Raw genomic sequence first — 72,089 nt, 5'->3', positions numbered from 1 at the left:
GGCATGAATAGAGACAATGGCATCCACATTTAGAATAAAGATCTTAGAGGTGTGGGGACAGGTATGTTTAATACTTGGAGGGATTTTCTGGAGAGAAGACATTTAAAGCGTAACTGTACTAAAAACTCAATTTAATATTTAAAGAAAAAATTACAGGATAGAAACAGAAACATGAATTAGAAATTTCCTTATTTACCTGCTTATCTATTTGTCATCCTTATTCTTTATTCACTACAAAATAAGTCACTGACCTGAAACAGCACGTGCGTTCTGACCTCTCTTTGGCATCCTGGATTTGGGTCAGCAACTCATTTTGTAGAGAAGCAAGGATAGAAAAATGACGAAATGCCTAGGTAACAAACTATGGGCCATATTCTCAGAGAAGTTACGATGGAGTATCTCAGGATACTCCATCGTAACTCCCTTTTTTGGCCAGTGTATCTATGCTCCTGATTCTCAGAATCATTTTTGCATAGATACACTTAAGATCCGCCATCTGTAAGTCACTTACACTGGCGGATCTTAAATGCAATGACGCCGGCCGCCGCTAGATGGCATTTACATGAAGGAGTCATTTGCATATGCAAATGATCCTTCTACGCCGATTCCCGAACGAGTTCGCGTCGCGTAACCGTCGCTAACGTCGTTTGCGTAAGCGGAAACTTACCCCTGCTATATGAGGGGTAAGTTTCCGCAAGTCTCGCGTAGGCCATGTTACGGATGGCGTCGGGTCCCCGTCGTGTTTTTTCGTCGGATACGTCGTTTACGTAAGTCGTTCTTGAATACGACTTTACGTCAATGACGCACACGTCGGCGTCATTGACGTTTTCCGCCGAGAACTGGAGCATGCGCAGTGGGCTTTTTGCAGCCCGGCGCATGCCCAGTTCTTTTGCATCGGGGGCGCGCTTCATTTGAATAGAAGCCGCCCCCTTGGAGATCCGCCAGGCTACGCCGGGACACTTACACTCCGCTGTCCCAAGTTATGGAGAAAGTGGTTGGGGAATACAACACCTGCTCCAGTAAGTTGGGACAGCGGAGTGTAAGTGCCCTAAGCGCAGCAGGCGGATATTTAGAGAGAATATGGCCCTATGTTTGTATTTCAGGTTTCTGTTTCTATCCTGACTATTCTGAACATTGTGTAACTACCATGTAAAAAAAAAGAGGGAACGGTGTTGGGTTGGACAATGAATTCACATGGAGTCCAGAGAAGTACTCAAAGAAAAACATATAGGAGAATTATATTGGATATACACCACATTAGTGTTTTTATGATATTGGGTATAGAATATAATGCCAGTGACTTTGTTACAGAGATTTAGAAGACATATGTAATCAACTGGTCAGATGCCAGATTCCATTGAAATTGTGAACTAACAGGATAATTTGATATTACTGAAAACTGCTGGTCACATTGAGAGAAATTGAAGAGACTATTTAAAGTGTATGTGTGAATACTGCATTGTGATGTAATCTAAACCGAGTTGAGCCTTCACTGCTTTTGTGTTGATCATTCAAGTTCATTCAAATAAAAAGATGAAAGAAAAAAATTTGAAAAGACAGATAGAGACAACGTCACAGTTGAACCCCTAATCAAAATTAGTGCTGGATATATTTCTCCTCCCTTTCCCCTCACTTCCTGTGCCCTGACAAAGTAGCAAACATAAATAAATATAAAATTTGTGGTAGAGAAGAAGTCTTGAGGTTATATTGCTGTCTGTAAATGTTTTTTTGAATCTAATATCAGAGACCAATCAAACTTGTGCATGGTCCATTGTACTCCATTGTGTTAGTCTGGCCATAGACGGTTCAAATCTTTTCAGCAGGAACATGGCCGAGATTTGAACCATGTGTTGGCAGGCTGAATATAACAAGTTAATTGATCGATCAACTTGGGTATAACCAGCCTGCCAGATTCACTTGCGGTTATCGTAAGCAGCTGTTATAGTTGCTAGCAGTAATTGCTTCTCTTTTTCTTGTCCCCCCCCCCCACTGGGAGCAGGCAATTTCTTGTCAGGAAATGTTCCACTTCCCTGAGGAAGTCACATGACCAGTGCCATTTATACAAGAAGTGTCATCCCTTGGAGCAAGCTGTTTTCTCTATATATGGAATTACCCAAAATGTTTTGATGCCAAGTTTTGGACGTAGTTTTTCGTCTTCGCCTAGGACCTGGATGCCTTTACAGATCCATCCGCAGGATTTCTTATCTGACTATATGATGAGCATTGTTTGACCCTTGGGTCATTGGTGGAGGTGAGCAGCCAATTCATAAATTTAACAGTCGATGTTTGGATTGATGTTTTATCTGTGTTTTTCCTCTATCAAGTTATCTCTATGAGAGTTTTACCTTTATATGAACTGACTCCTACCATTGGGCTTTAGTTGGGCTTTTATTCTTATTTATTTATTCATTTGCATGTTTGGATACTCATCATATTCATTCTTTGAGTATATTACTTTATGGCACATTATTGAATAAGTTCACCATTCTCATCTTTTTCTTTTCCCCTGTCAGCACTGTCTGCCCGTGGTTGCAGGAAAGAAATTTGAACTGTCTATGGCCTGCCCCAGTCTGCTCTGTTACGGCAGTCAGTTCATTAGAATATAACAAATGGTGTAGCGCTAATAGGAACTGTATGATAGTCCAGCAAGAACTTTTAGTGCATTGAATAGATTATAAATCAACTTCACTTAAAAGTCCATAATAACAGTAGTAAATCTTGCAAAATCCATTTGTGAGGACAACCACCACCCAAACACACTGCCTTAGGTAGATTAAACAAGCCTAGGCATTTTTCTATAACTGCTCCTCAGCAGCATGGGGATAAAACTGCAGTTCCTTCAGATAGATAACAGCAAGCCTAGATGCCTCTCAATGTCAGCTCCACAACCGCGTGGGAATAAATGTAACAGCTCCTCTGCCACATGTAGTACCCAGTAGAGAGAGAAAACACTTCATACTGTAGTGCAGACATCCTGATCATCATTTATTGAACAGTTTTAAAAATGGTTGCACTCATATTTCAGTAGGTAAAAACAGGCAAACAAATGAAACGTCCAGTGTTTCCAACCAGCAAAATGGCTGCTGCGTCCCAGCGTCACATGTCACTGGCTCCTTCCTACGTGTTTCATCATCACTAATGTCATCATTAGAATTCACAAAGCTTACCTACAATTGGACATCAGTTCTGCAGACACAGCGCTCTATAACCTACAAGAGTAAATTACATGCATTGAGCTATGCTGCAACACAGTTACGGCAGGTTTAGGCTAGTTTAGGGCACTGGGGTGCTATTCAAAATAGCACTACGGTACGTGCATTGCCATTTGCTGTAGTAACTCATGTTAAAATGAACATTAAAAGTTGTTGTAAAGGTAAGACAATGTTTACCTTAGTGCATTCCCTGCATTAAAGTACCGTATTTTCCGGCGTATAAGACGACTTTTTAACACAAGAAATTCTTCTTAAAAGTCAGGGGTCGTCTTATACGCTGGTACCTAACATGCAGACTTGCAGGCAGACCACGGCCGTCCATTTTTCAAAAGCAGTGCCTCTTCCTCATGCTGTTCCATGATAGGCGGAACACTGTAACAGGCGCAATCGCGCTGCCTATTTTTCGGTATAGCAGGCGCTTTTTTAGCGCCGTAATGCGTTCCATGCTGGAATGCATACGACGCTCGCATGATGACGTCATCACCCGGCACCTAGGTGCGCTCCAGCTTGGAACGCGGAAGTACGCCGTGAATCTGCAGTCCTTTGGAATCAGTGCTGTGCACTACACCTGTCTTACACCTGTTACCTGCCTATAAAGGCATTTAACTTCAACAAGAACTTTGTTCTATTATTGTCAGCCGTAGCTAGGCCACGCCACTCATACCGCTGCCATCGCTCCCCATGCTGCAACACCGCTCCAGGCAACAACTACTACTTTGGTGCTGATGCACCCACTGCAACAGAGCATTGCTGGGGACAACCTTGAGGCCTTTCCTGAACACCCTACACCACGGAATCCCTATCTCCTGCATTGAAGCCTACAAACGAATAAGCAGCTATTGTATCACTTGTAGTCCTATAAGAACATCTGCTGCTTGTGTACCATCTAATACATTTGTTGTTGCTTAATATGCCTTGTGGATATCAACATATTAATTGGGATATACTGCTGTGCTAAGGACTGTTTGCTAAGGAGTATCTTAAAGGGTCAGATACCCTCAAATTACTTGCAATATTCACCTCATAAATGCACCTATAATAACCTGAGCTATATTGCCTCTTATATGCAACTATAATAACCTGAGCTATATTACCTCTCACATGCAACTACTATTTCATGTGCATTATTCACCTCATATATGCACCTATAATAACCTGAGCTATATTCCCTCTTATACCCAAGTACTAGCTGTCACTACAACTCCTATTTACTACGAGCTTGACATAAGTACAAATCTCTTATAGGCCTTGTCCTAATTGTTTAAACATGTTCGCTCTAACTTTTCTATGCTAGGGGTTGATGCTATTTCTTAGCATCTCCCTTAGTGGCCTAATACATCCCCATATGCTCAAAGTGATATGATGTAGAGAACCCTCAAACTCCTATTTGTGTGGAGTGATGCCTGGGATCCCTTACTGATAATCACTTGCATATAGAGGTGTATGGGAATCTTGACCTTTAAAGTATATTATATGATTTTAAACGCTAAGCTCTGGTCGCATCTTGTAATGCGTCCATCCTTAGTAGCTCAACGCCTTTCTTTATGTGACAAAGAGATGATGTAGAGATCCCCCAAACTCCTGTTTGTCAGGAGTAACGCCTGGGGCCCAATACTGAGTTATCACATAAAGAAGCGCATTGAAATCCTTGCTAAACCGCAGTTGTGGTTCACTCCGTTCACCAGTGCTGTTACAAACACTCAGCTTCCCAGCAGAGCCTCTGTTCAGTGTTCTGCCTATCACAGATGCCCTCTGGTCCTCAGTCTCGGACAAGAGGACACCCGTGATAGGCAGAACACTGAACACAGTGTCTGCTGGGAAGCCAAGTGTTCCGCCTATCACAGAACAGCACGAGGAGGAGGCGCAGCTTTTGAAAAATGGGCGCCCACGGTCTGACTGAGATTCTGCATGTTAGGGATAAGGTTAGGGATCGTCGAGGCATGTATGGTGGCACAGCGAGGCATGTAATGGTGGCACAGCGAGGCATGTAATGGTGGCACAGTCTGGCATGTAATGGTGGCACAGTCTGGCATGTAATGGTGGCACAGTGAGGCATGTAATGGTGGCACAGTCTGGCATGTAATGGTGGCACAGTGAGGTATGTAATGGTGGCACAGTGAGGCATGCAATGGTGTCACAGTGAGGCATGTAATGGTGGCACAGTGAGACATGTAATGGTGGAACAGTGAGGCATGTAATGGTGGCACAGTCTGGCATGTAATGGCACAGTGAGACATGTAATGGCACAGTGAGGTGAGGCATGACTAGTAGAAAGGGGGTCGTCTTATACAGTGAGTATATCCCAAAACCAACATTTTAGCTGGAAAATTAGGGGGTCGTCTTATACGCCGGCAAATGCAGTAAATAATGTTTCAGCATTTGCATCACCCTCTAACCTCCCTAATACTTATTTGAGCCCTTTCTTGTGCATGTGCTGTGCCTGTCTGCAGTGGTGAATTGTTATCTCTACTCACAGGACAGAGAGGTAGCAGCGGGAGCCATTGGCTCATGTTGCTGTCAATCAAATCATGTGAGGAGGGAGTGGGGGCAGGGCCAAGCTGCGCTGTGTGTGTATGTGGATGTATACCTTATTGTTCGGGAGCTAGGACGCATGTGCATCCCCATAGTAAGCGTCGTGTTGTGGTGGTTCACAAAGAAAAGGTGAAGCCAAGAGCACCCACGGGGGACCACAGAAGAGGAGGTTTGGGGTGGCTCTGTGCAATATCTTCAATGTTTATCAATGCTGCTAAATAAGTGGTAGAGGTAAATATGTTATTACTGTACTGTTATTATTTCAGAAGTTATGACATACACTGAAATTGTGGGTTCTTTGCTAATAACCATCCAGACAGGAATGCATATTAGTCAGAAATCAGGTCTAAATGCTTTTACAATGTCCATGAGCCTGGGTAATAAATGTTGTTGCAGCCATGTATTCTTAATGGATTTATTTACCCTGAATACCATGTGTGACAGACTGAAAGACTGTGTTATAGTTTTATGATAGGGGTAAAACCCAGTTTCTCAGAGGAAACTGATAACCTTGCCAGATGTTATTGTTAACAGACTCTTACGCAAGACCTGACCACATGCAATGTACTTCCAGATCTCTTGTTTATTATTTACCTGCTAAGTCATGGCCCGCAGAACAGTTTATGGCTAAGTTAAAGCGGAAGTTCTGCGACCAACCGGTTTTTTTCTTTGTGTTTAATCAGTGGTGTTATATATCTGAATTGAGTACTCACTTTTTAGGTGTCTTGCAACATCACCCCTCCGTTTTCATAGTAAAGAAAAACTTATATTTTGCAATCTAGGCATTTGCCATTTTGCTTGTGGGCATTGTGAAGCCCACAAGCAATTACTTCCTGGAAGCGGTAAATTCACCGCTCTATCCCAGGCATGTGCACTCTACGGCGACCTGCTCCGTAAACATCCTGGTTGTCATCACAACGGGCATCGTCATTGAAAGTACACACCCCCGTTGTGATGCCATTCACAGCTAGAGAAACATCAGGTTGCCATTCGCTGTGTATCTTGGGAAGCATGAGCCTGTTCTCCCAGTACACACTGCGGCGCCGGGGAAACGCCTACTCCCGTGGGAGGGGAATTCATGAAAATTACAATTATAAAAAATGTATTTACATAAAAAAACGGCCAATTTTATATCCTACATGTCCACTGATGTGGTGGAGACAGTGTTGTGTTTTAGGATAATTGATCAGAGTGTTGTGTTTTAGGCGAACCTCCGCTTTAAGTTCTTTTGCAGTATCCAGACCCATAGCCCCTTGTTCACTCAAGCCAAATGCCTATGGAGATGCACTTTTGGAATTATAGCAATGTTCTAGGAAGTGGGGTCAGAACTGCTCGGTCTCTTGTCCTAAACAGAAAAAGAAAATAACAAACAAAATGTCATTACACATGCAAAAGAGTGGTCACATTCATGATTTAAGTGACTGCTAGCGCTGCTGTATCTTTTGATGAAGTTTCATGTGATTTTATCATTTTTTACTTTGTATTGTTGGTTTATTTTTTAAGTGGCTGCTCGATCAATGTCTAAAGTATTGATATTGATTTATATCTACACTGCTGCCCCATAGCGCCGAGATAGTGAAATTAGGCCATATCTTTCACTATTTGTTTGTAAACAAAATGTCATGGCTGATTTTTTGGGGTGCTGAACAACATAGTTGTCTGCTTAGGTTGCCAGTCCGCATTATCATCACATACTGCTGGAGAGCACTGAAACGCCAGCTAGAGATGAACTGAACTGCCCTGGGTTCTGTTTGAGCAGGGTTTGGCAAACTTGAACCCCACTGAAATCAGTGGGTGCTGAATCTCTCAAATTTATGCCCATTATCTGGGCCAATAAGAAAGGGGGAGTAAAAAACAGAACAAGGTGGTAGGCACTGCCCCAGGAGACATGTGCCAATGCCAAAATATGTTGTTTTGTTTTTAAATCCATTCGGCCAGGAAACCTTAAAAATCTCAAAATCCTTTAAATAACATGCCTGGGGGGTGCACTTATACTGCCTGTGAAGGGACCCATCTCTATGATGCACAAAAAGTGTTGCAACAGCACTGACATTTACAAAGGAAAAAACGTTTTACATTTTCCGTCAAATAACTTTGACAGCTGCTTTTTTTAAGAAAAATGTAAAGACAATCTCCGAACACATCTACATTTTGGCCAAGGAGGTCCCCCAGACCTTGTGTAGTCCCCCATTGTTTTGTTTTCTTCTATTACTTATATCTTCTGTCCATAGAAGTTCCTTCTGAAGTCTGGGTGGTGCAGGAAGTAGGAGTCTGCAGGGCACCCTACAAGGTAAAAGTGAGGGCATCAAAGAAACCAAACACCCAAAATACAGCTAGCAGGCTCAGGTGACACATCTCAATAAGAAATGCTTCTGCTACAACAGTTAGTGGGCAATATTTCCTGGTGAATTATAACACAAAGATTGCATGAAGAAGTGCCCCAAAAATAAAGTCTGGACAACCTGTTTAATTAATATGGCTATGTTGTCAATATAAAGATTTGCTTTCCTCTTATAAACCTAATTTTTTACTCCTTTTTTTGCATAGAGACAGCTAAACACAGCTGTGAGTTTGTGGTCACTTTGAGAGTCATATTCGTTATTATCCTGTTTATCAAAACCCAAACACCAAAGACTTCCAAGCTGTATTGAATAGGCAGTCTGTTTTCAAAAGGGACTGAGTGGAAATTTCAATGAATAATTCACAAATGCAAGATGTGGTTGCAAGACAAATTTTTCAACACCCAAGGCAAGCTGCATAACAAGCAACCTTTTTCTTTGTTTCACAATGCATTGGTTTACTTTGTAAAATATAAAGATATGCCAAGAAATAAAATGACTCTATTCTTGTAATAAATTCCAAGCTTTTGCTGAGGTTTATAATAAGGGCAGAATGGGCAGCTGCCTGAGACCCAGGACTCTGGGGGAACCCATGGGAATGCTAAAAGTTCTGCACTTCAGCTCTGTTTGTAAAAAGTATGTTGAAGCTTTGCAAATCTTTAGACTTTATTTAAAAGCTAGTCAGCAAGGACAACATTTCTATAGGCACAGATTTCCTCTATCATTTCAATGATACTGCACAATATGCATGACATTACCTACATCTGGACTCTTTTTGCGATACCTAGCTGCAATTAGTATATAGAACAATTTTTACTGTATATAGATTTATTTTTGTATGAAAGCCCAATTATATAACTAGCAAGCCTTATCTTATGTCTATTTTCACCTAAGGTTTATCATCTCAATGTACTTAAAGCGGGTGTTCACCCCAAATTTTTTTTTTAACATTACATTCAGTCGAGTTGTCAGAATGACATTAGGCTGTTTTTTTTATTTCATTGCCGTACATACCGTATTTTCACCGCCGCTTCCGGGTATGTAATCTGCGGGACTGGGCGTTCCTAATTAATTGACATCCTTCCGACCGTCGCATACAGCGCGTCACGAGTTGCCGAAAGAAGCCGGACTGGAAGTCGGCTCTATACGGCGCCTGCACACCGACGTTCGGCTTCTTTCGCCAACTTGTGACGCGCTGTATGCGCCGGTCGGAAGGATGTCAATCAATTGGGAACGCCCAGTCTCGCAGATTACATACCCGGAAGCGGCGGTGAAAATACGGTATGTACGGCAATGAAATAAAAAAAAACAGCCTAATGTCATTCTGACAACTCGGCTGAATGTAATGTTAAAAAATGTTTTTTTGGGTGAACCCCCGCTTTAATTTGTTAAAAAGCTTATTTGAAGTGTCTTGGGCATATACCATATGCCCTGGTTCCTCTACACTGCCATGGTTGTTTAGCCATTATTGTTTTGACAGCCAGGTCTCACTCTAGGCTCCAGGAGGCTGCAACAGCCCCTGTGTAAAATTATGCTTGCTAACAGTGCTTGTTCCTATTAATTCCATAATTTATTTATTCCTGTTTGATACATTATTAATCCTTTGGTTAACCCTAGTCAGCCCTAATTAAAGCTTAACTGCAGGCAGATATAAATTACATAAATAGCAAGGGACACGTGAGTATATATATATATATATATATATATATATATATATATACATTCCCCTATTTAATGTGATTCTCAAAATATACTACTGAAAGTAAAATTGAACATAGTAAAAAAAAAAAAATACTGAAAGTAAAACAGGACATAGACAAACCCCAGAACATAGACAAGTAAAAGTTACAAGGAGGCCCCTCCAAAACAGAAATAAAATATAAAAAAAAAAAAGAATAATCTAAAGAATAAAAAGGATATCCATAAATGCTAATACTTAAAAAAAAAAGTGTATTTATCTTGGCTTGGTCCCTGGTGGTGTCTTCTCATGATGAAATGCATAGGGAGGAGCATACAATGCTGGCATCCCCACATCTTGTGCTCTATGGCAGGAGTTTATAGTGGTATTTTTTATATTTGCCTTTCAGTAATATTTTTCCTGTTTTTAATTATTAGGTCACTTGGATCGCCTGCACTATTTGGAGGCTTTCCTTCAAGTGGTATGAATGGGAGTATGGTAGGTGGCTTCACTTATGCTGTATGAGAATATTTCAATGCATAAGCATGGTTTGACCTATTTTATCCTGAGGGGCAACTACAGTATTTGGTAAGGTGTTTAGGCTGGTTTGGTGGTGCTGAAGCACAGTACAAGAGATTGGAGGACTTTGCTACCTATTTTATTTAGGACATTATAAACTGTGGTAAGAGTTTTTTTTAAAGCGCTACTTACATTATTTTAATTTCAAAGCACCGTATATCAGGGTGGTATGTGTGCAGCTTCTTTTTTTTAAGCATTTTTTTTATATATTTTTAAGCATATTTTGTGTAGCACCCTCCTAGGTAGGTGCTATTAGAGAATATAGGGCCAAATTCTCAAAAAGTCTGCCTAACTTAAATTTCAGCAGTTAAGTTACACTGACTTAAAATTTCTACCTAAGTGCCCGATCGTCAAAGCACTTAGGTAGAAATTTCAGGCCGTGTAACTTAAGTGCCGCCGTCGTAAGGCGGTCCTCCTCTCCTGGGGGCGTTTAAAATTTAAATGAGGCGCGCTCCCGCGCCGGCCGTACTGCGCATGCGTGTGACGTAATTTTCCCGACGTGCAGCGCGCGAACGTAATTAACGCCGGGCGGCTTTGAGAATTTCGACGGGACACTAAAGTTGCGACGGGTGAAAAAAAAAGACGCGCCGGGAAAACAAATAATTATAAAAAAAAATGACAGCGTCGCTCAGCATGCATTCCTGAGAGGGAGAACTCCATGCCAATTTTCAAAAAAAAAAACGGCATGGGTTCCCCCCCCAGGAGCATACCAGGCCCTTAGGTCTGGTATGGGTTGTAAGGAGACCCCCCCACGCCGAAAAATTGACGTAGGGGGTCCCCCTACAATCCATACCAGACCCGTATCCAAAGCACGCTACCCGGCCGGTCAGGAATGGGAGTGGGGACGAGCGAGCGTCCCCCCCTCCTGAGCCGTGCCAGGCCGCATGCCCTCAACATGGGGGGGTTGGGTGCTCTGGGGCAGGGGGGCGCACTGCGGGCCCCCCCACCCCAGAGCACCCTGTCCCCATGTTGATGAGGACAGGACCTCTTCCCGACAACCCTTGCCATTGGTTGTCGGGGTCTGCGGGCGGGGGCTTATCGGAATCTGGGAGTCCCCTTTAATAAGGGGGCCCCCAGATACCGGCCCCCCACCCTAAGTGAATGGATATGGGGTACATCGTACCCCTATCCATTCACCTGGAGGCAAAAAGTAAAAGTTAGTAAACACACAACACAAGGCTTTTTAAAATAATTTATTATTCTGCTCCGGATGCCCCCCCTGTCTTCTTTATTAGCTCAATTACCAGGGGGGGCTTCTTCTTCCGCTCTCCGGGGGGGCTTCTCCGGACTCCGGGGGGCTTCTTCCATTTTCTCCCCTCTTCCGCTGTTGACTCGGCGCACCCCGGTTCTTCTGCAGCTGTCCGGTGCCTTCTTCTTCAGCGCTGGCTGCCTGCTATGTTTGTGTGTTAGCTCAATTAGTAACAGGCAGCCGGCGCGGTCTTCTGTGACGTCAGGGTCTTCTGTTCTTCTCCCCTCTTCCGATGTTGACCCGTCGCCTGTTGTCGCTGTAATGATGGAAGCGCGCCTTGCATCCCATTTATATAGGCATCACCGTCCCATCATGCTCTGGTAGGTACCCACGTGGTGGGTGCCTACCCACGTGCACCCACCACGTGGGTACCTGCCGGAGCATGATGGGACGGTGATGCCTATATAAATGTGATGCAAGGCGCGCTTCCATCATTACAGCGACAAGAGGCGACGAGGCAACATCGGAAGAGGGGAGAAGAACAGAAGAGAAGACCCTGACGTCACAGAAGACCGCGCCGGCTGCCTGTTACTAATTGAGCTAACACACAAACATAGCAGGCAGCCAGCGCTGAAGAAGAAGGCACCGGACAGCTGCAGAAGAACCGGGGTTCGCCGAGTCAACAGCGGAAGAGGGGAGAAGATGGAAGAAGCCCCCCGGAGTCCGGAGAAGCCCCCCCCGGAGAGCGGAAGAAGAAACCCCCCCGGAGAGCGGAGAAGACCCCCGGAGAGTGGAAGAAGAAGCCCCCCCTGGTAATTGAGCTAATAAAGAAGACAGGGGGGGCATCCGGAGCAGAATAATAAATTATTTTAAAAAGCCTTGTGTTGTGTGTTTACTAACTTTTACTTTTTGCCTCCAGGTGAATGGATAGGGGTACGATGTACCCCATATCCATTCACTTAGGGTGGGGGGCCGGTATCTGGGGGCCCCCTTATTAAAGGGGACTCCCAGATTCTGATAAGCCCCCGCCCGCAGACCCCGACAACCAATGGCAAGGGTTGTCGGGAAGAGGTCCTGTCCTCATCGACATGGGGACAGGGTGCTCTGGGGTGGGGGGGCCCGCAGTGCGCCCCCCTGCCCCAGAGCACCCAACCCCCCCATGTTGAGGGCATGCGGCCTGGCACGGCTCAGGAGGGGGGGGGACGCTCGCTCGTCCCCACTCCATTCCTGGCCGGCCGGGTAGCGTGCTTTGGATACGGGTCTGGTATGGATTGTAGGGGGACCCCCTACGTCGATTTTTCGGCAGAGGGGGGTCTCCTTACAACCCATACCAGACCTAAGGGCCTGGTATGCTCCTGGGGGGGAACCCATGCCGGTTTTGAATTTAAAAATTGCCGTGGAGTTCTCCCTCGGGAATGCATACCAAATGCCGTCGCTGGAATGGGCCTTTACAATGTGTGACTAACTTTCCACATTAAAAAACCAGCACCAAGTTTTGCACAGGCAAATTCGGAACTTACGCAGAAATCACAGTGCTGAAATGCTTTGAAAATCTGCTTAAGTCCTCATTTGCATACGCAAAGCTGCATTTCAATGAGAAATGCCCCCAGTGGCGGATGCGGTACTGCATCCTAAAATCTGACCGTGTAAGTGTCTTACACATGTCAGATTTTCTGCCTAACTTTGGAAAAAGCCTTTTGAAAATCGTTTCCAAAGTTAGGCACAGGGATACGCAGGCTGAACAGCAGTTAAGTCTGTGTATCTCTTTTGAGAATCAGGCCCATAGTTTTTGATCTTTCTGCTTACCATGAAGATGGTTGGGTAAAATTTAATGTGGTCTGCCTTCCTGGGAGCAGTATCTATTTGTTAGGTCTGTTCATTGTACTCAGGTGCAGCTCAGCTAGTTCTGACTGTCCCCCACTGATCCAATAGGGAGGCATATTGGGCAGTGGGAGGGGACCTGATACGTGAGTGCATAGGTTTTGTTACAGCCCCTGCAATTGGCAGAAGGAAAATGCTGCATTGCATTGTGGGATAGTGTATATAAAGCCAGAGTACATGTGATCAGAGTTAGTTGAGCCGGGGAACAGCGTCCTGGATGGAGAGGGTCAGCTGATTCCCCTCCGTGGAGGAGGTCGTGCGGCCCTGGGTGGTCAACCCAGGGGCTTAGAGAGAGAGAGAAGCTGAACCCAGAGGTCCTGCAGAGCTGACTGGAAGAGAGACACCAGGAAGGATCTGATTCTGCCTACTGTGAGTACAGATCTGTGTCTTTGGGGCCTGTTGAGTGAGGACCGCCCTTTCAGCTAGAAGAGTCAGTGAATGGGTGTAAGTAAAGGGGATGCTAGAGAGTGTTGAAGATAATTTAGTGCATCAAGTCTGCTGCTAGTGAGAGCAAGAAGACTTAACCCTTCCATAGATGTGACTGTATGGTTAAAGCAGTGTGTCTACTTGCACAAGTAATCCGGTGAGCTCAAGTGAAAGTTGTCCTTATCCATTGTGAATAGTTCCAGTTGGAGTATCCCACTCATCCCTTCTCCCATTCAAGTTCCAAATAAAATACAAAAACCCAAATACTATGGACTGGTCTTTGAGTAACAACAAAGCAATTGTAAGGGTGGGACGAGAGGGAACCCCTAGCAACCAAGCAGGAACCCCTAGCAACCAAGGGGGACCTCTGAGCAACAAAGTGGGGAACCCTCAGCAACTAAGTGGGAACTAAGTGGGAACCATATGGCAACCAGCTGCAGGTAACCACAGAGAGGCCTATGGAATAAACACTCAGTAAGCCCTATGGGGACAGTGCTACATATGTTTTTGGTATTGTTACACAAAGTGCAAACTTTCACTCATTCACTATTTAAATTTTCTACCAATTCCCAGGCCCGGATTTTCTTACAAGGCCACCGAGGCCAGGCCTCAGGGCGGCAGGGCGCCGAGGGGCGGCAGCGCCATGGAGTCCCCCGACGGCCATTTTCTGGAATCTGCTCGCTCGTTAACAAGTGATTGCGGCGATGTCGACGAAATCACTTGTAAAATGTGTGTTGACGTCCGTCCTCCCCTCCCCCCACATACCTCTCTCTACTGGCTCTGTCTTCAGAACTCCGTCCTCCCCCAGTCTGTCTCCTGTGACTGTCCCTGCTGCTGATGTACACAGTGAGTGGGGTGAGCTGTGCTCTTCCCATCTCAGCTGTGACAGGACTTCTAGCACAGTGCTAGGACTCCTGTTTTGGAGGTGACATGGTCAATAAAGAGAACCTGTCACCTCCAATTGCTATCACACAGGGAATTGTATTCTCCTGTGTCATAGCAATAAAGTTAAGTGGAAAAAATTGATAGAAAAAATAATTTAATTATTAAAATAAGCAAGTAATTAAAAAGTAAAGAATAAGAAAAATAATATTAAAAATAATAATAAAATTATACAAAAATAAAAAAAGTAAACGAAAAGCTACAAAATAAAAAAAAGTGATAAAAAAGTAAAAAAAAAAGAAGAAACAAAAAATGTTTGAACTAACCGTGCCGCCCCTGCCATCCGGTTGGCATTCTCCGTTGATTTGGGGATGGGGGTGGTGGTTTGGTTGGCGGGGAGGGGGTGCATTGCGGAACCTGGCCTTGGTGCGGCAGGGAGAGCAAATCCGGCCTTCTCAATTCCCAACTAACTGCAACAGTAAAGTTGGTATTATGTGCTTAGGGCTGATTTATGCAGGATCAGTGGTAGCCTGGTGCATTTGGTGAGCAAACATCCATCTAGATATATAGAGCAGATTCTGTCAAAATGCAGTATATGCATGTGTCCAGCCAGGTATAATCTACAATAATATACTGTACATGTAAATGAACACGCAAAGGAACCATAACCTGGGTTACATTAAAGAAGTAAATAAGAAACATAATTCCCTGCTTGTGTGAATGACTCACTGATTTTCCCAGAAGTCTGCCTAAGATTTCAGGCATCCGCTGCAACAAAAGTTAGATTTTATCTCCATCATTTACACTTTCAAAATTACAGAAAACAAAAAAATGGCATCTGCAAAAGTTTGGGCAAAAGTTTGGGCATCCTGCAGAGTTAATATCTTGTACTGCCCCCTTTGGCAAGTATCACAGCTTGTAAACGCTTTTTGTAGCCAGCCAATTCTTGTTTGAGGTATCTTTGCCCATTCTTCCTTACAAAAGTCTTCCAGTTCTTTGAGATTTCTGAGCTGTCTGTCATGCACTGCTCTTTTAGGGTCTATCCATAGATTTTCAATTATGTTGAGGTCAGGAGATTGTGAAGGCCATGGCAAAACCTTCAGTTTACAACTCTTGATGTAATCCCCCGTGGATTTTGAGGTGTGTTAAGGATCATTATCCATTTGTAGAAGCCATCCTCTCTTTAACTTCAGCTTTTTCACAGATGGCATCAAGTTACCATGCAAAGTTTGCTGAAATTTTATTGAATCCATTTTTCCTTCTACTCGTGAAATGTTCCCTGTGCCACTGGCTGCAATACAACCCCAAAGCATGATTGATCCACCCCCATGCTTGACAGTTGGACAGAGGTTCTTTTCATTAAATTCTGTGCCCTTTCTTCTCCAAACGTACCTTTGCTCATTCCGGCCAAAAAGTTATATTTTAACCTCATCGGTCCACAGAACTTGTTTCCAAAATGCATCAGGCTTGTCTATATGTTCATTTGCAAAGTTCAAACGCTGATTTTTGTGGTGAGGACGTATAAGAGGTTTTCTTCTGATGACTCTTCCATGAAGACCATATTTGTACAAGTATCTCTTTATAGTGGAATAGTGTACCACAATTCCAGTGTCTGCCAGATCTTTCTGGAGGGATCATGCAGTCAAACGTGGGTTTTGAATTTCTTTTCTCACAATCCTGCGAGCTGTTCTGTCTGATATTTTTCTTGGTCTTCCAGATCTTGCTTTAACTTCCACTGTTCCTGATGACTGCCATTTCTTAATTACATTCCGAACAGAGGATATTGACATCTAAAAATGCTTTGCTATCTTCTTATAGCCTTCTCCAGCTTTGTGAGCGTCAACTATTTTCAGTTTCAGTTTTCTAGACAACTGCTTAGAAGAACCCATGGTTTTGATTGTTGGGGCAAGGTCAGATGAGTCTGGGCATTTAAATCCTTTGATATTGACATCACCTGGTCTTCCCAGACGATGATTGAAAACAGTTCAGATTCCTAAACTAATATTATTTCCTTAGAACCCCCCCTTTTTTTGGTAGTATTGGTCTATTGATCAAATAAAATAATACCACTCCATGGTGTCATCTTTGGCGCTCAAGGCCGCTGATAAGGTACCTATTAGTTTCCGGTGTCTCGCTTTCCATAAGAGTAAAGATAGGTTCCCCGTTTGTGTACATTGTATTATCTATTTTTTATTTTATTTATTTTTTTCATGTGCCTTTCTCTCTGTTTATCGCTAGATGGCGATGGACGGTCAGAGAGCAGTTTATGTGGCTTGTGCCAGGACAGTTTTATATTGCCAATTTATACCACTTCCCTCCGTGGATAGATATCACATCCGACGCTGGGAGGACCTGTTCGTTTTTGTAATTTTATTTTGTTTATGTTTTTGAAGGATGGGTTGCCCGAGATGGTAAGTTACCGCTCTATGCAAGGTATCTTTCGATATGATGTTGCTGTTAAATGTGCGGCGCGACGCCACACCACTGACTGTGGGCTGCTTTACCACAGTTAAGATGGCGCCCACGCGGCTATTGCTCTGCAGATCACAGCGAGGTTTAGCATTATTTATATGGGTGAAGTACTGCTTAGCCCTACCCCCATTGAGAACGTCAGATGATGACGAAACGCGTCTGGGAAGGACAGGCAGTAGCGGCACCACGTTGAGGAGGAAGGGCTCCGTGTAGTTTGCCGGCCGGCTTACTTTTGATTTTAAACAAATGCTGTTTTTTACCGCAATGTTTGTGAGTACCTTTACCGTACTTTATTAAACCTTTTTTATAACTGAATTACGCTATGGTGCATCCTTCTTTTGTTTCCTAAACTTACATATGGGAGAGTGCTATCTAGCGGGTTCCTGAGAGCCGTTTTTTCCCCTGGTATCCCCTGGTATCCTGTGGATGAAAGGCCGTGGCTGGGTTATAGCCAAACGCTCAAATTGGCTTACACTCTGGTAAGCAGCCCCTTTTACTGGTGGAGGGATCACTTTGGTCATAACTAATCTGTCACTATAGCGGTGTGGTCTGTGAAGGAACATCTGCATGAGTGTGCTTATTAGAAGACTCACCTTAATTACTTCCATGCTGTTAAAAGCTCACTATGGACTGATTCCATGCTGTTTTGATACTCACTATGGACTGTTTATTTGAATACAATGTTGTATTATAGGGGTTATTCCTTATAACTGTGATTATTTTGGCGCAGCTTTATTTATTTTTTCCTTGTTATATTGTGTATCACACGTCTGTTGCAGCCTTTTTTTATTTAGTTTGATCAGTGCAGTTTTTTTGTTTCCACGATGATTGAAAACAATCCATGACACTGGCAGGTCTCAGCTTTGCAAAGGGGACAGTGCATGCTATAAATTCTGCAGGGTGCCTAAACTTTTGCAGACGCCATTTTTTTGTTTTCTGTAATTTTGAAAGTGTAAAAAATGGAAATAAAATCTAACTTTTTTTGACATATTATAAGAATGTCTAATCTGTGATTTGCAGCCTTTTGGAGATTTTTCCATCTTTTCTTGGCTTCGTTATGCACACTTTCGATCCCCACTGTAATCATGAAACCACTCCCATTAGTGGCACAGACAAACACACACACGGATTTCTTTAGAATAACAAAAGGTAGGAATCTGCAACAAAGGTTGTTATAATCCTTGCAATGTACATAGATCGCCCAGAGGGGAATGTTTTTTTTGCAACAAAATTGGAGTTACACTTCAGCATGTCTTTAACTCCGTATGTGGCCCTCCCCAAATAGCCTAGTGAAGTATGTCTCATATGAGGCAATAACAAGAGGTGATAAGATATTCACTGATATTGGAGAATCTATGCTGCATCACACTCTGCAATGCTGCAAACTTTACATTTTACAGTTAATGCTGTGTTCAGCAAATGTTAGTTGGAGCTTCACTTAGAAGTTGCTATGCTGCTATATGTAGTACCCTTTAGTGTGCTAATAGTGGCAGTACAGTTAAATCCATGTTTTGGGCTCATGGTGAAATGAGTCTTTGAATATGGGCCAAAAGGTTATTGCAGTTCAGGGCTGGATGACTCATACAGTCTCTGGTGCCTCACCCCAGTTCTGGAAATGTGGAGAACATTCTGGAAACTGGAGGGCGGAGACCAGGAGGGTTCATCTGCATACTTAGAGGAGCCAATCCCCATAGTGGCTAAACCAGCCTTCAAAAATGGATGTCATGCTGGCAGGTATATAGGTGGAAGATGGAGTGCTGAGGAGACTGTTGGTGGCCCTTGAGGAGAACCTCTTCAGGGGAGGGGTGAATCTTCAGTAGCAGCCAGGCGCGCTAGTGAATAAGCAGCCAGGTGGGCTGGTAGTTCCTGCAGTCTGTGGAACTGGGATCAGTGGAGTTGGAGTCACTCCTGTGTGCTCCTTTCAAAAGTAACAGGAAGTTCCTAGTTCTTGAGAAAGTATCCTGTTCTCTTTTGTACTGCTTCCTTTGTGTGAAATCCCTGGTGTTCCTGCCAGTCCCTCTGCCTTCTTATTAAAAACTGATCACTCTAAGCAGGAGTGCTCACTGTGGTCAGTTCCCTAGCTGTGGAAAAATGGAAAGAAACTGCGCTAAAATAGCAGAAAAAAAGGAGAGAAAAAGACCTACAACGTAGTCACAGTCTATTCACTGAGTGCTGCGATTACCGTGTAAACAATAAATACAAGAAATAAAACATAAGAAAAATATAAATCGCGCTACCTCTACACCCTTCTTGACAAACACAAACGTATACAAGTAGGTGATATCTAGTGATATATATGAAGCTCACTGGGTGACAACAGCGCTGTCATCACCCAAGAAGCTCCAAATGTTCCCCCAGTGGACGGGTGCCTGAGAGTTTTGTGTACCGGCCGGCACATTAGATTCAAGGCGATTTTTTAAATGCATGACTGTAAGTGCAATTTTAATTTTTTAATACATTTTCCACTTATTTAATACACTATGTGGAGCTGTTACTGTTTCTTACATGGTGGGCACTAATACCGGTGAAAATGTCTTGTGAATGAGATCCATCAGGACCGTATATGTCTGAAACTGCGAGATTGGGACCTAATATATGCTGTTTCTGATCCCCTGTCATAAGGGATCGTGGAAATCTGGTAAGGAGCCAATCTATAAGTCTGGTGGAGGACACACCACTTTTTTCCTTTGGACACGTTTGCAACTAATCTGAAATGTTGCACAGATGGACGGGTGTTTGACATTTCACCTGCTAAACATTTATGAACTTTCTATTGTCAATATTCTTGTCAATATTCTGGACTGTTTACTCATTTTATTTAGAGCTATAACCTAACTTTATTTTATGGTTTCTGATCAAAGTGTTATTTGTTTTTTCTTTTAAACACCATTTTCACTATTACTGAGGGGTGTTGAGGTGGCTGCATAGTGCACCCTAGTGGCCATCATACTCCATTGTTTTGATATAGCAGTGAGCTTCATATATATCACTAGATATCACCTACTTGTATACATTTGTGTTTGTCAAAAAGGGTGTAGAGATAGCGCAATTTATATTTTTCTTAAGTTCCCTAGCTGTGCTTGCAACTCAGTGTACTCTCCTCCAATGATTAGACTTGTCCTGCACAGCTATTCACTGGGAAGCTCGGTGTACTGCTGCTTCTCCTCCTTCAAGCTCTTATGCAGCTGAGAACAGAGGGAATGTGACCACTTATAAAAAAGGGGAAAAACGGGTATTTATAATGCATTTTTATATCTATACCAGGCATGTACAAAGTCCTGCCCGCGGGCCGATTACAGCCCTTGTTACGGTTTAATGTGGCCCCCTTGGTAATTTGGATATATATCTATATCTCTCTAAATATACACACATAACACACCCAAGCTCATCTCTTCACCAAACACAGCCACAAAGGCGAGATAATTCTTGTTGGGCAGTGTATTAGTGCTCTGACAAGCACACTTAGACTGAATTTTAATGGTTCAAAGAATGTCAGGCAAAATAGTTGGCCCTCGCGCATGTTCACTTCATCAAATATGGCCCACTTTGAAAAAAGTTTGGACGCCTCCGATCTATACAAACATGTTTGCCTTTCATTTCTATTTTAAACTGAATGGGGTGTTTTACGAGGTGATCGTTTACAACCACTTTAACAGGCTTTTGCTTTTCTACCTGAGACTGTCAGCTGCTGGGAGTGAGATCAATTGGAGTTGTACATAGAGAAGAAGAGGAGATCAAATAGAGTTGTACATAGGGAGAAAGTTGTCCCTGATTTTTGTTATTAAGTTGGTCATCCCATAATTCCTATTCCCCATCCAAGTTATTACCCCTAATAAAACATGAAAACCAAACTCAAAGACTGTTCCTTGTGTCTGGAGATAGTGTGGAGAATACTTGTTGCCTAGCTGTGCAGTGTTGGGGGACCCGATCAACAGCGGCTCCTTTGGGGGTGAGCGCTACATACTGTATATATTACTGCAATATGTGCAAGCTACACCTTCTGATAGCTTTCTTAAAGCAGTTGTTGCATACATCAGGTATACTGTTACCGTTGATTCTGTATACATTTGCTGGTGGTATACACCAAAGCCTTAAGCATTTAAAACAAGCTTTACTGTTGTAATTAAAGTGCAAGTTTAGTCAAACACTAACTTTACGTAAATCCACCCCTATTCTAAGCTTATTCTATCTACCCCGTGAAAGGAAAGATGTGTGTACTTACTTATTCTGAAAGAGCTGCGGTCCAGTCACATGATTGGGTCCCAGTGCTAGCTTTGGTGTAAAGGAGGGACAGCGAATAACGCATGCCCCATAGTAAGCCTATAGATGACATCCTCACCCAGGCTCTGCAGCCATTTTCAACTATCTTTCCTCTTCAATGCAGCCAGCGCTGGGAGCCGATCATTTGATCGGACTGAAGCTCCCTCAGCATAGCTAAGTATATAGATCTTTCCTTTACAGGGTAGAAAGAACAGGCTTAGAATGGGGTGGGAGTAGATTTAGGTATAATAAGTGTTTGATTGAGCTTCCACTTTAACTGAGAATTGTCTCAAAAATATACAAACATTTTCAAACATTATTATTTATGCTCTACAGCTGTCTTTTTTTCTATTCAACTACAACCATGGCTGTTACAATATATGGTCTTTACAATAATGTTTTTTTTTTTTTTTTTTTTTTTGTGGGGCCCTGCTGTAATCTTTAATTGTCTATGTTTTGGGGGCATAATAATGGGGACAAAATCTAGAACAAAATTACACTTTTTTTAAATACAGTAATACTTCAGATAAATACTACATTCTTTGTCTATATATTACATAGAAAATAAAACATGTTTTTACATGTGCTGGTGTGCTGAAGAGCCCTTCAAACACACACATGCACTACATTGCACTGCTCTGCAATAAAATGCAGTCCTAGATTGTCAAGTACTGAAGTACCTTTTAGCTCATTCATTTTGTGTGAATTGGCCCTGAAGGTAATTAAGTTACCATTACCGGTGACAGATATGCTAAATTTAGGGAAACAAGTGGTTATTCTGCAAACAGGCAACTGCTGTCCGATAATAGAGTAGAAAGCTATATACCCACAATTAGTTTTATAAAATTTGCCCTAGTTACCTTAGAAAACTGTCATTGCAATAAAGGAAAATGTGACCATGTTTTTTCTAATCACTATGTATTCTGCCTCTTCTTAACTCCTTTCCTGGCTATGGAATGTAATGGGACCAATAAGGGGATAATGAGAGGAGTAAAAGGCATTACACAGAGCAACTATAAAAATCAGGTTAGTAACTGAGTGTGCAGGGACCTGCAGTATTATGCAAGTGGTGATTGCCTGTTGGAGTTAAAGTGGTTTAAAACCCCAGTCATGGGCGTAGCATAAGTGGTTGCAGGGGTCACAATCACAACCCCGCTCCTAGCTCCAGGGGGCCCCTGCAGCCTCCCTGTCATATTATCATATCCTCCACAAAGTCCAGCTTCGATCTGCTCTAAGGCCCCACAGCCACGCTTCAGTACTGGACTTCCACTTTTCCTTCCAAAGTCCACACCCCCTCTGTTCTCATTGGCTGGGAAGAAGCTGTGAGTCATTTCCTGAATGGAGAGGAGGAGAGTGCCGTCCTGTAGCCACGATGGGACCGATGTCACTGGTGAGGTAAGACACTGCTTCGTGTCTCCTAGTCACTAGCTGGGATTCTCTGTACCCCCCCCCCACCCAGGGATGTCCGCTTACCCAACGTCCCTGACAACTGGGGAAAAGACACGCACTTCCGGGAGGTGACCTTCCCCCAACACCTGCCAACACTGACAGAGAAACCTTCAGAAATTGCTAAAACGAGTCCCTTAACACTTCCTGAGGGGCCCTGAGGGGCTCCAAGCTCCAGATTTTATGTCACATGGCTTTGCCTCCCCAATGGTTACAGTGCTGGAATGGGATAGGAGCTCTGCCAAATGACCTGCCAGGGGACCCTGTCCTCTGATTTTCCAGGGGTGAGCCCTGTCCTCTAATGTAAGGATGAACTCTGGGAACTCTAAACTCTTTAGCCACTTTGAGTATCTTGGCGTGTGGTGGGTGTTTCTGCACACATGGTGGAAGTGGTGGGTGGTAATGGGGGGGGCCAGGTCAACTTTTGCACTGGGGCCCACAAGCTTCAATCTATGCCTCTGACCCCAGTCATGAAATCTAAACAAAGCACATTCTGTATATCTGTAGTGTTTACTTATCTCTCTCTAAAGCTCTAAGGCAGGTCATGCACGAATTTCGTTCTACTAAACCGTCCGAGATTTTAATCGTGTATGGGCAGGCTGAATGTACCAAGTTGATCAATCAATCAGCTTAGGTACAACCAGCATGCCAGGTTTTACCTGTGATTACCTGTTAGGGGCTGCTATAGCCACTAACAATAATTACTGTCTTATCTCCCACCCTCCCCTCTCCCCCACCGGAAGAAGACAATGGCCCGATAGGGGGGATTCCTTCTTCAAAAATTGTTTGTGATGATGAGTGAATCAAGTACATTTCTTACCTGCAACCCATGAAAATAAATTTACTCCATATATGGCCAGCCTAAGTGTGGTTTCTCTCTGGTGCTTACCTCCTCTGTTATCAGCATGAGTCACTTTTGAGAAATTTTCCTGACACATGAGATACAATTTGTGTCTGGGAGGGAGATAAGCACACAGCTTGCCTATTAAGAATGCAGCTCTAAATGTTCCTCGGTTCTTCTGCCTATGTGGAGGGGGATGTCCATTTCCACCAATCATCTCTAACACAGTGTATAAGAGCTGTAACTGCAGCTCTCCACCCTTGTGCTTGTATAGCAAAAAATGTGTCACCACCAAAAGTGCTCCCGCCTCCTGGAATATTCTCACCTGTTGCAATGTGACCTATACCATGAAGTATGGTCAACATAAGCTTTTTAGCCACACCTGGGCTATGGAGAGCCCAATACAACTCCTTGCTGCTAATTCCTCTTACAAGACTTCAAGAAATGGCCGATACCATCCAAGTAATATATGCAAAGAAAAACCACTAATAGTGCTTATACCCTTTTAAAAGCCACTTTATTAAAACACAGATGATTAGAGTACTCACATTTCCCTGGTGCAGGCTATTACAGGCATACAAATCTATATGGTGTCTCCACTGCATACACACAAGTCATTTGGGTAACTAAGGGGTTTATAGCTCCACACTGATTCACCGTCACTGTCCTATGCCCCACCCCAACACGTGTCGACACGGAGTCACATGTCTTCCTCAGGGGGATTTCTGCAGATCTCCACCCCCTCCTCTGTATTCCTTATAGATAAAGAAAATTTTATCACAATTGTGCTCTTTTGAAGGGATGTAGAGGAAAAGAGACTGCAGATAAACAAATACAACGTTTGTAGGAGGATTTGTCTTATCCTTGTGTATCATCTGAGGTTGTTCTCCTCACTGGGTATATGAGAGGGTTTACAACCACTTTAATGCATACTGTATGTCAAGGTTAAAAATAAAAACAAAATATATTTTGTACATCGCTGCAATGCATGTGCATTTTACCTATTACATCTATGTTTTATCACTTTAAAACACAAACTGCAAATACAGAGTTATAACTGTTCATGTGTTAGAATGTGTTACATGTCAACACAGTGTATTTTTAGCTCTGAATTCCATAGCATGTGTTGTCAGCCCTGTCTACTTAATTTCTAATGCACTACAAAGAACACAGTCTTCTCCGTATTACCTTTCCTTCCTCATCCCCATAACCTCTCCTTGTGCACAAACAGTGAGAACATCAGGTTATCTGCACTCTAGATTTATGGCAAAATCAACAGGTATTTGTTACACTTGTCAAACATAAAACATAAAACACGTCCATCGATATATTTAGCAAAAAGAAAAGAAGTTCATGGTTAGCGTTTACATACATTTTAAAGTGGACCTGATGTCAAAACGTTAAGAATATTATATGGAACATTTAGAAAAAAAATATTTCTGAAAATTAGCAAAGTACTATATGGTGAGGGTGCCCAGGAACTGAGATTTAAAGTGGATCTTCCCCCCCCTTTCGCTCTGCATGCTGATATTAAATTGACTTACATTTAGTAGTTGAACGATCATTTTTTACTTTTACATACAATTACTATATTTCAACTTTCAGGTTGAGTGAGGAGCTGGTGATGTAGCTCTGCATCTTGGCAAGGCTACATCACCAATGTCTTCCATGGAACTCTCATGAGTAACCTGCAAAATCTCATTAGATATGGGAGAGAGATATTTTTTTCTCCCTCAGATAATGTGCACTGTCATATGTTCCATGCAGCAGACCCAGAGTTCCAGGCAGTAAAAGACTCCCTCAAGAGCTTGTTCTGTCCAGCTCAGTAGATTACTTTAAAAAAGGCCTGGATTATTTCCGAAATGTACATAATACTGTACAACTGGATACTAAAATTTATAGGTAAAGTTGATCCAGGGAATATCCGACTGCCTCTGATGGACCAGGAAGGAATATTTCCCCCTGCTGGAACAAATTGGATCATGCTTTGCTGTTTTTTTTCCTCTTGCTCTGTATTAAAGGGTTAGTAAGGGAATTTTTTTGTCTTTAAAATAACAAACATGTCATACTTACCTCCACTGCGCAGTTTGTTTTGCACAGAGTGGCCCCGATCCACGCCTTCTGGGGTCCCTCGGCGTCTGTCTCTGGTCCTCCCCGCAAGAACTCACCACATTCATGTGAGAGCTCGCATGGTGATGAGTCCTTGCGGGCGCGCTCCCGTGATACAGCGAGCGGCCATAGCCGCTCACTGTATCTCTCGGCCCCGCCCCTCGGCGCTCCGCGTCACTGGATGTGATTGACAGCAGCGCCAGCCAATGGCTGCGCTGCTCTTTATCCGTCCGCTCTAGCCAATCAGCGGCCAGGCTGAGCGGCAAAGAGGATCTCGGGACCGACTGCAGGACTTTCGAGGGGTCAGGTAAGTAAAACAGGGGCTTTTTTGGGGGGGGGCGGCATCATCAGATGTTTTTTTACCTTAGTGCATAGATTGCATTAAGGTAAAATTTGTTTTTCCTTTACAACTCCTTTAACTGTGGGTATCGAATCATGTATATAGGATTGTAAACATTGTCGATTGTTTTTTTTTTTTGTGTGTTTGTTTTACCTTTTTATTGGTTGAACTAGATAAACTTGTGTCTTTTTTCAACCAGACTAACTTTGTAACTACTGTATGTAAAAGAAAGATAGATGCATCTGCCCTAAAAAGAAAAATAAGGTATGCAAAGAATAGAAAGCAGCAATTATTTTTAATTATCTGTTTGGAAATTTCCATTTCTAAACATTTCTAGAGGTGCCTCTGTTGTAATGGTTAAGATAAGAGTTCTTCTTTAACGACCCACTCTGGGATCTCTCTATCTGATTGATTAAAAAAACATCCAAAAGCCCTTTTTACTTCATTTAAGTGGCGGTCAGGTTAGGCTACAGCTCCCAGACTTCTACTCCACTCTTTAACTCCTGGAAGGACCTTCTTCAGGTGTTCACTCTAGTGCCTGCATGATGTGGACACATCATCGAGTAGATGTGTGGAAGTGACGTCATCCTGGGCTGGCTAATCAAGGTGGAAGAAGATGTCGATGCCGGCAAGAGACCTCATGGGTGTTGGATGGTTGGAGCAGCGGTGTGAATTTGTGCCTATAGTTCCACTTACAAAATTGTTTTAAATACAATGTGATCCAATGTGATATAATAAACGTGCTACAGTTGTATCAACAATTGCAAGCCAGCTGTGTGTGGCCTTATCTCAGTTGTCAGAACATTGCCTTAAAGGGGTTGTAAAGGTAAAACATGTTTTCCCTATATAGCTTCCTTTACCTTAGTGCAGTCCTCCTTCACTTACCTAATCCTTCCTCACTTCCTGTTCTTCTGTCTGTAACTACACACAGTAATGCGAGGCTTTATCCCTGGTGTGGAGAAAGCCTCTTGAGGGGGGAGGGGGCGAGCAGGAGTGTCAGGACGCCCACTAACACACAGCTCCTTTCTCTATCTGAAAAGTAGAGAGTGTCCTGACACTCCTGCTCGCCCCCTCCCCCCTCAATAGGCTTTCTCCACACCAGGGAGAAAGCCTTACATTACTGTGTTTATTTTTTTACAAATCTCTTTATTACATTTTCTCTTTTTTTTCTCATATTCAACATATGTTTCACATTTATCAACTTATTCCAAATTTCTATACAATCTTACAAATCATTCCATTCCATTACAATTACATACTTTTCATTTGTACATTCTATACATTTAACCTCTTTCTTAACCCTTTCTTCCATAGATGTAGTTCCCTCCCACTTCCGTACTTCCCTATCCCTATCCTGAAGCCGTTGTCACATTCTCTATCCAGTTTACCCATACTTTTCCGTATTTCTCCCTGTTTCCTCTATTACAATATGTCTCCTTATACAACGACAAATTGCTATTAACCAAATTTTTCCATTGCCTCAACGAGAGAGCTTCTACCCTCTTCCAATTTAATACTATTGCCTTTCTTGCATAGAAGAGCAGCAGGCCTACCTGTGTTCTTTTTTCTATAGGGGCCATGTTTTCCTTCACCAGTCCCAATAGACAGACCTCTGCCTCTAGATCGAGCTGAACTGACGTCACTTTATCGATTACTCTCATGACCTCTCTCCAGAACAGCACTATCTTCGGACAGGACCAAAATTTATGAATAAAATGTCCTGGGGTGCCTGCACATCTCCAACAGTTTTGGGAATTTGATGGAAATATTTTAAACATTTTATATGGTGTATAATAACTCCTATGTGTTATTTTAAATTGAATTAATTTGTCTCGAAGTGAGACTAGGATCTGGAATGGAAATATATATATCTTTCCCCATTTTTCTATCGATAATTCTGGGACATCTCTCATCCAACCTTCACATAATTTATTCATGTCTAACACTTCTGTCTCTAGTAGATGGGTATATAAATTGGAAATCATCCCTTTTTTCCTTCTCTTTCTCAACATTTGTTCCAAACCTGTTTCTATTAATTGTGGGATGCCTTCAGAAAACTGAGCCGACAAGGCATGTGCCAATTGCATATGTCTAAAAAAATTGCTCTCAGGCACATTCCAGTTTTTCCTCATATCTGTAAACAAGGATATTTTCCCCTCATATATTACTTGTGATATTTTTTTAACTTCACATTTTGTCCATGCTCTAGGATCTTGAATGGAGGCTAAATGTATAAACTCTGTTTTTTTCCACAATGGAGCATTCGGAGATATCGGTTTTTGAGTTCCTTTCTCTTGCCATGCCGGCTTGCCATGCTTTTACTGTCGTTATCATTGATGGAGTTAGATCTCGCCTATTTTTCAGCCCGCGAAATGGCAGTGCCTGCAGTGCCTCCACAGACTGGACCACTGAGGCCTCCACCATTATAGCAGGGTCATATCCATCAGGGTTTAACCACCTTCCCACTGTCACTAGCTGTGTTGCTAAGTAATATTTATAAAGATCTGGGAAGGCTAATCCCCCTTCTGCCACTGGGCGCATAAGTGTACTCAGTTTTATTCTAGCTGCTTTATTTTGCCATATAAATGAAGATAACATACCATGTAACTGTATGAAAAACATTTTTGGTAGCCATTGCGGTGAGTTTCTAAATAGATATAACCGCCTTGGCAGAATCTTCATTTTTATTACATTTATGCGTCCCAGTAGTGACAGAGGGAGAGTCTCCCACATCTTTCATTTTTTCTTATATTCCTGCAGTACTGGATCTAAATTCAGCTTTTTATATTTTTCCACCTGTCGCGATATTATTATACCTAAATATTTGAATTCTGTTACCCATTTTAATGGCATTGTTGGGTTTGCTGTATCCTGTGCTCCTTGATCAATGGCAAATAGCAATGATTTACCCCAGTTTACTTTGAGTCCTGTGTGTAGTTACAGACAGAAGAACAGGGAGTGAGGATTTTTTAGAAGAAATAAGGACATTTAAAAGCAAAATGAGAAGGATGAGATAAGTGAAGGAGTACTGCACTAAGGTAAAGGAAGCTATTTAGGGAAAACATTTTTTACCTTTACAACCCCTTTAAGTATATTATGCATGGACAAGCATATACAGTACAGTATATGTCTTTTACACTTTTCATTTGTTGTTTAGACAATGCTTAAGTGAAGATATTTTTGCTACACACTGTGGAATTCCATTTATCTCTACCCTCTTGCTATCGTACAATCACTTCTGGTATTGAGCGAGGGATAATACAGTGCTATTGTTTTTTATGGATTGCACGCTACAACACTCTATTCATGCAGCCCCCAGACCCTATGCATTAATTCTTGCCAGTCACACATTGATTAGAATTACAAATGTCAATTTTGTCACATGGTCAGGACATACCAGAAATTAACAAGATGGCTTGCTCTTCTTCGATGATCTGCCAGCCTTCTTCACACTTTCAAGAAAACTCTTCTGTACAATGTCCCATCTATAACCTTATTATGATCATGATGTGGTGAACACCTGACTTTGTATGGCGATTTGATCCCAGGTTCTGATTCTTTAATGGAGAAAGCAGTTAGGCATTGATTATTTTCAGTCAGATGCATCCAAACCCTCACTCAGTCCTCAGACAGTAATTGGGCAGATAGTGACTTGTTTGTTGTTTTTATTGTTTTGTAGAACTGGGATAGGGATTGGGAAAAGCTTTGGAATGCCCAGAACTAAACAACTTGACAGAGGACACTATTTTTGAGCAGCTAAGCAAATAAAGCAGATTTTTCCTCCACAAAAGGGTAGCACACAGTTTATAGCCCAGGGGCCTTCTCTTCCCTAAGGCACAACCCTGGCAACAAGTCTGGAACTATCCCACTATCAAGAAGGGGGTGTACAGGCAACAGTCTCTCTCCTAAAAAAAATTCTCTAAGGCCTACTCACTGTGACCCGGGCAGTCTAAATACCTCCTCTCAGTTTCAGCTATACTCTGTGTAATGAAACGTCCCACACTCCGCTTGAGTGCTTTCGTCATATACCACTTCCTCCCAGTCTGAATATAGATATCAGATATTTCAACCGCTGACAACTACACCTGTAACCAGAAACATAAATTAACATGAGCTAATTAACTAATCCCTTAAAGCAGCCAATGTGACTCCCTAACTACAATACACATTATCATAAATATTAACACAGAACTCCTTCATACAATTTCAGGGTTACAAACATCAATGGGTGAAAGACCCTTAGAAGTTATACTAGACTCATTTACATTATAACAGACAACAGACAGACAGGAGACATCCGCATCTTCTAACAGTATGTATCCCAACAGTATTAATCAGCCACTATTTCTAATATGACATATACAGGGTTCCCAGTGTCTTGGGGGGACATGGACCTGAATCCAAAGTAACACCACCTCAAGGGTCCCCAGGCATACAGCTCACAAAGAGCACCGTTCCCCCAAATGCCAGGGCCCATAATCGGTAGGCAAGAGGCTAGCATTCAGTCCCCTCCAAAAGCCTCTGTCCTGGGTGAGTCTGTCACACTCTGACCTGAATTCTCCCAGGAAGATCCCCTCTGAGTGTTGCCTTGAATGTTCCTGCGACTTGTGGAATTCCAGGCAGGGTTCATCTCTGCTGGCCATTCATCTCGACCAGGTATTGGATGAAGCTGAATCCAGGGCCAGCTCAGACTCTGTCCTTTCCTGCTCACTATAGAAGATTCTGGAAAGACATTGGGAGACTGACAAGCCTGCAGCTGCAGAATATAGAGTAGGCAAAACACAATTAAGTCTCCACTTCTAACAGTAGAGCCAAAAACAAAATTTGCCTCACTTCTAGCACCTGACCTAGGAGGGTGCTACAATTAAATCATTTCATGGGGTGTCATTCATGGGGTGCCCTTCCCAATACTTTACAGAAATTGGAAGACATTTTGTAGTGTAACTTCCTGCTTCTGACTGTCCCTCTTTTTACTTTGTCTATATACTGTATAGTGCTCAACCACTAAAGGAGCTGCTGTTGCTTTGGTCTCCTGTTCCAAGTGTCACAAAACCCTCTGGGCAGCACCATACTCTCTGACACACAAAGGCTGAAAAGAGAATATATTTATTTGTGAAATACACTCAGCACATCAGCAAACAGAATGGCGTATACGACTGAATAATAACGGATACCAGTTTCATATAACATCACAAATAATTGGATGACCCAATGTCTGCATCTGTGCCCTGAGGATAGGGGGGGATCTAAATGAAGGGTGGTACTGGAAGCTTAAGATCCTTCAGTTTTTCCAAACCCATCCCCCTGGCCATTGTATTTGTAATTGTCGGGGCCCGTAGTTTCAGCGTTGAAGTGCTCAGATTTGAATGGATTCCACAACACAGGGTGTGAGTACCCAAAATATATCCTAAAATAAGTTGACACTGTCCTATTAAGAATTGGGTAAGAAGTACTCAACGGCCACTCACCACCAAACAATCTGTGATTACACCTTCTCTCACTTTCTAGAGTTTGGAACCAGTGACGTCGGCTGCGACTAAGGACCTAGCAGTGAAGGTCTCTCATGGAACCAATGATGTCAGTAGTGACGCAGGACCTATTGGTGGTGATCTCTCACAGGCCTGATGATGTGGCAGTATGGCAGAGTCTCTCTCTATATCTAACACCACAGTGAACTCTCCAGCAGGCAGCTCTCTGACAGCAGCCCACTCAGATGACTCTCACTCTCCCTACTGCATCAAGCCAAGGCTTCTCTATATTTTTCCTCCTACTCAGCTCCTTGTGCTCCAGGGACTTGTAGTTCATCTAGTCCATGGTTTAATAGAGAACTATCTCTGAAGACTGTGTCCCCCACAATTTCAGTATGCTCCCAGCAGTCGTTCTTTCTCTCCCAGGCTGCACAGCAGCCAATCACAAAGTGAAAGTGAACTTTGAGCACTGGGAACTGAACTAAGGCAGATTTGCTCATCCCTAGACATGACAATGTAAAGTGGAGGCTGTGATAAGGTTGAAGCTACCATCACATGTGTAATTTATTTTGCTTCCATTTCTTATTATTATATATTATGGCCCGGATTTAACAAAGCGTTTGCACTGACGTAAGTACAAATGTGCGCCATCGTATCTATGCGCCGACCCACATACTAAGATACGCCTAAAAATAGGCTTCCTACGACTGACGTAACTTGCCTACGCCGTCGTATCGTGGGCGCATATTTACGCTGGGCGCATTTGCCGCTCCCATTGATTTTCTATGCACATATGCAAATGAGGGAGATACGCGATTCACGAATGTACTTGTGCTCGGCGCAAAATATACGTGGTTTTCGTAAGTCGTACGTCCGGCGTAAAGTTATTCCCCATATATGAGGCGCAACCGATCAAAGATATGGACCAGGGAACACAAGCCGTCGTATTTTACATCGTTTACGTTGGACGGGAATATGGCTGGGCGAAGGTTATGTTCACGCCGTAGGCAGTGATCCGTCGTATCTTAGGCAGTTGTTCCGACGTGATTTTGAGCATGCGCAGAAGGATGCATCCACGTCCCGACACATGCGCAGTTGGCGATTCCTATCTGTCTGTCGCTCGGCCCATCATTTGCATGGGGTCACGCCTCATTAGCATGGCTCACGCCCACTTCCACTGACGTCGACTTACGACTTGGAGACCCAGCGCAGATTTGGCAGCACTGGCTTTGTGAATCCAGTGCTTGCCTCTATGAGCTGCGTCGGCGTAGCGTAAAGAACATACGCTACGGTGGCATAAATATGCGCCGCTGTTTGTGAATCCGGGCCTATATCTTTACTTTAGATTTGTAGTGCACAGATCAGATTAGTCTGGCAATTTTGATTCCGTGTTCTACGCCCCGATGGGCACACTGCAGCCAGGCACACAACATTTTTCATTCAGTCGAGTCAGAGAACAGGCTGTGTATGTCTTTTTTTTGTGGTTTCTATTTTGGGTAGAACTTGGATAGGATGAGGGTGAGCCTAGGAATACTCCTAACCGTAACTTGACATTGCACTAAGACTTCAGGGTTAATGCACCCCCTTTGTAGTGTAAAACTGAACAGCAACAAACAGGAATCCCTCAACAGGAAAGCAATCCTGAATGTAGAGACAGAGTAGAATTTTTTTTTTTTTAACAATAGATTTTTATTGAAAGTATTTACTTAACAGTACAGATTAAAATTGTCACATTAATCCTAAGTAACCAACCGAGTTACCTTGTTTTTTTTGATCTCCCAGGAGAGCTAAGGAAGCTATTTAGATGCAGAAGGCTGGTACTCACTGTTTCCTGATTTCCAGGCAGCCATTTCCTGATTTCCTGATTTCCAGTCAGCTTGAGTACTCCAGCAGCCTGTGTCCTGGATTTCAAAAAGCTTTCTAAGAATGCTCCAGGAACATAGAACAGAGGTGCCTCAGCCAAACCATAACTGGGACCTTCATAAAGGTGCTTGTAGCTCCAGGCAAATCTCCCAGAGATGCCACAGTCCTCAGGCTGGATCCTACTCCCCATGAACAAGAGGCATCTGCCCTGGACTCTAGCCCATTTATAACCCCCTCAGCCCTCTGCTGGTCACTTGTTATATTAACCAGGGATTGGCTGGGGAGATAATAACATTCTCCCAACCACTATGTCCCAGGATCCCATGAAAGACAGGGGGAAGTAATTGAGCCCATACCTACAGAATCCAGAGCAGACCTAACTAATCAAATAATGGCTTCCTAAATACAGGGGGGGCCAAAAACAAAATTTAGCAAAACAGAAACTCTATGGGGCGCTACAGGTTGATCCTAGGGATTCTGTGCAGTGGATTGCATAAAGTATGTTAGAGCCCTTTCACACTGCTACTGCGGCCACCGCGTTAGCGGTAAAGGGCCGCTAGATTTAGCGGCGCTTTACCGGCGCTTTGCGGGTGGAAGCGAGCATTTTTAACCCTAAAGAAGGGGTTAACAAGGGGTTAATAGCGCCCACAAAGCGCCGCTGCCGGATTACTTTGCAGACTTTTCTTTTGCTCCTGCAAGAGCACCGCCCCAGTGTTTTCACACTGGGGAGGCTTGGGAGGCGCTTGAGAGGCACTTTACAAGCACTATTTTTAGCGCTAAAACACTTGAAAAGTGACTTCAGTGTGAAAGGGGTCTTACGCTTGTGGTGCAAACTGTGTAAAGCCTTGCACACACAATCAGATTTTCCGATGGGAATTATGTGTTGGAATTATGAATTATGAATTATGCATTATTTCATTATTTAATTAGTTTGACAGACTGTTGGCCTAAAATCCGACTATCTGTACGTTCTATTGGACAATTGTTGTCGGTTTTTCCAAGGACAAATGTTGTTGGATGGCAGGCTTTAAAATTTTCCGCGGACAACGGTCTGTTGTCAGATTGTCTGATCGTGTGTACACAAGTCCGTCAGACAAATATCCAAAGTACAAACACGAATGCTCGGAATCAATGCTCGCCAAACACGACATAAGCAGAAGGTGCCCAAAGGGTGGCGCTCAAGAGCTTTAAAAAAAAAAAACATAATACGTCTAGTACATCGCTATGTTCATGTTTGTTGATCGACAATTGTGTGCTGTTTGTATGCAAGAAAAAATCCAGGCACATGCCCTTTGGACAATAGAAAATCTGATCGTGTGTACAAGGCTTAAGTCAGAAAGATATTGCATTTAGATCTAAACTTTACTAGCTGAATGTTCCTAGACTTGATAACTGCTCAAACTTAAAGTGGATGTAAACCCAATTTTTTTTGGATGTCACAATGTACAGTATAAGATTTCCTATCATCTGTTTCCAGTCTTGCCACACAGAGTTAATCCAGCTCTGAGCAATCCTCTTTTATTGTTCAGTGAAATAAAACGGACTTACAGAGAAAAACCTTAGTCCGTTCCGCCCCCTAGCTGTGAGTGGCAGGTTATTTACATATCTCATGCACTAGCCTGGAGACAGGCATTATTTTTTAATTGCCACCCCCACTCCTTTTCTGAAGTCATGTGGTTACATTTCTGGATTTTGACTGGATGTTAGTAATCATAGCAGAATTTAGTGTAAAGAATACACAGGAGAAAATGCATGTTGACAAGGGGAGTGTAGAGAAGGGTGGGGAGTGACATCACGACTCCACCCACAGAGCTCCAGACAACAGACCCACCCACAGAATTTTCAGTTTTTCCGTTCTTATAACAGACAGAGGGGAGACATTTGACAGGTAAGGATACATGCAGGAGGCATCTATATCCTTATAGATCAGAACTATGGCAGTAGTTTAGAAAGGATGAGAGTGGGTTTACATCCACTTTAAGAAAACAAGATTCAATGGAAGAAACAGAAAGAACACCACAGTAGAGTTTCTTTTTTAACCATCTTTTTTAACATGAACAAAGTGTCTGTCAAGCTTTTTTGGATATACTTGATATTTCTTTTTTGAGCTAGCAATTATTAGATTGACAGCTTCCAAAAAGCTTAGGTTATCCAACAATCATCTAGTCAAGCTGATAGAAGAATAGAGCAGTTATTTTTCTGCTTTATTTCCAGAGTCTGAACAACTGTATATATATATATTTTTTTTGTTAACTTACAATGCTGCGTACAATTTCAGGTTAACTGCGGGTTCACTTGTCACAGCACACTTCACCAGCAGCGACTATTTGTTTTAATCTGACAACTCTTTCACAGACATCATTTAGAAGTTTCGATTTTACAGACTCACTTAACTTTTGGAGATGAGTATTTTGTACTGCTGTGGTTATCTTAAAGACTCTTCTTGCATACTTTTCAGTTGTTCTCCTCTTGGAGTTCCAGAGTAAAAAACGCTACTTCGGACACTTAGGGGTCATATATTAAACAGAAATATATACATACATACTACACATACTAGGGCCAGTTTCAGGGCCGTCTTTAATGTTGATTGGACCCTGGGATTGGACCCCCCCATGCAATTTTGTTCTCCACCTGCTTTGAGACATACAATAAATATCAGCTAGACTTAAAATCAGTTTACTGTATCAGATCAGGCAATGATTAGGATTGGTTGCAAGAGGTTACAGCATATCATTAACACTTACTGACTGGTTGCTAAAGGTTACAGCACACATTACGGCTCACTAATTAATTGTTAGAGGTTACAGCACATGATTTCTTCTTGTTGATTTGTTGCTAGAGATTACTGTAGAGTAATACTACTCACTGATTGGTTGCTAGAGGTTACAGCATATTATCTCTTCACTGCAGAGGGGCATGATATACATATGAATGCTGCCTTTATTTACATATGAATGCTGCCAGCCTCAGCTATTTACATATGAATGCCACCACTATTTACATATGAATGATCCCATGATTTACATATGAATGATGATTATTTGCATGTAAACACAGGGTCTGCAGGTGAGTCATCTGACAACAACAATAGGGCAGAGCTGGGCAGCATTAAAAGCAGCACTTCACACTGAGATATCAGGACACAGCACAGGACTAAAACTTCAAGGGACAAGGAAATAAACTGGGATAGTTGGCAAGTATGAGGCAGCTGCTTTTGGCCCCACAACAATGACAGGGCCCATGCCAGTTGCCCCTTTTGCCCTGCCTTAAAGGGGCAACTGGCCAGTTTAGACAGGTGCCAATTTCCAACCACTGCAACCAGCATGTCTATGCTATGGTTGGGAGGAAACCCACATAAGCACAATGAGAACTTGCAAGTCCCACACAAGTAGTGTCCTGGCTAAGATTTGAGGACCTCAGTGCTCCAAGGCAGAAGTGCTAACCATTAAGACAGCAGAGCACTATTCTTTTGGAAAAACAGAAAAATATAAGGGAGAAGGAAACCCATTTATGATGTGACCTATAAAAGTAATTTAACTAGCCTCCCCTAATCACAGATTTCTTACTGCCGTGCTAGGAAAAGAAAAATCCATGGGACACTGCAGGCTCCACAACACAGTCTGCATTATATGAATGGACCTTAAGATGCAGGCCTCAGTGAGACAAGTTCGTAGCTGCAATGCAATGGAGGCGGAGGACAGCATGACAGGGTGTAGGGAACTTAGGTGAAGAAAGGGTTAAAGTTAGAGGGGGTGGTTAATAGGATCCTAGAAATTAACTATTGGAGGAGGTGAGGAGAGGGGGAGGAGAGTTCAGTGAGCTAGGTGATGCTGGAGGAGGGGCAGCATCAGTCCGGGGGAAGAAGCAAGGAGAGAAGTCCTGCAGCCTGTCTGTGTATCGGGTCAGCGCTCTGGGTCATCTGTGGAAAAGGCAAGGAAGGGAAGAAAAATGTCAGAGGTAGCCGGGTTGTTAGCGCAGCTTCAAGCTGTTGCGGAGGTCCACGGCGCGGACTGGCTGCAAAGCCAGATCACCGCCACTCTGCGGGGGGTGCAGCAGGCCCCGGTCGGGTCTAGGCCTGCTTCAACGCGCGCGAGGCGGTCGATACCGCCGGAGCGCTTTAGCCCAGATAATACCCCCAGGTCACAGCGTCGGGTGCGGAGTCCCAGTAGGCCCCCGTCGGGCCCCCCCGCCAAGCAATCTCAGTCTGCCACTGCACGGGCGGGGGGCGGGGGGGGCGGGAAGCGCGCAGCGCGGGGGAGCCTCTCGGGTGCCCAGGCCTACCTCCCCTGTGTTGGTGCAGGCCCAGATTCACATGGCTGTCCCCGGTGGCGATGTTCCGGTCGGGGGGGCGGCCCGGCGTGGGAAGGACCCTCAGACAGGCGCCGGCCTAGCTCGGTCCACAGGCGGCGGCCTCGCACGCGGTGGGGATGCGTTCAGGGATGCAGATGGAGCGACACCAGGCCAGTCACGTCAGTCGGGAGGTCCCGCCTCCAGGCACCGTTCGGAGTCTGGGAGGGTTGACCGGAGGGGCAGTGGTGCTCAGGCTGCAGCCGCAGTGCTGAGGGATGATCTGATTGAAGAGTTCAGCAGCGATGGAGACGAGAGCCCTCGGGGGGTGGTGGCTCCCATACCTGTCACAACGCCAGCTGTGTCCAGAGGTCGGGGAAGGAGTGAGGAGGTTCGTCAACGACCACACGGGCAGGCGGCGACCGGTTCCAGCAGCAGTGAAGAGGGGGAGCTGCCGGAGGACCCCGCGGAGGATGGACGTTATGGGAACCTGTCGGCTGGAGGACCTTCACGGCCGCGCCGAACCGGTAAGACTACATCTAATGTGGTTGCGGGGGGTAGGGGTGGGGTTAGTGCGCAGGACATTAGTGGGGGGGTGGCGGTGCTTAGTCCCTCAGGGGAGGGGGGTGTGTGGGATGCCTTACGGGAATTGTTACGTAGGCTAGATGGGGGTGCTCCTCAGGTTGCGAGCCCGCTGGGTCCTTGGGTCCCCCCGGTTCCAGTACCCCCCCTCCCGGTTCCTGCCCCCGCCGTTCAGGCGCTGACAGCGGTAGTTGTCCCTCCCCCGGTGCCGGCGAATCCAGGGACAGGCGTGGCAGGGACACAGACGGACAAGGACGGCGTGGGAACGGCGGCGGAACGCAAGGACAAAGACAAGGACAAGGACGGGGACAAGGTGCGGCTGGATGACGCGGCTAGGGGGGAAATTTACATTTGCTTTGAAGGGCCGTTGGGTGCCCATCTTAAGCCAGAGGTGAGGGAGAAAATTCAGAAGGACGAGTTTGTGGAAATATTTTCCCTGCTCCCGTTGGAAAAATTTCACCTCGACCGGGTGAAGCCGGACGAGAGCAAAAAGGATGAGGAAGAAAAACGTCGGTATAGGCTCATTCCGCGGACGTTTACGAATTGGCTACAGGCGTTTGCGATTCTGGCTAGCGTGATCGGGGAAAAGGCCCCCGAGAAATGCACGGCCCTATTCTGTTACCTTGATGCCATTCACGAAGCGCATAGGGTGTACGGGGGTCTGGCGTGGTTGAGGTATGACGAACAGTTTCGTCAGCGCAGGGCGGTGCGTCCCTCCATCCGCTGGGACCATAAGGACATTAGCCTGTGGATGAGGTTGATGACCTCGACCAGGGCGGCGGGCCAGTCCTTTCCTTGGGGGGCCGGCGGCGCTTCCTCCGCGGGATCGCCGGCCCTCAAAAAGAAAGGGGTGTGCTGGCAGTTCAACGACGGAACCTGTCGTTTTGGAGGATCATGCCGCTTCAAGCACGAGTGCTCAGGGTGTGGTGGGTCGCACGCGTTCAATAGGTGTTTCAAACAGGGGAAGCGGGCCGGAGATGGCGCTGGAAAAGGGAATGACGCCGGTGAGACTGGAAAGGATGCTGCCTTTTCTAAGTAAGTATCCGGACAGGGCGGCGGCGCGTTTGCTAGAGCAGGGGTTCGGGGAGGGTTTCGTGATTCCGAGTTCGTTGGCGGAGGTCCCTCCGGTGGCGGACAATTTGCGGTCAGCTCTGCGACATCCGGGGGTGGTGTCGGCTAAGCTGGCCAAGGAGGTGGCGCTCGGCCGGATGGCCGGCCCGTTTCGGGAACCACCTGTGGGGGGTTTGGTGGTGTCCCCGTTGGGCGTAGTTCCGAAGAAGGAAGTGGGTCAATTTCGGATGATACATCATCTGTCGCACCCAAAAGGGGGGTCGGTCAACGATGGTATTGATCCGCAGAGTTGTGCGGTTACCTATACATCATTTGATGCGGCGGTGTCTTGGGTTAGAAAGTACGGGAAAGGGGCTTTGATGGCAAAGACGGATGTGGAATCCGCCTTCAGGCTGTTACCGGTGCACCCCACTAGTTTGCGTTTGCTGGGGTGCCACTGGCAGGGGGAGTATTTTGTTGATCGTTGCCTGCCGATGGGTTGTTCCATATCGTGCGCTTTGTTTGAGAAGTTTAGCTCGTTCTTTGAATGGGCGGTCAGGGAAGTGGCGGGGGTGAATTCCGTCATCCACTATTTGGATGACTTCCTGTGCATAGGACCCCCGGACTCCCGCTGTTGCGGGGTTCTGTTGGGTACGGTACAGTATTTGGCGGAACGTTTTGGGATCCCCTTGGCCCCCGACAAAACGGAGGGCCCTGCGTCTGAGCTGGTGTTCTTGGGGATCACCATTGACTCGGTGGCGATGGAATGTAGGCTACCAGAGGATAAGGTGTTGGCTTTGAGGAGGGAGGTCAGTGAGGCCCGGGTGAAGCGGAAGATTCGATTGAAGGAGCTCCAATCCTTGTTGGGGAAGTTAAATTTCGCGTGTCGGATTATTCCCATGGGACGCATTTTCAGCCGAAGGCTTTCAGGGGCCACGGCAGGGGTCCGGGTGCCAAACCATTTTGTGCGCCTGACCAATGAACTGAGAGACGATCTGAGGGTTTGGGGAACGTTCCTGGACTCTTTCAATGGTCGTTCGATGTGGCAGACGGGGCCGGTCAGCAACGCCGACCTGGCTCTATTTACCGATGCGGCGGGGTCAGTGGGCTATGGGGCCTATTTCAACGGACGGTGGAGCGCGGAGCCCTGGCCGGAGTCTTGGAGGGCAGCAGGGTTCCTCCGGAACCTGGTGCTGCTGGAGTTGTTCCCCATCGTGGTGGCGATGGAATTGTGGGGGGAGTTCTTCAGGAATAAAAAGGTGCGCTTCAATTGCGACAACATGGGGGTGGTGTGGGCGATCAACAGCATATCGGCATCCTCGCCCCCGGTGATTAGGGTACTGCGGTACTTGGTACTTAAGTGTCTCAAAGTGAATGCCTTGATATATGCGGTGCACATTCCTGGGGTGGATAACAGATTGGCGGATGCTTTATCTCGTTTCCAGTGGGCGGAATTCCGGATCCTGGCGCCAGGGGCAGAGGGGCAGGGGGAACCCTGTCCTCAGAAGTTGTGGGACATTGCACTGGAGTCGCCGCAGGATTGATTCGGCAGTCGATCAGCGAGGGAACGTGGCGAGCTTACTCTAAGGTGTGGCAGGAATGGTCCGCACTGAGGGAGGAGGTAGGAGGGTCGGAAGATCCAGAAGACCTGCAGTCGTTGGTCTTATACTTTGTGTGCTGCAATTACGAGAGGGGAACCTCGGGTGGCGCCATTAGCAAAAAGATGGCGGCATTGGCTTTTTTATTTCAGATGGCGGGCCTCAGGGATTTTACAAAATCCTTTGTGGTGCGCAGGGTGTTAAAGGGATACAGGAAGGGCAGTACTACACGGGATTCCAGGCGTCCGGTGTCGTTCGCGGTCCTGGGTACGGTATTGGGGAATTTGGAAAAGGTTTGCGCATCGCTTTATGAGCAGATACTTTTTCGGGCTGTTTTCGTTCTGGCCTTTTTTGGGGCGTTCAGGGTGGGGGAATTAGTTTCCCCCTCCAAGGTGGTGGGGGGAGGACTACGAATGCAGGACGTTAGGTGCCTGGAGGAATCGGTGGTGATTTGGCTTAGCCGTTCGAAGACGGATCAACTAGGTAGGGGCGTAAAAATAGAGTTGTTCCGGGGGAATTGTCCACTAACATGCCCGGTTGAGGTGGTAAGGCGGTTTTTGGGCGTTCGCCCAAAAGGGGGGGAGGCTCTGTTCATCCATCAAAAAGGGGAATGTTTGTCTCGGTTCCAGTTTACGGCGGTGTTCCGGAAATGTCTGAAGGAGGGGGGTCTAGTCCCGGGAGAATATTCGGCGCATTCGTTTCGAATAGGGGCAGCAACGGAAGCGGCAAGGGGAGGCCTGCCTGCAGATTCTGTAAAGCGGATTGGCAGATGGGAGTCTAATAGATATAAACTGTATGTACGGCCTCATTTGTTGTAAACAATGAGGTATCGGTGGTTGACAATGCTGATGTTAATGTTTTCGGGGGGTTGTTTTTGGTCCTGCTGGGTATTGTTTTTCTCTTTTATGTCTTTACAGATCCCCAAGGTTGTCTGATTTGGATCCTAGGACATTCATTTGTGTTTTGGGGGGCAAGAAGGGCGGATGTCAAGCCTGGGGGGAGACAGCTGGGGGTGCCCAGGGAGGAAGGAAGGGTACGATGGATAGGGATTAGGGGTCTCATGTGGCAGAAGGTGTTACCCGAAGTTCACAGGGGGGCTAGCTTAGACAGGGCCCCGGACATTTTGGTGATACATGCGGGGGGGAATGATTTGAGCGTCCGGCCGATGCGCCAGGTGATCAAAGACATACAATGGGATATACGCCGACTGCGGGCCTCTTTCCCTGACCTGATCATTGTTTGGTCAGATATTGTGGCTCGCATGGCCTGGAGGGAGGCCAGGTCATTGGAGCGTTTGGATAAGGCCCGGATAAAGGTGAACAGAGAAGTGGGCAGGTTTGTGGTGCAGCAAGGTGGGATAGCGGTTCGCCATTCAGATTTAGAAGTTGAGACTTGGAGGTACCTGAGGGGGGACGGGGTTCATCTCAACCCGATCGGGATCGATCTTTGGGCTCTGGGATTGGAGGAGGGCGTTAGGAGGGCTTTCCTGGTGTGGCGGCGGGCCCAAGTGTGAGGTGGTCCCACTTGTGCCGCGGTGGCGGTGGGTTCCCCTGCCGTTTGGTAGAAATAGACGGTGGTTAGGTAAAAACGGTGGGGGGGCATAGTTACAGGGATGGTGTCTGCCTTGGTGGTCTGGTGTCAGTCTGGACCACCAGGGGAGAAGTGGGTGGGTCTGTGGTCAGCTAGGTCTTCGAGTCGGTAGTCGCGACTGGGGACATGTCGTTAGCTAAGAGGGTACCACAGGCCCAAAAGAGTGATCAGGGGTTGTCAGGGGGACTGACAACCAAGGTATGGTTAAAAGGTTTAACAATTGAGGAATAGGTTAAATATTTAAAGTTGGGTGATATATATATGTATATGATGGTGTATATATATATATATATACAGTTTTTGTATTTGTTAATAAAGGCCTACCAGGCCATTTTAAATCCAGCAGGTGTCAGTGTGATTATTGGGAAAGGTTTAATGTTAAGGGGTATATGCTTGTATTGGTTGGTGCGGTAAGTTATCCGGCTGCCCTAGTCAAGACAAGTTCGTAGCTGCAATGCAATGGAGGCGGAGGACAGCATGACAGGGTGTAGGGAACTTAGGTGAAGAAAGGGTTAAAGTTAGAGGGGGTGGTTAATAGGATCCTAGAAATTAACTATTGGAGGAGGTGAGGAGAGGGGGAGGAGAGTTCAGTGAGCTAGGTGATGCTGGAGGAGGGGCAGCATCAGTCCGGGGGAAGAAGCAAGGAGAGAAGTCCCACCCTCCCGCCCTAATTATAGGAGTTAGGTGGTTTTGACAGTACAGGATGGCGGTGGGTTCCCCTGCCGTTTGGTAGAAATAGACGGTGGTTAGGTAAAAACGGTGGGGGGGCATAGTTACAGGGATGGTGTCTGCCTTGGTGGTCTGGTGTCAGTCTGGACCACCAGGGGAGAAGTGGGTGGGTCTGTGGTCAGCTAGGTCTTCGAGTCGGTAGTCGCGACTGGGGACATGTCGTTAGCTAAGAGGGTACCACAGGCCCAAAAGAGTGATCAGGGGTTGTCAGGGGGACTGACAACCAAGGTATGGTTAAAAGGTTTAACAATTGAGGAATAGGTTAAATATTTAAAGTTGGGTGATATATATATGTATATGATGGTGTATATATATATATATATACAGTTTTTGTATTTGTTAATAAAGGCCTACCAGGCCATTTTAAATCCAGCAGGTGTCAGTGTGATTATTGGGAAAGGTTTAATGTTAAGGGGTATATGCTTGTATTGGTTGGTGCGGTAAGTTATCCGGCTGCCCTAGTCATGGACTTGCAGAGGATAACAAAGGTGGATAACAGCACTATTAACTTCTTTGCATTGGCAGTAAGCAAATATACAGCCTCAAAAACATTTGATTTAATATTTGTATTACCATGTGCTTGTTATTCAAACTGTATTCATCAAAAAAATAAAATAAATGCAATACCATCTACCGTAGCTGTAATGCTGTGAGAAGGAAGCAAATCAAAGAAGGGCAGAAGCCAAAGCTGACAGCAACTGTACACCCAGAATGGCGCCCACTGTTCACATTTTTGGGCGGCTCTAATCAGGTGCTTCCAAAAAACACTCCTGCTGGTGTAATTCAGGTGCTCTGAATTAGATGCTGCAAGGATGTAGTCCCAAGGGAGGGGGCAAGCACGCTGACTAACCCCCAGCCAGAATGGCTTGGATGATGGGGCAAGCTTACTGAGGAGGAACAGGAAGTGAGAAAGTCAGACAAAGAAAAAAAAACATTTAGAAGGGAAATCGGAAGGAAAAGGTAAGTGAACCAAAAATGCACTAGCTTAAAGGAACCTATTTAGAAAATTAAACATGAACCTTTACAACCCCTTTGAAGACATCTTTTGTGCCTTCCCATTATCCCCTGATGAAGTCACGTGACCGTGACACCACATGTAGGGACAGAAAAGACACTCAGACTGACATAGGCTGAAGCCGCTCGTGGAGATGAGTCCATTGTATTTTATGATTTGTGATTTTATTAATAAAAACTGCCTATTGTTAAAAAATACTACACTATCCAGAACCCACTTCTTTTATCACTCTTCTTTGCATCCAATGAGAGACAATTATTTATGCGCTTTGCACTTTGATACCATTCACCCTATTTATTATTATTGTTTTGCATACCGTATACATAGAAGTCCTATCACAGTGTTATTAGCATTGTATTCATCAGTCAATTTATTATTTGCATCATTGATTTATTTCCATTGAATTTACATATGTAGCAGTAAATTTTTCTATTCTGCTGGGAACAGCGCAGCACCAACCCCCACTTAATTATATTCTATTATGGGTATGGTCTGACGCTTATCCGGTGCTTGCAGCAGTCCCATCCTCTTAGTCTCGCACATGGTAGCGCAGGAATAATTATATATTTTACATCTTGAACTAAGCCACAGACCTGCTAAGGTCAAGAGTGCAAGGATCCTACACCTTTTTCCTTTGTGTTCATTTTTAGTCCTCTTAGCATTACTGCCCTACAAAGGGGTCTCTCTATCATGCATACAGGACAGGACACAGACCAACTTGATGTTGGTTATAGGTGTCCTGTTCCCATACTCAAACTGCAAGGTTCCACCCACACCAACAGGTATTAAAAGGAAGAGGAGAGACAACAATTAAAGGGCATCGTACCTGCCAACATATGGACAAAACTAGCATAGTGGAGGTTAAGGTTCTTCTAGGGCTGATCCTAGGGTCACAGGTGCCTGGGTGCAGAAATATTTCTGGCGCCCGTACATGGGCGTGGTCATTTTACTAACTCCTCCCCTTTACAAAAGCTTCTATGGCAATGACTCAACCACAGATATGCTCCCCCACAAAATCTTCATTACCCTGGGATCCTTACATGATCTCCTAACAATAAACATAAATACAGGAAGAGAAGCAGAGTACTTTATTGGGACCTGGAGGGGGCCTCTCTGATGGACACAGAGAGGGCTTCTTTTAGAGAGTCTGTTAGAAAGAGCCCCCAGACATACTACAGACATGATACAGGAGATGGTCAGAGACTGCAGACATGATTCAAGAGACGGTCAGAGACTGCAGATGTAGTACCGGGGATGGTCAGAGACTGCAGACATAGTACAGGAGATGGGCAGGGGCTGTGTATCCTATGCAATCTATCATGCCATAAAACATCTAGAGCAGGGCAGCCCAGAGCATGTGTAAAGGGATGCTGGGGATGCCATCCCCCAGCACACTGAACACTGTAACTCACCTCGGTTCTCTCTCTGTCCAGCCCAAGATAGAGATGGGGGGGGGCATTCCAACTGGAATTGGTGCGGGATCAAAGACTCCCATTCCTGCACATCAGCAATCAGCAGCCACTGAAAACTAGAACCCTCGTATCAGGAAGAGGAGAGGCCCCTCTGGACGGACACACACACCTATGCTCAGAACATCAGTTATGGACGGACACAAACAAGGAGACAAGGAGGGAAGGAGGAAGGGGAGAACTCTGGCACTTTGGTGCCCCAACCTCTGCAGGCGCCTGGGTGCAAAGCACCCTGTGCACCCTGCCTAGGATCGGCCCTGGGTTTTTCAAAGCCTTCCAGTCAAGTTGAAAAAAAACAATCCCTCTCTATGCGCAATCATATGTATCTATGGGGGGAAAAGGCTGTACACCTGCTGTGTGTGTGTTGGGGTGGTGGTGTGATGTGCAGAGAAAACAGTGTTATTTATTGAAAGAAATGCAGATCAGAACAGATTTGTGGATCAGATGAAATGTGCTTCAGATATTTGTGTATTTGCTTACCTCTATATATAGATATATTTGTGTGTATCACATCACAGACCTAAACGTATTTGATCTATGTTATATAGCAGATCTTAATCAAAAGTCTTTTTATTTCTCTGGTGGTTTTCATCGCTTTTCGATTGATGTAGTTTAACAATGGGCAGTGTAAAAAAAACTAGCTAATTAGTTCTAGTAATTCTTTCTTCTAATGAGTTTTCTGGGATATGGCAATGCAAATGCCTAGTGTGACTGCCTGATCATTTAGAATTAATTACTTGGATGCCTTATGATCACAGCAGAATATCAGTGGTCATTCACTGCATGAAACACACATAGGTGTTGTAAGAATTTTTTTGTAGAGAATTCTATGCTAGTCTTGACTTTTATAGTTATAAGTTAATTTTGTGTTTTATTAATTTTTTGTAATCAAAATGTCAATAATATCAAGTAGAAAGTCATGGCTATATCTAAGAGGAATTACAACATTATTAAATACATTATAAACTTTCCTAACTGCATCTTGTGTTTTTTACCTGCATAAGAAGTGCATTGAACATATAGTTTCATGGTGTCATTTGTTGCCCTATACACAAAAGCTATAATATAGTAAATTTTTGTATTCCAGAGTCAGAGTTTTCTGCTTTTGTTTAAACAAGAGGTATGCTGAATGGTACTGCACAGGTTAATGTGTGATATTTGTAGTGTAAGAACTGACATTTTCTGTAAGGAAACTACAAATCCCACAATCCCTATGCCTCTTCATCTAGTGCTGGTGCAGATGAGAGCTAAACAGTATTTAGATCTGACACAGAGACGACACAAACAAGATCTCTACATTCTGGAAGTGATACAACACAGAGGAAGGCATGCATTGGACACTGTGGGGTTGATTTACTAAAAATTGGAGAGTGCAAAGTTTGGTGCAGCTGTGCATGGTAGCCAATGCAGCTTCTAACTTAAGCTTATTTTATTAACCACTTCCCATCTGGGCCAATTCTGGCACTTCACTCCTACATGTAAAAATCATAATTTTTTTTCTAGAAAATTACTCAGAACCCTCAAACAAGTCACAGCTTTGGAAGTTTTCAAGCCTGTATAGTCCCTGAAGAAGATCCACACTGTATGTGTTTTTGAAACCCGTTGGACGCCCCCTGTCGGTTGACAGCTCGCATGCTTCTTTCTCAGCTGGCATTACATCTGTCCCCAACTCATGTGTTTGTTTTTATTTTCGGCAACTTTTGTTTTTCATGTTGTATGTCATTTATACCTTGAATAAATGTGTAAAATTTTAAACTATTCACTGCTTGTGGTCCATTTAAAATGCCAACTTAAGGAACTCTTTCGTTTTTATGTCACACGATATTTGCACAGCAATTTTTCTAATGTTTTGTTTTGGAAAATGTAATAAAAAAAACAAACAGTAAAGTTAGCCCAATTTGTCTGTATAATGTGAACGATGATGTTGCGCCGAGTAACTAGATACCTAATGTGTCATGTTTTAAAATTGTGCACACTCGTGGAATGGCCCCAATCTTTGGCACTTAAAAATCTCCATAGGCGACACTTTCAAAATTTTTACAGGTTACCTTTTTAGAGTTACAGAGGAGGTCCTGGACTAAAATTGTTACTCCCGCTCTAACGTTCACGGTGATACCTCATATGTGTGGTTTGAATGTCGTTTATATATGTGGACGCAACGTACGTATGTGTTTGCTTCTGTGTGCCAGAACGCGGGGACAGGGGCAATTTAATAAAAAAAATATTGTTTATTTTACTTGAATTTTTTTATTTTTACACTTTCCCTTTTTTGTATCACTTTTATTCCTATTACGAGGAATGTAAACATCCCTTGTAATAGGAATAGTGCGTGACAGGTCCTCCTTATGGAGAGATGTGGGGTCTATAAGTGTGCGGGCTGGTAGAAGCACCGGAGGGCGGCGGGAGGGCAGCGGGAGGTGGGCATCCGCTCCCAATGCCTGTAAGAACGATCATTCAGCTTAACTGCCGCTATGATTGTTCTCGCGTGCAGGGAATCGCCGGCTGAAAAAGATGATATCTGAATCATGTATGTAGCTGCAGGCATCATTCAGATATCCCCATTCAAAGTCCAGGACGTCATATGACATACCTTGGGCAGGAAGTGGTTAAGCTTTGACAAAAAAAAATGAAAACTGATTTGTTTCTATGAACAGCTGCACCAGATTTTGCACTCTGCAGCTTTGCTAACCCTTGTGTGACCAGGAACAAGAAGTTGCCTGTCCTAAGAGACAAGCTAGGTGTATTAATACATGGACATAAAGTAATCGATCAGCCATGACACTACAAGCTGATTAGACTCAAGATAACAACAGCAAAATCAAGAAAACACTGTGCAGCTCACATATAACAAATCACTTTCAACTGCATATTTAAAAGACCCAAACAGACCAAAAGTAGGCAAATAACACAAGTTGAAATATACTTTCAAAGAAAAGATTGCATGCTGTGGCCAATTTAATTCAAGCAAACCATACATAAAACCATAAATTAAAAAAAATTATTTTGTTCATGATAAGTGTAGAAATAACCACAGTCATCTCTTACATGGCTACTTTATCAGATCTCAGCTGTGCCAATGGTTTTATGCTATGTGGTTGTCCTGGCTCTTTTTCTATGTTCCCATGGGATGTCTTCTCGGGTCGGTTGATTTTACGGTATGTGGTTGTCCTGGTTCTTTTTCTATGTTCCCACAGGATGTCTTGTGTCGGATCATGCGGTTGCAACCTGTTTGGGATTGACCGGACAGTCCGGATTTTGAATCATGTGTCCGAGTTTCAGGCATACTGAAACCCGGACACATTATTTAGACTGAGCTGTGTGCCCCCCAAGTAACTGTAGCACCCTCCTAGGTAGGTGCTGGAAGACAGTATCATTTTTGATCTTTCTGCTTACCAGGAAGATGGCCACGTAAAATTCTCAGGGAGGATGCATTAAGGTGAAAAAACATGATCCTTTACAACCCCTTTAATTATGCCCATGAAACCTACATCAAAAACATTCTTCCAGATTAAATCAACACTCACAACACTAAAAAAGGGGGAATGGGGTTGGGACTTTGTATGAGGCATGTGATAGACAATACCACAGGCCTCCATCCCTGTAAATACATTTACAGGGATGGAGGCCTGTGGTATTGTCTATCACATGCCTCATACAAAATCCCAACCCCATTCCCCCTTTTTTAACACTATTCAGGGATGGAGATGCGTTTTTCAGGAGTGGAATAAAGTGCCTACACAGATCTACCACCAACAGTTAATTGATGTATTGCCATTTTCTGACTAGCTAACCCAGTTTGATGTGGTCCGCACCTAGTCTGGTGGTATTTTGGTTTGGTAGGCATGTTTTGGTTCCACTCCTGCATTGCTTTAGGTTTTTCCAGTGCTCTTTTTTGCCAGACCAACTATAGGTAGGGGCGGGTTTAGGCTATCACCTGTCCCCTATCTATTGATTAGCACACCTGTGCTCCTATTTAGGAGGCTTTAAAAATCATAGCTAGGACTGAAAAACACGCAGTGCCTTGACGTTTGGCCTGCAGCTTACCAGGTATTTGCAAATACATGCAACTAAACCTCTGTTTTTAATTACATACAGTTAGGGCTCTTTCACACGTCCGTTCAGTTTTTCAGATCAGTTTTTTTTTCATTAGTTGATCCGTTTTTCCATCAGTTTTTCGTCAGTTTTTCGTCAGTTTTTCATCAGTTTTTCATCAGTTTTTGCGTCAGTTTTTGCATCAGTTTTTCCATCCGTTTTTTCATCCGTTTTTATTATTTTTTTTTGGGGCTTTTTACATAGAAAAACGGATGTTAGCGGAACGGATGATAAACGGATCATCCGTTAACGTCCGTTTTTCGTCCGTTCCGTTTTTTAGACGGAAGAAAAATATGGTTTTCTTCCGTCCAAAAAAATGGAACTGAACGCAGACGGATGCTAACGGACGTTAGCGGATGCTCATCCGCTAACGGACGCTAGCCCATAGGGAAGCATTGCGGTCCGTTAACGGACGTCCAAAAAAGGGACGAACGGAACGGACGTGTGAAAGAGCCCTTAGACAGATTAATTTGGTTTAGTGCTTTTTTGGTTGGCAACTTTGAGCCTGGCCATTATGGAAACATTTTTTATATTCCATATTTATACTTAATTGCATATGGCTAAAAACGCATCTCATTCAAAGTCCCTTTTTATACGCTCACAACACTACGCAGCCTAGAAGCCCTGCAGAAATTCCACATCCCAAAAACACTTAATCGGTGACATCGGCATTAGGGGCTTCATAGCTGCTGGTAATCCAGGACTGATTAATTTTGATAAAAGTCAGATGGTCTACGGTGTCTGTGGACAAACAACCTATGATCAGTAACAACCTCCAGCAGCACTGAATGTCCTTTCGGAAAGCAGCTGGATGCAGGATGGGGACTAAAAAGTAAAAAAAAATCATCACTTAGGCTGCTGCCTTCTCCACCGCTCCTCTCTTGACCAACAGAAGCCTCAAAACTATGTTCTCCTTGACACTGTAACCTACCAGACTCCTCTGGGTCACTGAGGATTATATTTTCTGGAACTACCTTCTCTCAGCCACGTACTACTCCCAAGGGTTCTGTGGATGGAAAACTGTGTCACCCTCTCTTACTGTTTGACGTATGTCTTCCTCTGCTTCAATGTCTCTGAAACTGCCAGAATCCTCCTCCTCCTCTTTGTGTGTGTTCTGTGGCATAGGAACAATCGTGTCTGCATAAAGTGGGCTTTGAGAGGAAAGGAAGTCCTCCTTTTCATCCCACAGCTCTGCCTCAAGTGCCCTGTCCATAATGCCACGCAGTCTGCTCCAGCAGCAACACAACAGGGATTGTGTCATTGGTACATGCATTGTCGCAGCTCACCCTCCTTGCGGCCTCCTCAAATGGTGACAGTACAGTACATGCATCCTTTATGAGCAGCCATTGGTGTGGGGAAAAAAAGCTGAGTCAGCCTGAGCCTGCCGTTGTGCCACACTCCCACAGACTTGTTGACGGCCTTCTGCTGCATGTGAAGCTGCTGCAGCATTGCCAAAGTCTAGTTCCACCTGGTGGGCATGTCACAAATCAGGTGTTTTATTGGCAGGTGGAATTCCAGCTGAATTATTGCCACGAGCACTGTCTTTGTATAAATGCTTAAAATGGCTACACACTCTTCTGGCCTGCTTTAGTAGATCTTTAACCCTGGATACCTATGCAAGAAACGTTGCATCTCCAAATTGAAGACATGGCAAATGTGTGAACTTTCCCTGTCTAAGGATGAACAGGAAATTTGTGCCATTAATGCACAAAACCATTCCTGGCTTCAGCTGGCGTGGCGTGAACCACCTCTGGGCCGGTCCCTACAGAGCTGCAAGAATCTCTGCTCCGATGTGGTTCCTGTTCCTTAGACACACCGGCTGAAGAACTGCATGGCACCTTTTAGCCTGACTCATTGAATAGCCCCTTTAACGCTTAGGGGGTACTTGAGGTTCATAGGAAAAATTAAGCAGAGGAGGGCATGGAGCAGGAGGAGGAGGGGGTAGAGCTGACGAATCTGGACCACGTGTCAGCAGTAACTTGGACTTTGCGGCTGACTGCCTTGCCCAACAATGCCACAATATTGTTTGCAACGTTGGGAACCTGTTGGGTACAGCACATTCTGAAAATTCACGGAAGGGGGCAGAATCCACCAGATGCAATGGCAGAAGTTGTAGAGCCAGCAGCTTGACAAACTTGCATTTAGACACTGGGCATATGGGTGGCAGGGACTGTTTTTTTCCACTGCAGCAGATGGGGAAGAGAAATTTGCCGGCTATAGTTTAAAGCTGGTGGTGTGTTGCTGGCAGATGTGCTGCAAGGACCTGGGACACCCTTCACTATACCATCATCCCTGTCAGTGGAGGCTGCTGAGAGGTCATGAGGTATAGCAGGGACAGACTGAGGTGAGTAAGGAGGAGGGACAGATTTGTGCCCCTTTTGTGTGTCTTTTAGGTGCTCTTGCCAACAGGCTGAGTGCTGGGAAGTTAAATGCCTTGTCAAGCATGTGGTACCCAAATGGTTGGTGTTTTTGCCACGCTTGATGCGCTTGAGACAAAGTTTGCAAATAGCAACAGTGCAATCAGCTGCACATGTACTTAAAAAGACCCAGATAGCTGAACTGTGGGAAGTGGGCCGGGAGATAACAGCTCCACAATGTCATGGAATAGGGTGGTTGCTCTCTTACTCTTCCATGATAGCTGCCTTGTTGGGGTTGTGCCTCACCCTCACTTTCCTTCTCTGCTCGATCTGGTACCCAAGTCGAGTCAGTGATCTCATCATCCTCATCTCCTCCATCCTCATTACCACTGGAGACAACTTGCTGCGGCTGGGGGAACATGCCAATTTGTCTACCAGTGTTCTTCCCTCTCTGTAAGCTCATTATCCTGCCTTCCTCAACCTCAGAGTCAGAGCCAACATCTGAATCCAGTAATTGCTGTGCATCATCAAGGAGCAAGTGGCTGATGCTGTGTTCAAATAACTCCACTGACACCTCCATGCCTAATACTGGGGCTATGACTATGGCAGGAATAGCTGTGGACAAGGAGGCAGGTTTTTCCATTCTGGCAGCTGCAGGAGACTGCACACTAGTCTCTAATTGGGTGACAGAGGATGAGGAGGATGGGGACGGTTTAGTAAGCTAGTCCACCACCTCCTCTGCATACTGTGGCTGGATAGCATGGGCAACATCACTAAACAAATGAAATGTTGCCCTGCCTGAGGACTGACAACATCCACTTTTGCCTGTGGACACATACGCTGCTGGCCTCTTTAAAGTGCCATGGGAACGTCTTCCTCTCCTTTCTGTCCTCACAGACATGATGGGGGGGAGTGGGGGGTGCTTATTACCAAAATGTGATAAAGATGTGGAAATGTGTACATTGATGCCCTTTAATGGAAAGTGGTGTTTGGTGCACTTTAATTTAAGTATTCACGACACAGACACGTATACACTATAATAATCTACAGTATACTGTGTCAAGCGTGCAGTAACGCACATAACTATATGGCGGTATACTTGCAGTAATGCACAGCACTATACAGCGTTAAACTTGCAGTAACACACAGAATTATATGGCTTTAAACTTGCAGTAACGCAATGAAAAATATGGCGTTAAACTTGCAGTAATGCAATGAAAAAAATGGCGTTAAACTTGCAGTAATGCACAGAACTATATGGCGTTAAACTTGCAGTAATGCACAAAACAATATGGTGTTAAACTTGCAGTAACGCACATAACTATACAGCGTTAAACTTGCAGTAATGCACTGAACTTTATGGCGCTAAACTAGCAGTAATGCAACAAAATATACAGCGTTAAACTTGCAGTAACGCAATGAAATATATGGTGTTAAACTTGCAGTAACGCAATTAAATATATGGCGTTAAACTTACAGTAACGCACAGAACTATATGGTGTTAAATTTGCAGAAATTCACAGACTTATTTGGCGTTAAACTTGCAGTAACGCAGTGAAATATACGGCGTTAAACTTAACGTAATGCCAAGAAGTATATGGTGTTAAACTTGCAATAACGCACAGAACTATATAGCGTTAACCTTGCACTAACGCAGAGAACTATATGCCATTAAACTTGCAGTAATGCACAGAACTATATGGCATTAAACCTGCAATAACGCACAGAACTATATGGCATTAAACTTGCAGTAACGCAATAAAATATATGACATTAAACTCGCAGTTTCGCAATGAAACATACGGCATTAAACTTGCAGTCACGCACAGAACTATATGGTGTTACACTTGCAGTAATTCAGAGAACTATATGGCGTTAAACTTGCAGTAAGGGAAGCAGAAGTTTGGTGAGTGACGATTTGCGCTTTTCAGCCTTGTGCTTTTTAGTCCGTTACAGCGTGACAAATGTGCTGACTTCATTACGAACACTAGTTTTACCAGACCGAGCGCTTCCGTCTCGTACTTGATTCAGAGCATGCGTGGAATTTTGTGCGTTGGAATTGTCTACACATGATCGGAATTTACGAGAATGGATTTTGTTGTCGCAAAATTTGAGAACCAGCTCTCAAATTTTTGTTGTCAGAAACTCTGACAGAAAACGTCTGATGGGGCCTACACACAGTCGGAATTTCCGACCAAAAGCTCCCATCGAACATTTGCTGTGGGAAATTCCGAGTGTGTGTACGCTGCATTAATGTTGATTTTTCTTACACAGGGAAATAATGGTGACTCATTGAAAGCTTTATAAATCTTTTTTCCTGGTGCCTCCATGGCAGCATACCTGTGACAAGCTCTGCCTTGGCTCCTCCCTCAGGACTAGTGAATATTATAAAAGAGTTGGTTAGCACCGCCCCCACATTCTCCTTTTTTTCCTCATACCTCATGGCAGTGAATACTGGTCGATCGTTCTACCTTCTGCATTCGGCAGCGTCCATCCAGGTTCAAGCCTCTCCCGGATGCGGTCCCTTCTCTTGGGCAGCTAAACGCGCTAATAAGGTTGGGAGTCCCTTCTGTAGGATCTTTTGGGACAGGCAGTTTGTCTCTTAACTAAGAGCTCTATCTGCAATGTATCTCTCAGGCATCTGGCTCCCCATGGTAACGGAGGCAGCAGCTATCTCTTTCATTTTTCATTTATTTTTATTTTTTTCCTCCTCTCCTTTCTTAAAGCTCCATTCTGGCATCCTTTCTTGTCCCTGCAATCCCATGGTTCACCTGCGGTCCCCCTCGTTTTTCCCCTGTGTTTCCCTCGCCTGCCCCTGTCATCCCTCACTTTCCCTGTCGTCTCCTGGCCCTTTAGGGGTCGCGCGCGTCACCCCCAGCCGTTTTGTATGGCTGGGGGCGTCCTTTGCTTCATCCGACGCTGGCGCCGACGGCCGGGACTTCCGGGTCCTAGACCTCTTGGAATAGGGAAAAACCTAGAATTTTTGCCCTTTCTCTGAAAGTTCAGGGCAGAGGCGTTCCTCTGTCCACCTGACACCTATTATAAACTCCCTGGCTGCCTCACTAAGATGCCTGAAGCTGTCCAGGGAGAACCAGGTTACTGAGAGCTCCAGGGCAAAAGACCTGTTTTCTACAGGTAAAAAAAAAAAAAAAAAAAGGGGTAGATTTATTACAAAAAAAAAAAAAAGAAGTCATAAGATAATTTTTTTTCCAAAAAAAAAAAATATATAAAACTTAGGGTTGTTTTCCGTTTAGCCGGTTAGGCTATGGCGTTTAACCCTTTCCTGTTCTTTCCTTAGCTGCTTCCTCCGCTAATCCACCTAACATGAGCCATTCGCCGTCCATACAAGATCCTACTCTACAATTAAGGTAAGGACCTACGTCCAGGTAAGTTTAAAAAAAAAAAAAAAAAAAAAGAGTGCACTAAGGCGCATACTCTTATGTATTGCAGCCCTGTACGCCAGAAGACGTCTAAGAAGACATCAAGGCGTCATGAAGACTCTGACTCAAGCCACAGCAGGGGAAGGTCTTCCAGGCGAGGAGACCATGAGGCCTTGTACTCACGACCGGATCTGTGCGCTGGAAACTGTCTGCCCGACAGTTTCCGGCGTACAAGGCTGATTTGTGTTTTGTTCCGCTGGCGTGTACACACCAGCGGACCAAATTCCCGTCGTACCGGAACGCGTGCACGTAAACTACGTACGACGTCACTATAAAGGGGAAGACCAAAGTTAATGGCGCCGCCCTCTGTTCCTCTTTTGCTAGTTACGTGTTTGCTCGTGTTAGTGAAGGTTTGGTTAGAGCTGATTCGCGCTTCTCGGTCTCCAGGCTTTGACAGCGTGTATTCACGGGTTCAGTGCGTGTGCTTGCGGTAACGTAGTTGTCATTCGGCTATAGGCAAGCAGGTTGTTTCTGCTTTAGCAGTTGCATCCTGTGCGCTCGTATCTGTTTGTCACGCGTTTGTCGCAGGTAGTGCTGGATTTGCGAGTGCTTTCTGTTTCAGTGTGTTCTTGACTGACCAGCCGGCCGGTTTGAAGCCATGATGGAGCAGCAGCGTCAATTTTCGCGAGTTGGTGCTGTTTATGGGATGGCTGCTGGATATGTTCATTTGTCCAGTACTTTGGCCAGAAACAGGGGGCGGAGGCGTTTCTGGACCAAGAATTGGTTGCGCCAGCGTGACCAGTTCTCACATATGCCTCTGCTTAGGGAACTCCAGGAGAATAATCCTAATGACTTTAGGAATTTTCTCCGCATGACGGACCCCGTATTCAACCGTCTGCTGGATCTTCTGTCCCCCTATATCACGAGGCAGGACACTGTGATGCGCCAAGCCATCACGGCCGAGCAGAGGCTTATTGCCACGTTGCGGTACCTGGCGACTGGGAGGAGCCTGCAGGACCTCAAGTTCTCGACAGGCATCTCTCCGCAGGCGCTTGGGGTCATCATACCGGACACGTGTGCTGCCATCATCAAAGTTATGCATGAGGAGTATATTAAGGTAAGTTTCCTGGCTCTAATAATGTGGCCAACTAACTTTATTTTTATTTTCCCAGATATGCTGTGTGTTTAACTAACTAACGTTACCTTTTCTCCCTATGCATGTTGATATCAGCTTTACATGTTTTATTCTTGGCCTACCTGCATATTTGTCCCTTACCCAATATTAACCTGTCCAGCATGCTATCCTAGGGACAAACCCACCTTGCCATTTTTTCAAACAGGACTTTTTGGTTTTTGTGTCCCCCCCTTCAAACTTTTATTGTCCCCATCAGAGGGCTGTGGAGTCTCTTAATGAAGTGGCCCTATATATTTCATTTCCCAAATTCTCCATGCACATTTTTCTAATGCAATTTTAATACTGTGAACTGTCACAAGGATGCTTGTAGGATGTATTTGTTACAAAGTACTAAATCTCTAATTTTGTTTGTCCCCACAGCTACCCTCCACACCACAGGAATGGCAGTCTGTGGCTTCCCAATTTGCCCAGCGTTGTGATTTTCCGAACTGCGGTGGAGCAATAGATGGGAAACACGTCCGCATTGTGCCCCCACCCCGCTCGGGGTCCTACTATTATAATTACAAGGGTTATCATAGTATTGTGTTGATGGCGGTGGTGTCGGCACAGTATGAGTTTCTATATGTGGACGTGGGGAAGAACGGCCGGATGTCTGATGGGGGAGTGTTCGCACGGACTGATTTCTATGATCGTCTCCAAGCTGGTGGTCTGGCATTGCCACCAGATGAAGATAATGTGGAAGGACTTCCGTTTGTGTTCCTAGCGGACGAGGCTTTCGGGCTTGGTCCTCACCTCATGCGGCCTTTTCCCCAGAGGACCCTCACCTCAGAGAGGAGTGTGTTTAATTTTCGGTTGGCCAGGGCTCGGAGGGTAGTCGAGAATGCCTTTGGGATACTCACCAACCGGTTCCGCCTGTTCAGGACATCGATACATCTGGCGGAATATAAATTGGACACCGTTGTATTTGCCTGCTGCATTTTGCACAACTTTTTACGCAGGCACTCCCAGACGTACCTACCCGACATCGGTTCTGAGGCAAGACTACCCTCAGATCCCCTTCCCGGGCTGGACACTGGTCGCGCTGGCTTGGCCCCCCAATCAGCTCGTGAGGTACGCGACAAATATGTTGAGTACTTCATGGGTCGGGGGGCCATTGCTATGCCAGATCATATTTCTTTCTAATTCGGCCCCCAAAGAAAGGAATATTCTAAAAAATAATAAATAATTAGACCATTGGACTTTATACAGTTGTTTGTCATTAATGCTTTTTCTCTTTTTCTGTCTTCCTGGTTCTCTAACTAACTTCTTCAATTGTAATGCATAATTGATTTCTCCACTTTTAGTAACTAACCACATTTTGCACAGTATTCACTCATCTACAAACAGGGTATTGAGTCTAGAAATAAGAAGCAACTCCATTTGTAAATGTTGAGGTCAAGTTTTTTTAATTTTTGCTTGTTCATGACCCCAAAAATAATTTTATATTTTTTTCATTACTCCCTGCTTTTGTACTTAGGAGTCTTCAAAAATTTTTTAAACTTTTTTTTTTTTTTCAGGTAATTCAACCAAAAATATTATGCAGATTATACATTTATTAACAAGTTCACTTTTTTTTTACTCAAATATAGTTAGATTTATTGTTTACATATATATATATATATAGATTATATTTGGTGGGGTGTTTACCGCCTTAAATTTTTTTTTGGCCATATTTTTTAGGCACAAAAAACAATAATTTTTTAACCATTTTTTTTGTTTTTGGTGTGTTTTTCTAAAAGAAAATTTTTAGGTGAGAATTTGGAGTCAAATCTCTACTTCACTAAATTCAGTGATTAGAGAGATTTATAATTCTATATATATATTTTTTAAAATTTTTGGCGTTGTTTATTCTTTATGGTCTAAACTTTATAGTATCCCAAAATGTTCAACATGGTCAAAAAGTAACAAAATCCAATTCCAAAAATATAAAAACTCACAACAGCAGTCAGTCATGGTGTGCTTTCACACTGGAACACGCCAAAATTGGAAGATACACACATTCAGTGCAAACTCGCCAAATGTCATTGGTTCAACAGACAAATGGCCACATGTGCTATCTGACATCATGGGTGATCAATGTCTGTGTTTTGTGGGAGCAAACCCTTCCTCTCAACTACTTGAGGATGGAGGAGGGGGTTGGACCCACAAAGCACAGACATTAGATATTCTGTGATGGCAGATAGCACATGTTGGCACACTGTGTGTGTATCTTCAAATTTTGGCGTATTCATTATTCAAACTGTAAAAATGTTTGTGGGGGCGGGGGATGGGCGGGGGGTGTTTCAGTCTTTGACACGGCCCATCATGTCAATAATGTTCTTAAAATTAGATTCGATGACCATCATTCTTTGCCGCATATTGTCCATTTCCGTGCTGCATTCCAAAAGGACATTTGTTACATTCTGTTCCATGAGAAACATCCTTTCACGCATATTGTGCATTTCAGTGCTGCACTCCATTACCTGCTGAATAATTATAGCAGCACTTGCACGTGAAAATATTGGCACACCATCCTCCTCCCCTAAAACAAAAAAAAAAAATGGCATTTACAATATTATTTTTCAATGAGGCCTATCTACATATGTTTTTTTGAATCAAGCTAGGGTGACACTGACCTGATGGGCTTCTCCTTTCCACCTCTTCGACATCTTCTATCACTCCTCCTTCTTCCACCACCTCCCCATCATCTTCAATCACTCCTCCTTCTTCCACCACTTCCCCATCATCTTGGACTCCTCCTTCATCCATCAATCCACCTTCTTTCAATTCGCCAAATTGTTCTTCCGCCACTTGCCCTTCATCTGCTATGACTTCTAAGTCCAAAATTACTTCTTCCTCCTCTCTTCCTTCCTCCTTTCTTCCTTCCTCCTCTCCTTCCACATCCTCCTCTCCTTCCACATCCTCCTCTCCTTCCACATCCTCTTCTCCTTCCACATTCTCCTCTCCTTCCACATCCTCCTCTCCTTCCACATCCTCCTCTCCTTCCACATCCTCCTCTCCTTCCACATCCTCTTCTCCTTCCACATCCTCCTCCTCCTCCACATGTTGAGATGGCAGATTTTGGCCTTGTCTGGCCCTCTCTGCCTCCTCCAAATGCTGGCGACTTCTTTCCCCTGAAATAAACCAAAAAAAATGTAGACTCATCAGCACACAGATATTGGAGAGCATAAATCGCACACATTGCTTAGAAGATGCTTTCATTTAGTTACTTTTATCTTTCACCAAACCTACATTTTGCAATTACTTCTATATGGCAAGCTCTGATCCTGCCCCTTTTTAGCAAAGTGACACACATGGATGTCCCCCCTAAACTGTATTTCTGGGAGACCCTACCAAAACCCATTTTTGATTTGGGGAGACACAGGTGCTCTGCATTGCAGATGTGAAAACATCTGCTTTATTACCATATTATTTCTAGAACTAGCTTTTACACAATGTTTACAAACAAAGTTTTTGGCCAGTGAGCCATGTCCAGGTGTGTTGTTCCTGGAATAACCGAGCCTTTCTGATAAACTATGTGATGTTACGTTGTTTACTAAGAACACTGTTTGTAAATATGTAGTTATTTATGTTCTAAAAAATAAATAACAACATGTCTTTAAAATTACAAGCAGGCCAAGGAGGCAGATGGTGAAATATACATGGCAACACATTATTGCAGACAATCACCACCCCCCCCCCCCCCCAACCCCAATATATATTTACTTACTTTTACGCAGAATTTTAAGTATTTTCTTCATCTGATGTGGCTCCCTCAATTTTAAGTCTGACCAGCGTTTCCTCAGCTGTTCCTTGGACCTGGTGATCCCAAACATCCTCTGCATTCTCCTCGCCACCTTGTCCATAATATGTGCCTTTCGGCGGTTAGGGGTCTTGTATGGCCCTAATTCACCATCATAGTCCTTTTTTCGCATGATGTAAACTAACTCCACCATTTCCTGGAACCGCATATTAGTGGCTTTATATCTTCTTTTCCTTGATCGGGACGTCCCTGCCTCTGTCCCTTCACTTGTGGCATGAGAGCATCGTGCCCGCTCGTGTGACATCGCCATCTTTCCTTTCCCACAGAGATTATGGGCGTGGAAAAGATGAATTCTTACGCCATGGGCGGAGAAGAGGGCGGCGTTTAATACATACGCGGAGTGTAGAGAATGCAAACAACGTGTTTACGTCCGTTACGCGGAGAATCTTCGAGCGCATCCAGAACATACACAGTTAACGCCATATTTCCTAAACTCATTGATTAGGGGCCTCGCAAAGGTGACGAGGGCGGGGTTTCATAAATACGCGGAGTGTTTAAAAGGTTTACGCCGTGATTACGCATCTTACGCGGTAATTAGGCGAGCGTGAGAAACGAGGAGCGAGAGACAGGAAGGTAAGGAAATTAAAAATGTGATCAGCAGAGGCCTTGAAAATGTAGACACATGGGATGGGGGTTTGGGCTGTTGGTTGCACCCTTTTTAAGCTATTCTGTCTATGGGGTACCACAATGTTATTTTGGTATCCAAATGCTTTTGGACACCTCACAAAATAGAGATGTGAACAATGCTGTACCTCATTGACAAGTTTTTGAATGGTGTATTCAGATCAGGCAAAGTATTGTTCAAGTGTTGGTTGTACAGAGGTCATTAGGAAGTGTCTTTTATGTCATCCATTGTCAGGGGTATGAGATTTACACATGAAAGAGTGCCTAGATGAAAACTGTCATTTGTAAGCATTGTTTAATTTAATATATTTAAAATATTTACTGCAATGTGAACAATGGCTCTGCATCTAGCAAATCAATGTTTGGTACAAGCAATGCGGCCGAGCTGCCAATCATTGTTTAAACAAGAGAGACTGTGTTTGGAATTAGATATAGGTAATAAATTTGAAGACACATATTAGATCAAGGTCAACGCTGATCCTTTGGAATATTTATTTTTCTGTGGTTTATGTTTTTGTAATCTAGACTCAAAAAGAAATATAATTTTGCAAAAATTGCAATGGACCTCCTACAAAGCAAGGAATCTATAGAGGCCTTACTTCAAAAATACCAGGACACGCCCATCCTGTGGAATTCAAAACACTCGTTATATTGCAATAAAGAGGTACGAGCGGCAGCACTAGAAGAGCTAGCAAATTATATGCAAACTTGGGTGCCAGGATGCACTGCCAACATGGTGAAGGATAAACTTGCCAACCTCAGAAGCACATACAGGAGAGCATACAAAGCTAATAAAATCAAAAAATCGGGAGCAGCAGCAAGACAAGCAAAGGAACCCAAACTGTGGTATTATAAACAGATGGCTTTTTTGCGGGACGAAATGGAAGGCAGGAAAACGATGTCCAGTCTTTCTTCCAACCTTTCCTCCATGCTACCTTCCAGCGGACATTCCCCAGATGACCACAGCCCTGCAGAGTCGGAGGAAGAGGGCCTGGCTGACAGAGATGCAGATCTGCCACCCTTCGATGAGGAGGTATAGTAGTTTCCTCTATATTTATGGCGTAAATAATTCTTGGTGGATTAATGATTAGATATTGTAAAAAAAAAACCAAGCTGGAAAAAAGCAAACAAAAAGGTGTACAGACAAATAGGTGTCAGGGATGACAACTGCAGGGGTCAGAAGTAGAGTGTATTCAAGTAATAATGAACAGAAAATACTGAACGAAAAACATGAAAATGAGTGTGGTTTTATTTAGCGAAATTGTAAAAAAATTCTTTTTTTTTCCACACAGGAAGAAGAGATCAGCCAGGAGGTGGCAGATCCTCAGGTGTCTGTCAGCCAGGAGGAGGCCGGGGTCAGTGGCAGCCAGGAGGAGGCCGGGGTCAGTGGCAGCCAGGAGGAGGCCGGGGTCAGTGGCAGCCAGGAGGAGGCCGGGGTCAGTGGCAGCCAGGAGGAGGCTGGGCCCAGTGGCCTGCAGCAGGTCCACCCGGCCAGGAGAACCACCACCAGCCAGTCTTCTCCCCCCCAGGTGAGGCCATCAGGCCGAAGGAGGCAGTTGAGGCCTGTGGAGGAGGCAAGCCTCCGCATGATCCAGGAGGCAAGCGCCATCATGAGGGCCCCCCTCAACCCCACAGAGGCCTTCAGTGCCTCATTGGCCCATGATTTAAATGAAGGGGAGGAGGACCAGAGAAGACTGGCAAAGGCCCTGATGAACCAGGTCCTTTGGTGGATGCAGAGGGGCCTGCTGACCCCAGACACTGGGCTATGTGACCCGGCCCGGCTTGCGGAACACCATCCTCCTGCTGCCACATCAACCCCACCTGCAAGACCCCGTGTTCGATCCGCTGGAAGGCTGCCTGGAGGGAAGGCTGGAAAGAGGAGGAAACGTTGATTTTCTGCCTTCCATTTCCTTCCACATAAAGGACATCTTGTTTGTACTACCACAGTTTGGGTTCCTTTGTTTGTGTGCTGCTGCTTCATATTTTTGTGTTTGGCTCCTGAGGCTTGGAAGTTTATCCTTCACCATGTTGGAAATGCAAGTTTGCATATAGTTTGCTATCTATTCTAGTGCTGCTGTTCTTTTTATTTTTTGTGATGACATTTGCCTGAATAAAAGGCCTTTTGCTTTCATTTGAAAACATGTCTATTGTTTGATATACTGTGGGGATTATTAGGCAGCAAACCTTTAATAAATATACAATGGGTAATTTACAAAGGACACACTCCTTGGGGGGGGGGGGGGACATTTGGTGTGCCAACATGGTTTAATATTCTCTAATGAAACACCAACAAAAAAAAAAAAAATTTAAAAAAACATGTAAAAAAAAAAAAGTTTAAATGGTGACATAACTAGAAACAAAAAAAGAAATTAAAAAAATGCACATTCCTTTACAAAAATGACTACTCTAAATTATGGAGGACCACCAACCAAAACACACGTCTGGCATAGAAAACATTATTAAAGGATTACATCACAAGCAAGAAATGTGACATTTCAGTATGGGACAACTCTATTGAAATTGCATCAGCAAGAGAACGGGGTTATTCTAGCAAGAGAAGAATTAATAAAACGAGGCTTTAAAATGTGGTTTAGTGCGCCTTTTTAAGACATTGTTCTCTTGCTAGAATAAAAGGTTTCTAATGACGAATGTGCCATATCCCAAAGAAACGCGAGTTTTACCTGAACGAGCGCTCCCGTCTCCTCATTTGGACTGAGCATGCGCGGGGTTTTTGTACGCTGCTTTTGTGTACAGACGACCGAACATGTCTGACGGACACGATTCCAGCAGACTGTTTTAAAGCAAGACCAGGAAACAGTTGTTCGTTGGAAAACGGTCTGGCCGACGATTGTTTGCTGGAATTCTGTACGTTACTGCCTACACACGAACGAACATGTCCGCTGAAACTGGTCCGCGGACCAGTTTCAGCAGACATGTTTGGTCGTGAGTACGAGGCCTGAGAGTGGCAAGAAGTCTTTGGCCAAAAAGCGCCATCACTCGCGCTCCCCGAGACCCAGATCTCCAAAGTGTCAAGCCTGTGGAGCTACCCCTCTTCCACATAAACGGATCTGTCAAGATTGCATGAGGGACTATGCGGCGGACAGAGAGTCCGAGGGCATGCAAGTGGCGGACCTGCTTAAGAAAGCAATAAAGGATTCCTTTGCAGAATTAGTGGCCTCAATGCCATCGCAACCAGTGGTTCCTCTCCAGGAGCAGCCGGCGGGGGAGGCCATTCCCGGACCGTCCACTAGCGGAATTCCTCGACCGACACCTGCCTCATCCTCTAAACATCAGGAGGAGGATGACGCTTCAGAGGGTTCCTCGGATGACCTGGATGTCTCCGGCTTTGCCTTTTCCATGGTCCAGCCCTATGTGCAGGCAGTAAAACAGGCAATTGGTTGGGAGGAGACTGAGACAGAAGGCAAGAAGTCTAAGGCATACTTCCCCTTTCTCAAGCGCCAGATTTCCTTTTTCCCTCTCATGGACGAGATTAAGGGTGTGATTGAGGAAGAATGGGGAAAGACCGAAAAAAGATTCTCCCTTAACCGCCTGGGGAAACTATATCCTCTATCGGAAGAAGACTCTGTAATGCTCGAGGCCCCTCCAGTGGTCGATGCAGCTGTGGTAAGGTTAGCGAAAAACGTTACGCTGCCTATGGAAGATTCAACGTCATTCAAGGATCCACTGGATAGAAGAATGGATCTCGACCTCAAAAAAGCCTACCAGATGGCGGGCAATGCCTGCAAGCCCGCGGTTGCTTTAACATCGGTATCCAACGCGCTACGCGTTTGGACAGAGAATATAGAGTCGGCAATCCAGCAGGATGTCCCAAAGGAAGACATTATTAAGGCCTTAGATGAGCTAAAACTCTCTGCAGACTTCATTGGGGAAGCTGCCATCGATTCAGTTCGATGCTCCGCAAGGGCAATGCTCCACACAGTAATGGCCAAACGGGCCTTGTGGCTAAAACCATGGTCAGCAGATATTGCATCGAAACAGAATTGGTGCAAAATACCATTTGATGGAAAAGCCCTATTTGGGGAGAAGTTGGATAAAGCCATATCTCGCGTTACTGGCGGGAAGTCGGGCCTGTTGCCCCAGGACAGGCGATCCAAGCGCTTCAGAACATTCACACCCAGATTCCAATATTCTAAGAACAAGGACTACAGACAGTCCAGGCAAGGAAGAGGCTTTAGGCAAAATTGGAAAAGCACGCAGTCTATCTTCCTCAAGAACCGTAGACAGGGATCCGTGCCTACTCCACAGGATTCTGCTAAGTCCTTTTGACGCCGAACCATCCCAAGCGATTCCGGTGGGGGCCAGACTCCAACACTTCTCGAAAATCTGGGAGCAAAGGTGCAGGGATCCCTGGGTAATTTCCACTGTAAAATACGGACACTTCTGGACGTTTCTAGACAAACCCCCCAAAGACTTCTTCTCTCCAACAAGGATGTCAAGGTCCCCTCAAAAAGCGGAGGCTCTACAGCACTTTCTTCTCTCCTTACAGGAACAGCAGGCAGTAATCCCAGTACCTCCATCGGAAAGATTTACAGGTTTTTACTCCACCCTGTTTCTCGTCCCCCAAAAAAATGGAGGTTGGAGACCTGTCATAGACCTAAAGAGGCTAAATCGTTACATTTTCCTAGAACGATTCAAGATGGAGTCACTACAAACAATCGTCCGTGTAATCCAACCAGGGGACTGGATGTTATCCATAGACTTACGGGATGCGTACCTGCATATACCCATACTCCCCTCTTTCCAGAAGTATCTGAGGTTTGCAGTAGGCCCGGTACATCTTCAATTCCGCAGTCTCCCGTTTGGCCTCTGCACATCACCGAGAGTCTTCACAAAGACACTGATTGCCATGATAGCCCCTCTAAGGGAACAGGGGCTTCGAGTATACCATTATTTGGATGACCTTCTTCTCCTGGCGAGCGATCCAGCCCAATTGATGGAACACAGGGAAGTTCTTCTAACGACGCTAGTAGACTTTGGATGGAAGATAAACCAGGAGAAGAGTCACCTGTCTCCAACCCAGGAAATGATTTATCTGGGTGCACTGTTCAACACAGAGAATGGTACAGTATCACTTCCACCTCAGAAAGTGGCGTCTATTATTCAGCAGATGAAGAGTGTGAGTGCGAGACTCCATCTGACCGCCTCGAAATGTCTGAGCCTGATAGGCCGGATGTCGTCTTGTATCCCCATGGTCCCTTGGGCCCATTGGCATTTGAGATATTTCCAACTGGAATTCTTGAGGCAGTGGAACAAACGATATCTGTCTCAACCTATACATCTGACGACCCTGATGCTCAGAAGTCTTCATTGGTGGATGAAGAAACACACGCTGATGAAATCACGTCCGCTAGGGCATGTAAACTGGATCACAATTACCACCGATGCCAGTTCAGCAGGTTGGGGAGCACACTGCAACCAGATCTCAGTGCAGGGGAGATGGTCCTTCCGTGCGACGGGCTTGGTGTCAAATATCCTGGAGATCCGGGCAGCCTACCGTGCATTACTAGCCCTAGAATTCGACATCACAGGGAGACCAGTCCTTCTACGGATGGACAACAAAGCCGCTGTATCTTATATACACCGTCAAGGAGGGACGCACAGCAGGTCCCTGCTGAGGGAGGTGGAGCCCATTATCCTCTGGGCGGAAAGAAACCTAAAGGACCTAAGGGCAATCTACCTACCAGGTCATCTCAACTCAAGAGCCGACCTCCTATCTCGCAGGTTCATAGATGCCAACGAGTGGTCTCTACACCCAAGAATCTTCAACTGGATAGTGAGCCAGTGGGGGCTCCCCGAACTGCACCTATTTGCAACTGCATGCAATTCCAAGCTTCCAAGGTTCATCTCGAGGCTCCCACATCCCCAAGCGGAAGCAATAGATGCTCTCTCAGCCCCATGGGCATGCAAACTGGCCTATGCATTCCCTCCACGGCCCCTCATTCCAAAACTCCTGGCGAGGATCATGATAGAGTCCACAACAGTAATAACGGTTCTACCATACTGGCCGAGACGCCCTTGGTTTCCTACGGCAATGTACCTGAGTACTCAGTCGCCGGTCAAGGTTCCGCTGATACCCTTCCTCCTCGCTCAGGGATGTCACACCCATCCAGATCCAGGCAGGCTGAACCTTCACATCTGGCTGCTGAAAGGCAAAGGTTTGAATCACTAGGATGTTCCAACGAGGTTATCGCAACCCTTCTCAGGGCTAGAAAGCCTTCCACAAACAGTATATACGATAGGGTGTGGAACAAGTTCAAGGCCTTCATGATTAGCAGAAGCTGCGATCCAGATTCTCCATCATCCTCGCAAATGCTTGAATTTTTGCAGGCAGGCCTGGATATGGGTCTTGCTCTGAGTACATTAAAAGTACAGGTAGCAGCAATTTCAACAGCAACCAGCAGAAGGTGGGCAGAGGACCCATTAATAATCCAATTTTTTAAGGCAGTCAGAAAGATCCGACCACCAACTAAACAGGCTTTTCCCACCTGGGACCTCGCTATCATCCTAGAGTCCTTAGCCAGCCCACCTTTTGCTCCTTCGGACTCGGCATCACTTTGGAATTTAACCTTGAAGCTTACCTTCTTGATAGCCATAACCTCTGGCAGACGGGTTTCAGAGCTCCAAGCTCTGGGGGCGGATGATAACCATATCATATTCTACCATGACAGAGTGGAACTGAGAACAGTACGAGGGTTTATCCCCAAGGTCACATCATCTTTGGCCACGTCGGAACCCTGGGCTCTCCCAACGTTTCTAGAACAGGAATCAGGTTCTCTTCATGAACTGGACATTGCCTCCACCCTGAAATGCTATCTCAGGGTCACGGCACCTTTCAGAGACTCTACCAAGTTGCTCATAATTCCCTGGGGGAAGAACAAAGGCAAGGAGGCGTCAGCAAGAACAATTGCCTCATGGATTGTTAAGCTTATCCACAAGGCGTACAGGGCAAAGGGTCTGGACCCCCCTTTGATGGTCAGGGCGCACTCCACTAGGGCGGTCTCTGCCTCTTGGGCGGCAAGAGCGAACGTGGCAATCGAAACTATTTGTAGGGCAGCGACCTGGTCGTCCCAACATACTTTTCTGAAGCATTACCGAGTAGACCCAGGAGCTCTCTCATCGGTAGAATTCGGCAGACAGGCGATCAAATCAGCCGTTGCTTCCTCTAATTATTGATAATAATAATAATATTTCCTTTGAAATAAACCTCCTAAGCATCATCCCACCCGTCTCAGCTAGTTATTTGTCACAGGTATGCTGCCATGGAGGCACCAGGAAAACGGAAAATTGTATCATACTTACCAGTAATTTTCCTTTCCTGGTGCCTATCCATGGCAGCATACAATCCCACCCTCGGTATTCTATATTACGGAGAATGTGGGGGCGGTGCTAACCAACTCTTTTATAATATTCACTAGTCCTGAGGGAGGAGCCAAGGCGGAGCTTGTCACAGGTATGCTGCCATGGATAGGCACCAGGAAAGGAAAATTACTGGTAAGTATGATACAATTTTCCGTTTTTTCTAATCCAAGCAAACTGTATATACATTTTTTAAATGACCTGATGTCGGTTCAAGTATACTTTAACTGCTATGGTTCTCATGTTGAGCATTTTGTCAAATTTGTTACTGTAATGCACATTCGTTAATAAAAAGTGTTAAAAAAACAAACAAGAGGAACTGCAGTCTGCTCACATAATTTGTAATAAAAACATCTTTGCCATTCTGAAGCATCCCTCCAACCACTTTGCATATTATTTTATATACTGTATACTGTGATTCTGTATTTGCCAAATATGCTGCAGAAATTCTCCCTCCACTAAGTCTGGCTGCATCCATTTTAACTGTGGGAAGCTGAAGTTGCTGCCTGTTCACTTCCTGGATTTACACAGAGGCACACCTCCAGCTCAGTAGCTCTCATTGGCTCTTTTATGACTCACCCCCCCCCTCCCTTCCTGGCAAACTCTCTTGAGAGTGAGAGAGAGAGTTGTGCATGGAAACAGGAAGTGGGCTGTATAAGGTATTTACTGGCAGAACAAAAAAAATGTTTTACTATCCAAAGTTAAAACAACAATAACAGAAGATTTAATGGATGGAAAGTTGAAAAAAATAAATTGAAGTTCCACTTTAAAGTGGTTGTAAACCCAGAATAAAAGGCTCATTATGAATTACATACCTTAGATCAAAGCACCTGAAGCCGTCCTCGTCTTCCCCTCCGGCCGCAGACATCTCTCCGGAAGGTTACTTCCGGGTATCGCCGCTCCGGCGCTGTGATTGACCGGAGCGGCGATGACGTCACTCCGCGCATGCGCACGGGAGCCGTAAAAGTTGGCATTATAGATTCATAAAAATTTTATTTTCAGTGCGCCTGCGCCAATGTCTACGGCGCACATGCACCGTAGACATCGGTGTATACTTTTTGGCAAATATCTACTAAACCGTGTAGGTTTAGGAGATATTGCAAACACCTACAGATAAGCCTTAATCTAGGCTTACCTGCAGGTGTAACTAACCCCAGATGGTTTACAACCACTTTAAAGTGTATGTAAACTCACCTTGTAAAACAAACCATTCAGTTTAAAATAGAAATGAAAGGCAAACCATTTGTGTATAGATATAAAAAAATATATAAACACTTTTTTCTCCCTTTTTATAAGTGGTCACATTCAATATCAATCAGGCAGTTGGATGGATGCCCACAAAATAGTTTGAACTCCTTCTGGAGCCTGGAGCTGCTCTATGACGTCAGCTGATGGTGGGCAATAGCCAGCTATTAGCTGACTCTGGGTCATAGGACAGCAAAAGTAAGTGCACTCCTGTGACCCACAAGAGAAGTATGGCCAAAAAAGCTTTGTCCATACTTCTCTTTTTAGGGGATACAGTTACTTTGCTGTAAGGAGCCCCATTTCTCTTAGAGAGAGCCCTGAAGGGGGAAATGTATGTCCACAAATAGAGCTTTCTTTTGGTGGTATTTAATCACGTTTGTGGTTTTTATTTTTTGCGCTAGTGTACATTTTGAAAAATAAATAAATATTTTTTTTACTTTTTGCTATGATAAATATACGCCAAAAAAAAAATATATATATATATATATATATATAAAAAAAAATTTCTTCCACAGTTGAGGACAATATGTAAATCCCAATTAGCGTATATTGATTTGTTTGCGCAAAAGTTATCACGTCTACAAAATAGAGGATAGATTTATGACATTTTTTCTTATTTCTTTTGGGACCAGTGACATTTATACAGCAATTATGACACTGTCAGGGAAGGGGTTAACACTAGTGGTGATCAAGAGGTTAAATGTGTTCCCTGGAAGGTGTTTCTGACTGTATGGGGGATGGGCTGACTCAAGAAGTAGAGCAATCGCTGTTCCTAATCACTAGAAACAGACAATCTCACTCTACTCCTCCGACAGAGAAGGGATCTGTTTGTTTACAATGGCAGATCCCCATTTTGCCTCTCTCTGGAGGACATCGAGTCCGCTGCACGCGCTGGTTGTCTCCCCCACTAGCGCCCCCAAATCCCTGACATACAATGATGGCGATTCGTGCAGCCGAGCCAACCTGCTGCAGTACAACTTCGGCGGCTGGTTGGCAAGCGGTTAAAATCTTCAAAATGTATTGATTCTCTATAAAAGACACAGACAGCAGATGTAAACGCGTTTCAGCCTTCTGAAGAAGGCCCGCAAGGCTGAAATGTGTTTTACATCTGCTGTCTGTGTCTTTTATGAAAAATCTATACATTGTGAAGATTTTAAAGAGCAAGCAAGAGGTGTGAAACATCTTTTCACACCATTCATTTGTAATTGGCCTCTCTCGGCTTCAAAAACACACCAAATTTGAGCCAGGAACGTTTGGCATTGCATTTTTTGCCCTGATTTTCAGGAATTTTGTCACCCCCACAATGATGGAAAAATTGTTTAGGGCGTCATCAGGGGCGGACTGACCATTGAGTCACTCGGGCACTGCCCGAGGGCCCCATGCCACTAGGGGGGCCCCATCAGGGTTGCCAGGCTCAGTAAAACCAGGGTCAGTATGTAAAAATCTATGTTTTTTTTACATCTGTCCCTGATATGTCTGAAACCGACATGCTTCTGTTGTGAAAACCCCGAGATTTTAGCTGCCCTGCCTCTGCACTGCCTCCTGGCGTGGTGGCCATCTGTAAGCCCAGGGGCCCCATAGTCTTCTATTGCCCGGGGGCCCCATGAATTGTCAGTCCGCCCCTGGGCGTCATTAATAAATAATGGCACTGCAAGCGCATCGCATGTCAGAATCATGCGATTTTACCCACAATTCCAATATGCTCAGATGTATGAATGGGGACTTTGGTGTTTGCAGCTGAGACTGAGATGAAGTGACATCCTACACTCTTAGGTGAGGATGTAAAACCATTGAAATGTTTTTTTGTGTGTCTCCTGCTCTGGAAGAGCGCAATATCACTTTAGAAATGAGCTCTGAATAGAGAACGAACAGCGGAAATTTAGATGTAAAACGTGTTAGATGTAAAACATTACCCCAGCAGAAAGTGCGCACTTTTTTGAGGGAGAGAAAACAAACAGCAATGTGAAGGTTTTTTTTTTTTTACTTTTTTATTATTGATTCCTACATTTACTGTTAAAAATTGAAAATACTTTTTCCTGATATAAAAATGAAGTTTATTTTCTGCAAAACCCAATGGTCTGGAAAACAAATAATTGAAAAGATCCTGTATATGGAGAATGAGACAGGTATCAGTTACAGAAGGGGATACGTGAGGAAACAGATGTGTGTACAGTGTGGGAAGAGACTGTGAAATTGGTGAC

General features: G+C 44.6%; 1 protein-coding gene across 2 annotated transcripts; it reads left to right on the top strand.

The window, feature by feature from the left end:
• The first annotated feature begins 37,495 nt into the window (after nucleotides 1–37,495).
• Nucleotides 37,496–43,814, top strand: LOC120927048. 2 transcript variants are annotated; one of them, XM_040337476.1, is made up of 3 exons: nucleotides 37,743–38,331; nucleotides 41,952–42,594; nucleotides 43,354–43,814. In XM_040337476.1, exons 1-2 carry the CDS (start codon nucleotides 37,830–37,832, stop codon nucleotides 42,545–42,547), a joined length of 1,098 nt encoding a protein of 365 aa, XP_040193410.1. In that variant the 5' UTR covers nucleotides 37,743–37,829; the 3' UTR covers nucleotides 42,548–42,594; nucleotides 43,354–43,814. The 2 variants fall into 2 exon arrangements, with proteins under 2 accessions (XP_040193411.1, XP_040193410.1); XM_040337477.1 differs by having other exon boundaries at nucleotides 37,496–38,331; nucleotides 41,952–43,814.
• Nucleotides 43,815–72,089: the final 28,275 nt, after the last annotated feature.

The sequence above is a fragment of the Rana temporaria genome, chromosome 2 (genome assembly GCF_905171775.1).
Source record: "Rana temporaria chromosome 2, aRanTem1.1, whole genome shotgun sequence".
In the NCBI taxonomy this organism is placed as follows: Eukaryota; Metazoa; Chordata; class Amphibia; order Anura; family Ranidae; genus Rana; species Rana temporaria.
Note: the sequence above shows the minus strand (reverse complement) of the source record. Positions and strands in the feature narration are given on the sequence as shown.

Bases quoted from the DNA above. Each gene is read 5' to 3' on its own strand.
- LOC120927048 (XM_040337477.1), top strand. From the start codon at position 37,830: ATGGCTGTCCCCGGTGGCGATGTTCCGGTCGGGGGGGCGGCCCGGCGT. The intron at 38,332-41,951 runs GTAAGACTACAT...ATGTCTTTACAG, and splicing joins TTCACGGCCGCGCCGAACCG to ATCCCCAAGGTTGTCTGATT.